This window comes from Panicum virgatum, chromosome 4N, assembly GCF_016808335.1.
Source record: "Panicum virgatum strain AP13 chromosome 4N, P.virgatum_v5, whole genome shotgun sequence".
Classification (NCBI taxonomy): Eukaryota; Viridiplantae; Streptophyta; class Magnoliopsida; order Poales; family Poaceae; genus Panicum; species Panicum virgatum.
In genome coordinates, this window is record NC_053148.1 from 26806366 (window position 1) to 26878109 (window position 71744).

Here is a 71744-nt window from a genome sequence, read left to right on the forward strand (position 1 = left end):
TAAATTTAAGGAACAATCCTCAACAACAGAATCGCCAACCGGAGTTAATTCGTATAAGACGTTGTACAGATAGACCATTTCTATATAAATGCAAAATGATCTTTGTTACAACATGACATAAATTGGTTCTTTCCTTCACTATAAAGTTGTAATCCAACAAATATGTGATTTTAGTGATGATCTTGTTGAACTCAATTCATTGGGAAATCGTTTATGGAGTAGTTCATAAGTTTAGTTTACTTTATAAAATAAGCTTGGTGGGGGTTTTCATTTTCTACTCAATAAACATAATGTTACTTGCAAAATCCAAAACAGAAGCTAGAAACATAATCTGGTGCTGAAAATCTTACAGAATCCAGACTAGATTCTCTAAAACTTACAGTAAAAATTGCACATAAAAACAGCAAGATATGTAGTTATGAAAAATGATTAAAACAGATCATGCTAGGTTCAAACCAAATTTGTAGAGAATGATATACATGGATTCTGGAGCTCAAAAATTTTCAGCAAACACAAAACATGATATCCCAAGCACTGTACTTTTTCCAGAATTAAACTAGGAATATACCAGGAGTAACAAATTTGAAAAATTAAGCATGTACGTGGAAAATTTAATTTCTACAAAGAGTTGTATAAGGTTTTTGTGTACCAAAATTTTAGCAGAGTTTAATATGCTCCTACACACGCTTCAGTAAAAATATCAGCAATTATGTCCAACAATTAATTTAGCATGGCATTTAGTAACATGAACATATGCAAAAATTAGTTGGGTTGTTTGCTGTTGAGTAAATCATGTCAACCTTTGTATACAAAATCATGGTACAGATATCAAGCTTTGGCACAAAAATCATAAGCATATATTGAGTATTTTGACCAGAGCAAAAATAACAAATCTAGTCATGTGATACCAAGAACAAAATGTAACTCTAGTTCTACTCATCATCTGGATCTCAAACTTTAAACACCAGTTCATATGGCAAAAATGAAGTACTACAAAATTTACCAAATTTTTCTAGGGATAGGAACTATTTATCAATATTATGTTCTACTTAACATGGATTAAATCACAGACAAAGATACACAGATCTAAAAATATCCAAACTTGCGCATGCGTGAGAATTTAGCAATCCTAATACATGAAAAAAGTTTCATGCACAACACTCAAGTAGATTTAGCAGAAATAAATCCTAAAGTTTACTACTAGATCTATCAAGATGTGGGTTTTCATCTAGTTAGGATTGTCCACTGGTGCTCCAAAGTTTACATAGGGCTACATTCGTCATGAAGTATCTCATAGACAAAAATCACCTATAGTTGTTGAGTCGAACTACTAGAACATTTATTCTCTATTTATCATTGTATTTAACCTAGAGATAAAAATATCCAAAATTTGCCTATGGGTTTGTGGACAAACTTGTAGATCTTGTTTCAAGGATTCCAGAACATTTGGATTTGTATTTTTATGATTTTTTATGATTTTCTACGTAAGTTCACTGATTTGAGTTTAAGAGTTCATGTACTTTTTGCAATCTAGCCCCTAGAATCAAGTTATTTATTTACAATAGGGTCCCTGGTCACCGGAGCTCGAGCAGAGCTCCCCTCGACGGTGTTGTTCCGGTGAGGTGAGGCCTCGGCGGCGGGGGCTAGGTGGGGGAAAAGGTAGAGGGAAGCCATCCGCACCTTTTGGTGCTAGAAGTCGGAGTCGGGGCGGCCGGGAAGGGGCTTGTTGGCGGCAAAAGGCGGCAGTCGGGGTCGGTCAACGCCGGCGAGGGTGCTCCGGCGGTCCTGGGCATGGGGCTTCAGGGTCCAGAGCACCACCTAGCAACGAGGAAGACGATGGAGGGGTCGATTTGTGCAATGCGGGGTGGAGGAGGCTGCTCCACGGTGAGCTTGAGCTCGCCGGAGCAATGGTGGGCGGGAGAGGGGAAATGGCGGCAAACACGCGCGGGCTCGACTTGGGGTCCTATTTATATGATAGAAGGCTTTGAGCGACAGTCAATGGTATGTCTATCCCAAGATCAATAGGCCTTCATAGCACAAGAAAAAATAAAGCGCATTGCAAAGCTTATAAACCAACCAAATGCAACCTCATAGCTTGGTTTATAAAACTGAATGATGATGGTCTTCAATCATGTCTAAACACCATGTGTTACACAAGATTGCAAAAAGGAAAATGCTCACGTCAAGCATTAACATGGATATGAAAGCTTTCATCAATAAAGTTCTACCAAAGGATCAAGCTAACAAAATGAAAGTGAGGACAATGAGCTGGATGCAAAATGTAAATGTAGTGCAAAGTGGAGAATAAAATGCACATGAGGTGGGAGAACAATATGGTCAAACAAAATGATGTGACATGAAAATATGGAGGTCCAAAAAAAAGAGTTAGCCTAAGTTAACTAGCCACAAGTTTAGAATCAAAGGGTGGTGCAATGCTTCATAAATCTCTCTAAAAAGGACACAAAGAAAAAGACTCAAGACACTAATAGGCACACAAAAAGGTCTACAAGTTTCCCAAGATCAAATAACAAAGTGCTCCCTCAATAACATTTAGAATGAACAACATGAAGTTGTGGTTTTTATTAGAGCAATGGTACAATGTTACTTGATATTCCGATTAAAGAGTGCAATGTAGACGGTCATATTAATATATATAAAATAAAAGATCGGGTTGCCTCCCGCAAAGCACTTCATTTAGAGTCATAGAGCTCGACTTTCTTACATACCATCTCATTGATGCGAAGCCATGGTCCTTCATGCAAGAGGTGAAGGTGTTCCATGCAGCTCTTATTCCACTTCCCATGTTGGACATGATCAATCACGCTTAATGGAAAACTTGCCCAATCGTCTCTCACATCATGGTCACCTCCTTCTTTGTTGTCCTTCGTCGCTACCTTTCTTTTCATGGATTTTCCTCTCTGTCCAGATTGGGAATTGCGCCAAACAATTGATCCAATGCAAGGTGCACGCAATCTTTTTTCCAATAAGTCTTCATTTGCCCAAAACGCATTCCAATTGAGGGAGTTATGCCCCTTTTTCCCTGTCACTGCAATCTGCCCCGTGCTGATTTCAGCACGTGCATCTCTGATGTTTGAGACATAGCTCCTCCCGTGGGTCTTCAATTGTATCATTCATGGATGCGTTGAACCGAGGACTTGATGGAGATCCTGAATATTCAACTTTCTTGCATTGTAAATCTCTGGACTTGTGCACAAAATTGATGAGGCTTAGCAACGTCCGTTCTTGAAGCTTGAAGATGTTGATGATGGTGTTCAAAATTTTGGGCACAGTTTCCCTCCTCATCATTTGAGTTTCATGTCCTGCATGGTTAGTGAAATTCAGGGCTTCTCCCGACATGTGTTCTTTTAGGGTCATGAGCTTGACCATGCGCAAAGCAAGATCGAGATTTGCAATTATTTGTAAACATATGCAACATAATCACATCCTCAATTAAATTTCATCAACAAGGCATGGTGTAATTAAATGTAGCAAGTGTTTCTTGCATAGCGTGGAGCTCATTATTAGGCAGAGGTTCTTTAAGCATGAAATAAACCTTCTCAAGAAACTCTAGCCTATCATCATGAAAAGAACAAGGCATAGAATTTAAACTTTCATTCCGACTATTGGTTCGAGCTTGAGATTTTTAACGATTATCAACAAAACCAATAGAAGCTTGAGAATTCACTGTATACCTTAGCCTTGGAGCTTTTTCATACTCATTGGAGTCATGGTGCTTTGTGCGAGATGACATCTTGATGCACACCTCGTGGTCCGTCATGATTTGCTTCTCACGTCTCCATGTGTTGAATGTTGCGCTCTTGTAATCCGTCGTGGTTTGTTTGCAACATCTTAGTTTGTCGAAGGTCGACCGCTTGTGCTTTCATTTGCCAATGTCATTGGGGTTCTTCCTCTGCTCCAAGCCTCTGAATTTTATCATGTACGCTTGATGAAAACATCGCTCAAGCTCCCCTTCATTGTTGTCATCGTCATCTTTTCTATCTTGTTCTCATCGCGTTGCTCCTGTCTCTTCATTGTGGAATCTCTCCTATATACTCAACTGAACATATACCAAAATATAGCTCTATCGAAAATTTTATGAAATTACCTTTCCAACGAGTGGTCATTTGCTTTAAATGGAGTCCAAACGAGGGAGTTATGCCCATTTCACTTTTGGCGCTGCGTGCTGTCCAGAAATTTTCAGAGTGCACAACCTTCAATGTTTTGGCCATACCCGCTTGTAGGAATCTCCGATTGACTTGGTTCTTGATTCGTTGGGACAGGAACTTCATGGAGCTTTTGAATATCCAAAAATATGCTGCTATTTGCTTCTGAGGTTGAGCAGAATATTGATGATAACAATGACTTCTTACGATTCAATCCGAAGATGTCGATGATCTTGATCTTGTGGTCTTCGGAGCGTCTTGTTGTGCATCCTTGGCTTCGAGGTCATCACCATTGATTCACCAGCGAGTAGCATGGCTCCAATGGTCTATCTCCATGGTTCTTGCTTTGCCTAAGGTGTCGGGATCGAAGGAGGCTCCCGTGCTTTGTGTCGATGATCAGAGCGGTCTCTTTCTTTGATTGCACTCGACCAGAAGCTTCTTGAGCATCCCATGGAGAAGATGGGTGGCATCATGGTTCCTCTAATCTTGTTGCCTCTAGTGTTGGTCAACTTCAAATCATCAACTTTTGTGCACAAGGTTCTCCAAACATCTTGCGACATCGTCATCGCTTTCTCCATTGTTTGTTGCTGCCTCTTCTTCATTGAATTCCTTGATCATCCTGCACAGAACATGTACCAAAGTTCTACTCCATGGAAAGCCTTATGAAATAACCTTTTCAACGAGTGGTCATTGATCCCAAACGGACTCCGGATGAAGAAGTTATGGTCGTTTTACTCCGGCACTACGCTCTGTCCAGAGACATTTCAGAACACGCAGCGTTGAAAGATTTTACCATAACTCTTTACACCGATCTCCAAAATTCATGATTCTTGATGCGTTGGAAAGTAGACTTGATGGAGCTTCAAAATAATCTATTATTTGCTCATGGTACTTCTCTGATCTTGGACGAAAAACTCATTACAACAGTAACACTTTGGAGATGATGATGATCCGATCGCACGATTTTCTTCGCGGGCATGCTTCATACCTATTGCTTGAACAAACAATTTTTCCCAAAAACATTAGTCTTTAAAATCTATTGACATGGTGGCGTACCTTATTTATCATCTTTTGCTTTGGGGAGTGGAGACTCGATAGCGGATGCTCGGCCACTAACAAAAGTTAGCACCTACCACTAAAGAGCGGGTCTTCACGTATCCATCAACTTGCTTGAGTGAGATTGGACTTGTCAAAGTACGGACGTTGAGAACTTCTCAATCGCTTTGTGTCTAGGGTTTTACCTGCATTCATGGACACAAACAAGAAACACAGGATATATGCAATAATAAAATTAGGGTTAGTCCAAAAACTAGATAGATCGCCGAAGGGTTCGTGTTGCCGATCCCTGGCAACGGCGCCAGAAAAGCTTGTTGACGCTCCTTAGCTCCCCGATTTGTATACCGCAAGCGCACGGTTCATGTAGCTTTTCCCTTAGAGTATTCCCCCAAGGTTTATCAATCCGTGGATTGACAAAGAACTACCTAAGGTTTTCCATCTAATCTAACGGATCTATCCTAACATGAAGCATTGATTGCATATAAAGGGTAAACCTTTGACAGATATGAGTGATGTGTAAAGGTTGATCTCATCCATGAACATAGGCTTAATCATAGCAAAACCAAAGACATGACTAGGCCTATCATCATCTAGTTGTAGTTCAAGCTAACGAGCAAATAAATTATGCATCTCAATCAAAAGCATCTTTAAATCAAAATCTCCAATCCGATCCTTTGATACCCCACCTACTCAGTGGAAGCGCTCTGTCACGACACCCCCCCTTTTGACGAAAGTACCCTGAAGCAAGTCGAACCCCCTTTGGTAGTTCCGCCATGAACCTCTAGCCACCATGACTACAAGATCATGCTAAGCGATCTATATCGATAATAGATCTAAGATGAAGCAAACCCAAAGAAAAGAACGAAATCGAAAGAGAAAACATGATCGCTAATAGATTCGGAAGACATGATTATCATTACTCACATAATAGATTCGTTTGGATTGTCACCACCGAGTACATATCATTGACGACTCCAACTAGCTCATGAACTCCACCATGGCACAACCTTGTAGGGAGGCCATGGCGGCTAGGGGTGGCCTAAGCCATCTCCTAGACAACTTCGAAGACTTGCGGCGGCCGTCGTCTCCCTCCGGTCTTGGCCCTAGGTTTTCGTCGAGTTCTGGGTGGATGGATGCTGCGAGTTGAATAAGGTGCGAGCTATTTATAAGCCGAGGAAGCCACCGGTCGAAGGGGAGGCCGAACCGCCTCAGAAATGGGCTAGGCCGGCCGGCCCCATGGGCCTAGGCCGGCCGGCCTACCCCCTTTCGGGCTCGCCTCGGTCTCATCTTTCGCGTGTAGACTCCTCGCATCTTCTAGAGTTTATGTCCTTCACGATTGCACCCCTTTGGACGTCGTTATCTTGGAGATATCTTCGATGAAAGGATAGGATAGAGAATCCTTCCTTAAATCTTCATTTGCTTTGCTTAATCCTGAAGTATCTTGATCTCATCATCATGGGCTTGGTCCTTTGGGCTCTCTTGGAGGATGGATGTGCATGAATGGGCTTCGAATCAACATGGGCTTTGGTCCTTCCTTTGGGCTTTGGCCTTCGTCTTTCTCCGTGTTAGCGCTCGATCACGGGCCTCATCATTTCATGTTCCAAAATAGGCCAAAAACCTGCAAAAACGAAGTTCCTCCAAAATATATGTGCAAGTGTGAAAATGACCAATAATTAGGCCGGGGTTAGGACGGTTAGTGATTTTGATATTAAATTCATGCCATTATCAAGGATAAACAAGGGATAAAAGGGGTACTTAAGGAGCGCCAACAGCGAGTAAGAGGTATACTTTTCCTTCTTAAATGAGTATAGTTGATGCTCATATTTCGCACTTAACGACCGTCAACAACACCCCCAAGCTAGCCTTTTGCTCGTCCCTGAGCAAAACAAGGTGCTCGTTGTTGATCAGGAGTTGCTACAATGTTGAATTTCCAACTCATACTTAGGCACAACCAAATGCTTCTTACCTTGATTTTGAATAAGTTGGCCTTTTGTTCTTACCTCTTACCTTACTCTTGTGGTGCTTATAGCTTCACCTCATCTTTGGCGGTTGAGAGTCAGAACGGTATCATAGAGTGCTCATATTTCTTTCTCTTTAGCTCAACCGTCAATCCGGAGGTTTTGTAAAGTTTTTTTTTTCAAAAGAAATTTATAAAGTTCCTCGGATGATCTCTCGGATTGCTCAATGTGTATAGTTCCTCACCAAGGCTTTTTATTATGCCTTTCTTCCTCAACCTATCTCTAATGGCTATTTTTTGTGGAGCTGTAGGTATGGAGGATTTGAACGTATACCTGCTTCTCATATTTTGCTAAGTCAAAGACCGGATCCAAAGGAGAAACAAGTCATAAACCTTGATCAAGATGTGCAAGTGTGTGGATATTTTTGGTGGATGGTGTATGAACTCCTTTGTATGCACTATCTCTCTCTTTTTCTTTCTTTTTGGATAAGGGGCTATCTTTTCTTTCTTCTTCTCTCTTTTTTTTGACATGCATAAGCATGTGGCATACCTTCTTTGGGTATGCATCTTTTATTCTCTTTTCTTTTTTTTTGACATGCCGAAGCATGTGGCATACCTTCTTTGGGTGTGCATCTTTTATTTTTATTTTTGCATAGCCCCATATCCTTGTCATATTTTTTTGAGAGAGAGTGGTGTCATACATGGACATGGAGTTTTATTTTATGGATGGATATGTGCTTACTTCTAGTGTAGAAGCATAGCATGTGGTGGAAACGTGTACGTGATCTTGATCATGGGAGTATGAAATGAATCTCACTAAGGATCACAACAATTTGACAAAGTTCAATGAGATAGCAAGCTGCATATGTGGATGGTTTTGCAATCAAAACAACATATGGCTTTGGATAGGAATTTTCATATCATCGAGGAACTTTATTATATTTTTGTGTTTTCAAAAATCAAATACTCCGGATGTCAAGTATCACATCAGAGAAGATCATAGCAACTCTACTTAACCATATCATAGCTCACAACAACTTAGATGTGGATCATGCTTTCCACTACCCACAAATTTCAAGTTTTAAGGTATGAACAATTTAAGCCACCAAACCCAAAACTAGGTAGAGTATGAAGTTGTAACTAAACATATAAAGGAAATTAACAGAGCAACTATTCATCATCTCAACAAGGAAAACTTACACCATGCTTACTACACATATTAAAAGAAAATATTTTTGGTATTTTCTAAGTTTTGCAAATTTTTATTTGTTTTTAGTTATGCAATTTTTTATGGATTTTCTGATTTTGCAAATATTTATGGGTTTCATGCAAGGTTATGAAAGCAGTAAAGATAAATGATATAAGTTACCTCTCGTGGGGGTCCTCCCCCAAGCTAGCTTCAGGCTCACTACGGCTGGTCGGGGTTGAAACCCGTCCAGCGGCAGTATGCCCTCCACTCCTCCTGTCGCTGCAACTGCGACTGCTCCATGTCATGGAGTCTTTCGCCAGTGTGACGCTGCCATGCTTGGGTACTGTCGATGTGTCGGTTTAGCGTCTCTTGTATGTTGTCGCCCTGCACCCGCAGCTCACCTAGCTGCTGGGTGACGGCACCGAAACCTCGGGACGAGGACGTCCGTCTGATGAGGTTCGGGGCTCCACCGGAGCTGGAACTAGTGGACCGGCAGCCTGGTGCCTGCCGTGTCCACTCCTCAGTGCTGGCACTGTGCCATGACGAACCACCGGCCTAATGCTGATATGAGTTATGTGGCTGTTGAGGCGGTGGTGTCGGCTCTGCCTCCCTTTTGGTCCTGCTTCTTGTCATCCTGCCAGGCAAACCAGAAGATCTATGCCTACGACCACCTTATCGTGGAACTAGAGGGATAGTTAGCGAATGGCAATTATACAAATGGAACTCCGCATTGGGTAGCGGAATCTCATTTGTATATCCCATGTAAAAGAAAATCAAAGAGTCATTCGGGCCGTTCTTAAGTGTATGACCTTAGATCAAATAGTCCTCGTCGATATACGCACGGTCGCCCTTAATGAAAGGAATAAAATTCCCCTCTAAGGCACCGATACATGTAGCGATATGAGTAATCAAAGAAGTGCACTCAATAGGATCCGTCATCTTGAAATTCAAAAGCAATTGCTCATCCAAAGTTTGCGCGGGGGAGATTTTGATCTTGTTGACCATGGCATAGAGAATGAGCAACTCATCGTTGCGCACGGGTCGAACATCATCTCTTGGAAAGAGAGTAATGGTCAACCACTTGTGCATTAACTGAAGAGTTGGATTATGAATATCGCTGCACCGAGGTGCAAACTTGCCATGGACAACTTGACCCGAAATCCGACCCCAAAACTCATGACGATTAAAACCTCAGCAAGCTTGGTCTAGAGAAATAGGCCAGCATTTGTTGAAATCAAGGTGGCCGGCAAAAGTTTTCCAAGAAAGCAAATATTCTTTCCCGAAAAGTCAAAAATAAACCCCGTTTTCCACCTCCCGAAGAGTGCAAAGAAATTGGATGGTGAGGAGTCAAGAACCATACTCCTCATCGGGAACGAAGTTATCACATCCAATTTCATGCCAAACGTTAGAGAAGTCTTCGTACATATCTGTTTTGATGAGGAGGTCCGGATCGAAGGCTCGGGTGTGGACGAAACTTCTGTTCTTGAGGATGGCAGAGCCTTGTCGTTCACGATCATCTCACAAGTCGAGGTACGGTGCATCTTCTGTATCAATCTCTATGACCCCAGCTTGCGGCTCGCCTTGCATCTCTTCATATTGTTCTTCCTCTTCGCAGTCCATCGTGCTTCGTGTAGGCGTAGGTTCAGGTGTGTACGAGCTTGAGCCACCCCGCTAACGGGATGAACTTCCACCCGTCATCTTCTTGAATGCACCGGATACCTTCCGCCCTATGCCTTTCATGATGGAACAAAAACAAGTGCAACTCAAAACGGGTTACGTTAGTGAAACCGAAATGAATGTTCTTACCCGTTAGTTGCTCCTTCTTTCTTGCAGCAGAGAAATGAGAGAGAGAGGTCTCTTGAAATCAAATTTTGAGCAAAAATCCAATGAAAACCCGAGAGCAAAGTTTGAGAGAGTTTGAGAGAGAGTGAGTGAATGAGAGTTGAGTGTGAGGGCTCAACACCCACCCCTCGGCCTCTATTTAAAGGGAGAATGCCCGGGCACAACGGCTAGGAGCTGAACACAAAGAGTACTAGCCATTGGAAAAGGTTGGCAGGGAGCCGTTGCCAGGTGGGGTCGGCCGACCCTAGGGTTCGGCTGGCCCCCCTGTGGGCCCACTGGCTAACAGCCAGGGCCCAGGGGCTCTCTAACGGCCATAAGTTTTGAAATTTTGGGTGCCCGGCCAAACTTTGCTTCGAAAGGTGTTCAAATTTATTTTTCAAAGGATTTTCATGCTCGGAAATATTTTTTTGGATTTTTGTGAAAGAAAGAAAAAGTGCTAGAAAAGTTTCTAGCATGCAAGGGTGTTTTGAAAATTCAAACATGCAGTGAGAAAAATCAAAAAAGTTGAGAAAAGTAATATGATGGAGAGTGAAAATGAGATACGTACCGATTTACCTTCGGCAAGGGCTCGTTGTTTAGAGTCTGACGAGCGGGACCTTTCTCCTGTTGTGATTATCACTGCTCGGGTCGTCCTAGAGAATTGGACGAGGACGAGCTTGCAACCTTATGCCACACCTTCTTTACAGGTCTTCTTTTTTATCGTGTGGTCGTAGGTTTTTGATTGGGAGATGTTGCTTCGGCCTTTTCTTGTGTGCTTGGCCCGGATTTGATGTTGACCATTGAGCATTGTTCCTTCTTGGGCCGAAATGGGAATTTTTCTTCTTCCCATTGATGTTGAAGCGGATTTCTCCAGCTCCCAAATCGATTTGTGCTCCAGCAGTGCTCAGGAATGGCCGCCCAAGGATGAGCGGTGTCTCTTTTGCTATTTCCATGTCGAGCACTACAAAGTCAACTGGGATGAAGTAGTCTCGAACTCTGACTGGAATGTCTTCAACGATTCACTCTGGATAGTGGATCGAAGAGTCTGCTAGCTGGAGGTGCATTGGTGTCGGCGTCAGATGCGTGAAGTTGAGTCTGTCGAAGACACACAAGGCATTGCCGAAGTGTTGAGTGCCAATCAAGCAATTGATCATTGGGCATCCAAGGTCTCCTTTCTTCCTTGGAGGTTGGTTGAGTATAGCAGCGCTACATTCTTCTGTGAGCTTAACAACCTCCGTTGTGGGCAGTGGTCGCTTGTTATTGATGATGTCCTTGATGTAGCGGGTGTAAGTTGGTACATGCATTACGTCCAGTAATGGTATGTTGACATGTATCTTCTGGATCATCTCAACAAAACGAGCGAATTGCTCGTCCACGGTGATCTTCTATTTCCGGGAGGCAAACGGGAGGAAGCTTGTATCAAAAGTTTTCCGTGGATTTTCTTCCTTGGGTTCTTCAAGGCCATTTTGTTCTGCAGCTTCCTCCTCTGCTTGTGGCCTTGCTGCTTTCTCTGCATGGTTAGGATGCGGTGGATCACGAGTAGACTTTCCACCCCTCATGGTCACCGCATTTATGTTTTCTAAAAATGGGATAGCAGTAGCTATTTGCACAAGTTGACTTTCTGTCTTTTTGTTGAAACTTAGTTGATTTTTATAAGCAGAAGAACGAGTTTCAACTTTAGCATGTATACTTTTCAAAATTTTATCGTTGGCAGCAAGCTTTTTGTTTAAAGATTTATTGATTTTAGCTTGGCCAAAGACTAAGTCTCTCAAGGAGGGTTGGTTTGAATTGAAATTCGAATTGAAATTTGAGTTGAAATTGTTACCTTCTCCTTGGAATGGTGGGCGTGTCTGACCCCACTCCTGGTCTCCTTGTGGACGGAACCCAGTGTTGTTGTTGTTGTTGATGTAAGCTACATCTTCATGGGTCTCGGGGCAGTCATTCCCCGAGTGTCCACCGTCACCACAAACCTCGTACGTAAAGTACGAGTTCATGGCATGGACGGGAACAGGCATCTGTGGCCGGTTCCCTTCATTGAATTTCTTCAGTAGGAGGTCCAGCTTAGCGGCGAGCATATCCGTCTCCTTGACGGTATGCATTCCGCCCTTGGTTCTGGGCTGGGAACGCTCCTCGTTCCAGCCCTGGTTGGAGACTATCTTCTTGATTAGGGCCGTAGCCTTGGCAATTGTGAGGTTGAGATAGGCTCCTCCAGTAGCAGCATCAAGATGGGCTCTGGATGTAGTCGTTAGCCCATTGTAGAAGCTTTGGAGCACGAGCCACTCGTCCATCCCATGATGAGGACAGGCGAGTATGTACTCTTGCAACCTTTCCCAAGCTTCTGGGATGGATTCCATCCCCGTCTGCTGGAAACTTGAAATTCTTCCACGCAGGGCATTGGTTTTGCCCAACGGGAAGAACTTAGCGAGAAACGCCATGGAACACTTGTCCCACGTGCTAACGGCTTCCTTGTTCTGATAAAACCACTGTTTCGCCTTCCCCAGGAGGGAGAAAGGAAATAGGCGGAGCCTGATGGCGTCAGCCGTAACGCCACGTATGGTTACGGTCTTGCATAACTCCAGAAAATTCTGGAGATGGGCGTTGGTGTCATCATTCAGCTTGCCACAAAATGGGCTAGCCTACACCATGTTTATGAGGCTGGACTTCAGCTCAAAGTTCACGTCCCCAACATCAACGTTGGGTCCAGTTGCCACATTGGCAGCTGAGGGGATGGAGAAGTCGCGGAGAGTCTTCTCAGCCATGAGTTCAGTTGATGGTGCTTGAGAAGCTGGTTCGCTTGTCGACTGCAAGATCAGAGGAGGAACGACGCGAGGTCGGGCCCTTCTCACAAGCTTCTCGGGATTTTCAACAAAATTTGTCGGCAAGGAGAAACCAGACATACACTACCCTGTTTTCATCCAATCAGGAGAAAACAAAAAGATAAACACATTAGCCTGTATAAGCAGTAGCTACCTCTTACTTATATTGCCATGTTTATGTACTTTAGTAAATAACTTTACACCTAGTGCCATCCCCGGCAACGGCGCCAGAAATGTTTGTTGGCATTTCTTAGCGTCATCACTAGGAGTGCTTAGTTCCTGGCAACGGCGCCTTGAAAATGCCATGTGGTATGTCTTAACGTTTACAGAAGGATCTGCAAGCACACGGATATACCGTTGTAGCATTTCACCCGGAAGTATTCAGGGTATTGTTATTTATATTTTCCCAAGGGATGGCTAGATTGTATAAAGTGTATTTACTTAGTTGCATAACCATGACACATATGAGCAAGATGAAGACCACTGAATATACAGGGGTAAGTGATAGATAAAGGATAATCAGGGGTAATGTGACACACACAAAACAACCAACTCTCATGAATAAAAAAATAAACAAGCAATCTTAAGGTTAGTGGGAGCATAGATAAAGATTCCTAGTATACTATTCATGTTAGCAGATAAGTTACGTTAGCCACATTGATTGGAGCTACAGGTGCCGGGAAATTAAGGACATCGGGGAGAATCACCAGGACGGGAGAACATCTAGTCCCGTTTCATCTTTGCATGAACTCCTACACCGTACCCGAACGTCGGGGAGTACGCTAACCGAGAAGCAGCTTCCCGGCAGACCGACAGGGCTGTCACCACCTGCGGTCTACCCTAGTCACACCGTGGAGCACCGTCATATCCGAAGGATCCCGCATAACCGGGCACCATGCCCGCATATAAGGTCACTACCCTAGCACCCCGGGTCCCCCACCCTTCGGATGGACAGGTAAGATGCTAAGGCAAGCCCGAAAGCACAACGAAACGATATCCTTACCCAGATCATCTGGTCTAAGCATGCAACTACTATAACTTGGTAAAGCACTGATCAAGGCTAAGCAAGCTACGAACATAGCAAGATAACCAAGAACGAACACTGAATGAATAGTATAAATAAAGTCGGAATACAAAGCTATACCAGAGGCCGAGGATTGCTCGCCGACCCCGAGGACGACTGGATTCGCTAAGAGATGAAGTACTAGCCTAGCTCCACTACCCTAAGGAGTACAAGTCACAAGAGAGTGTAGAGAGAGAGGATTCCAAGTGGTGTTTGTGGTGTGAGTGGTGGGAGGCCCCTTTTATAGTGCTTGAGGTCGGTTCCTGCCATCTCCTTGTATGGAAACATGATCAACCGCCTTCAAGAAGATAAGATCGAGCTTCCCGCCAAAACTCAGCCCATTTGGTTGCCAGGTGGGGTCGGCCGACCCCCCCCCCCCCCCTTGGCGCCAAATCCCACCGACCTTTGCTGGTTCACTGCTATGTGGGTCCTGATGTCAGATGGTCGGTGCCGGAGCTTGGTTGGTCGGTTTGGTCTGGTTTGTGGGCCTCCTTTGCTCATGTTATGCAGGACACGATCATCTATGACTTCTGTCTGCGTATTCGTTGTGTTTTCATCTTATTCCGGACTTGTGCTCCTAAAATCATAAATTCTCGAAAACAACTGTGGAGCTAGGTTAGTGATACAAATATGTGAGTAAGAGGTATAGTTTTACTTCTTAAATGAGTATAGTTGACGGTCATATTTCGCACTTAATGACCGTCAACAGCACTCGCCTCCGGTGGCGAGCTCCTTAGGGTAGCGGCGTTTTTTTTTTGATATTTGGATGCAAAAGCTTTTTACAAAATACCTTTTGCCAAACTTTTTTTTTGGTTTGTATGAAAAAAATTCTTCAATTTTTATAATTTTTTTAAAAAATTTCTTCCAATCTTTTTCTCATTAAAATTTCCCCTTTTTCACTCCAAAATCTTTTTTAAAAAAACATTCTCTGAAAATTTTTATTAGAAATAATAAAAATACTAAAAGATAAAAGACGGTCTGCAGATCGACATGTGCATACCGTCGCCCGAACATTAGGCTGTCCGCACCGGGGGACGGTACCCGGTACTGCAGGACGGTTTTAACGTAAATGTTGCTGCAGCGGCATACTGGAAGACGTCCGCAACCGCAGCGGACGATCCTCGTTCCTCTATTTCAAGCGCACATCGCGTTCTTCCTCTATAGTACCACGGAGGACGGAGCCAACCACCAGCGCCCATCCGGATCGAGACGGAGTCCGCTGCTAGCCCAGAGCAGAGGACATTCGCGTCCGTTCGCCGCCACCCCGGCGCGCGGCCGTCGTCCAGCGCCCTCGCGCCTAGCCGCCGCCAGAGGGCAGATCTTGCCGAGGACCAGCCCCAGCCTCCCCCGGCATCGCGTTCGTCATCGGCCGCACGCTGCCGCTCGCTGCTGCCCGCTGCCGCGCGCCGCCATGGGAGAGGAAGGGAGGATGGACGAGGAGGGGTCGGCGAATCCGACAGCCGCGGGCCAGCTGCCTTGCCTCGCCTCCACCGGACACGCGCAGCCACCGGAGAGCCTGCCCGCGCGCGGGCCTCCGCCTCGCGTGCGCGCCCTCCCGCCGCGGTCGGCCTCGCGCCATCCGCGTGCCCGCCCTCCAGCCGCGGCCAGCCTCGCGAGCGCCGCCATGGCCCCTCGGCCACCGGCATCGCGCGCCGGGGCTCGGCTCCGCCCCGGCGGCCAGCAGCACCCGCTCCTCCGCCGCCGGCCGGCCCAGGCGCACCGCGCGCCGCCGCGCGGCCCCGCACGTGCCCACCGCCGCCGCCTCCGGGAGGATGTTCGCGCTGAGGATGCTGGAACAAGGGAGGGGGGAGGCGGGTGGGAGAGAGAAAGGAGGCAGGGAGTGAGGAGAGAGAGAGTGGGGAGGGAGGGAGAAAAAAGAGAAAAGAATTCATTTTGTGCGGGCTCCGCGGATGATAGTTGGTGTAGAAGTTGAATATAGAGGATGAATGGATGTACCAAAACTGAATATAGAGAAAAAAATCTTAATAACCAGGCAAACATATTTTTTTTTAGAGAATAATTTTAGAGTACCAGTACCGATAGCGTTAGAATGGCCGTGTTCCCACCTTAATCGCCGCACTTATCCACTGCACGCGCGCCCAGGTGGCCTCGACGACGCCCGCACCGCGCTTTCACCGCGCTCTCCGTTTCTTCCATCTCCATTCCTCTTCGACACGAGTACACGATCATTACCAACGCGCACCCATTATCGAGAAAAAGAAAACGCGCACCCAGAAGGCCAGAACCGGCCCCAACCCACCCCACCCCACCCACGGCCGCGTGCGCGGCCATGGCGGCGCCCGCGGCGACGACCGGCGCCGGCGCGGTGAGCGAGGGGATGCGGCGTCTCACGCAGCTCTCGCTTGTCTCGAAGGTCTGCTCGGAGCTCGAGGCCCACCTGGGCGTCGCCGACCGCGTCCTCGCCGAGTTCGTCGTCGACCTCGGCCGTGCCTCCGCCTCCGCCGCCGACTTCGAGGCCACGCTCAGGGATCACGGCGCCGAGCTCCCGGGCTACCTCGTCCGCTCTCTCCACGCCGTCATCACCGCCATCCCCGACCACGCCCCCGCCGCCCAAAATCCCACCACTTCTCGTGTCGCCGGTACGGGGAGACGCGAGGACGACAAGGAGGCGAATAGTGATGAGGAGCCGGAGTTGTACCAGGTGCGCCGCGGGAGGGTCACCCGTGTGGCGGACACCGGGTGCTTCGTCCGCATCGACGGCGCACGCGGCCGCGAGGGGCTTGTGCACGTCTCCCAGATGCCCGGGCGCCGCGTATCTGCCACGCGCGGCCAGGAGGTGTTCGTCAAGGTGGTCTCGGTGGACGGCACCAAGCTTGGGTTGTCGATGCGAGACGTCGATCAGGATATGGGGAGGGATCTCCTCCCGTTCCGTCGGCGTGACGATGCGCCGAGGACCAATCCACCGGCCGATCGCGACACAGCCGCTGGGAAAAGGAAGGGGGTTTCGGGGATTTTCGTTCCTGATGAGGATGAGGTGGGCTCTGCGCCACGCCGGTCAACTAGGCGGATGAGCTCGCCAGAGAGGTGGGAGATGAAGCAGCTGATTGCGTCGGGAGTGTTGGATGCCAAGGACTACCCGGGGTCTGACGAGGATGACGATAGGATGCTTTACCAGGAGGAAGCAGAGGAGGAGCTGGAGATTGAGCTCAATGAGGATCAGCCCGCGTTCTTGCAGGGGAAGGGGCGGTCCACAGCTGACTTGTCTCCAGTGAGGATTTCCAAGAATCCTGAGGGTTCAATGAGCCATGCCGCAGCACTGCAGTCTGCACTTGTTAAGGAGAGGCGTGATATCCGCACCCAGGAGCAAAGAGGAATGGTTGATGCAATACCCAAGGACCTTAATCGGTCGTGGGAGGACCCCATGTCAGGTGGGCGGTATCTGATGCAGGAGCTGATAGGCACTGGACTAGCAGCGCAGAGTGTGCCGGAATGGAAGATGTCATATGGGAAGGCTGGAACATATGGGCAGAGGTCGAGGCTTTCGGTTCAAGAGCAAAGAGAGAGCCTTCCGATATTCAGGCTCAAGAAGGAGCTGATTAATGCTGTTCATGACAACCAAGTTTTGGTGGTTATTGGTGATACTGGCTCAGGGAAAACAACTCAGGTAACACAATACCTTGCTGAGGCAGGGTATACTACAATAGGTAAAATTGCATGTACTCAGCCTCGCAGGGTTGCTGCAGAGTCAATTGCAAAGCGTGTAGCAGAGGAGTTTGGCTGTCGATTAGGAGAAGAAGTAGGTTATTCAATTCGCTTTGACGACCGCACTGGACCTGGAACTGTTATCAAGTATATGACAGACGGTATGCTCCTACGAGAGATTTTGGTGGATGGAGATTTGTCGTCTTATTCAGTGGTTATGCTTGACGAGGCACATGAGAGAACTATCTACACAGATATTCTCTTCAGCTTGCTAAAGCAGCTAGTTAGGCGGAGAAGTGATCTCAAGTTAATAGTCACTTCAGCCACTCTTGATGCTGAGAAGTTCTCTGGCTATTTTTTTGATTGCAAAATTTTCACAATTCCTGGAAGAACTTTTCCAGTTGAGATACTACATACGAAACAGCCAGAGAGTGACTACATGGATGCTGCACTGATCACGGTATTGCAGATTCATCTGACTGAACCTGAAGGAGATATCCTCTTGTTCCTGACTGGCCAAGAAGAGATTGAACATGCTTGTGAGCGTCTCCATGAGAGGATGAAGACATTTGGTGAGGACGTACCAGAGCTGATAATTTGTCCTGTGTACAGTGCTCTTCCTACTGAAGTTCAGTCAAAGATCTTCGAGCCTGCTCCTCCTGGTAAGAGGAAAGTGGTCGTGGCCACCAACATTGCAGAAGCATCTATTACCATAGATGGGATTTATTATGTTGTTGACCCAGGCTTTGCAAAGCTTAATGTCTATAACCCAAAACTTGGTCTGGACTCACTGGTTATCACTCCAATCTCTCAGGCATCAGCTAAGCAAAGAGCAGGGCGTGCTGGACGTACAGGCCCGGGCAAGTGTTACCGTCTATACACTGAGAGTGCCTATCGCAATGAAATGGCCCCCACAACAACTCCAGAGATCCAGAGGGCCAATTTGGGGTGGATGGTTCTTAATATGAAGGCAATGGGAATTAATGACCTGTTGACATTTGACTTCATGGACCCACCAGGATCTCAAGCACTTGTGTCAGCTATGGAACAATTGTACAGTCTTGGTGCCTTAGACGAAGAGGGCCTTCTTACCAGGCTAGGGAGAAAGATGGCTGAATTTCCACAAGAGCCACCTCTTTCAAAGATGCTCCTTGCTAGTGTGGACCTTGGATGCAGCGATGAAATACTGACGATCATTGCAATGATTCAAACTGGAAACATATTCTATCGGCCAAGAGAGAAGCAAGCTCAAGCAGATCGGAAGAGATCAAACTTTTTCCAGCCAGAAGGTGATCATCTCACCCTTCTCACTGTGTATGAGGCATGGAAGGCAAAAGGATTTTCAGGACCATGGTGTTTTGAGAATTTTGTTCAGATAAACTCATTAAGAAGGGCACAGGACGTGCGGAAACAACTTCTTGAGATCATGGATAAGTACAAGCTTGATGTTGCCTCAGCTGGAAACAATCACACCAAGATAGGGAAAGCCCTTACTGCTGGATTCTTCTTCCATGCAGCTAGGAAGGATCCTAGTGGAGGATACCGGACCCTTGCTGATCATCAGCAGGTGTATATCCACCCAAGCAGTGCCCTCTTTCACCAGCAGCCTCAGTGGGTAATCTACCATGAAATCGTCATGACGACGAAGGAGTACATGAGGGAAGTCACAGCCGTTGACCCAAGATGGTTAGTAGAGTTGGCACCAAGGTTCTACAGATCGGTGGACCCGACGAGGATCTCTAAGCGGAAGCGCCAAGAGAGGATCGAACCCCTGTATGATAGACACAGTGAACTGAACTCGTGGCGTTTAAGCAAGCGCCATTGGTAATTTTGTTTTCGTTCTTATAGCTCTGCCATGTAATGTAACTGTAATTGTAGATATTGAAGTGATATTTGAGGGGGGGGGGGGGGGGAAAGAGTGTAGATATTAAGCTATTCTGCTTAACCATGTGCTCAGATGATTGCAGTGCAGTGTCGCACGTATGGTTTGTGCTCCATAAAGTTGGAGGTGCTGTTTTCTTTCAAAAAAAAAAAGGTTGGAAGTGCTGAGGCGAAAGTGCCTTACCACTATGATTTATTGTGGTTTCCGCATTTCATGGATTGAAACTCATTGAATGTTTACACATCAAATTGGTGTTGTTGAATCTTGCAAAAGTATCGTATTTTTCCTTAATAATCCTTGATCAGTCATAACATTTCGAAGGAAAAAGTCTGATTTACACTATCAAACTATTGTAGAAGTCATAGGGTTTTAAAAAACGTTAGACGCTAGGTGAACGCTAGCCTATGGTTTAGAGTTTTTTGTGATTAAACGTAGATTAAACGTCTTTTGTAATTAAACGACACTATGATTAAACGCAACGCTAGGCCAAAGTTTAGAGTTTAATCAAGATTAAACGTAGTTTTAAAATGTTTTTTAAAACAGGGATAAGTCATAACATTTTGAAAGGGAAAAGTAAAAAGTTTGATTTACACCCTCCAATTATCGTAAAAGTTAGATTTTCAACCTTCAACTACAAAATCGAATAATATAGATTATCCAACTGTCAAAATCGGACAAATTTAGCCCCTTAGCTGGTTTTGGAAGGTGGTTTTGTATTTTTTTTAAAAATAAAAATTCTAATTAAATCTAAAAAATCAAAACTAGTTCTTTTAAAACTTGTACCAAATTTTTTCTAAAAACATAACCTATCTATTATTGTTCTATTTGAATCATAGTTATAAAAAAATAATAATCAACCAAATATTATGAACATAAAAATTTGAATTTGAATAACTAACAAGTATCGTGCCAATAGATAGACTACATTTTTTTATGAACATAAAAAAATAAATTATTTTGATGAACTTTTTCTTTAAAAATTTTGATGCCCATTTCGTGTTCAATGGTGCTACTCCTAGCATGCCTGGGGCTCAGCCCGTAGCAGGGAGGAAGCCCATTTGTGGGCTTTAGCTGGTGCTAGGGCTCTCTCCTTGCACACAGTGCTGTTGTTGTTTATCAGGCATGGTGGTCACGTCTTTCTTGACATTCATAGGTGATTATCTTCTTGCAGGTTTGGTGGGTGTGTGTGTTTGGATATATGTAAAACTTCTCTTCTATCTTCTATTAATACAACGATACGCAGCTCTCCTACGTATTCGAGAAAAAAAATTCCTTGATAATCCTTGATCAGTCATAACATTTCGCTCTCCTAGACTACCCTGATCAGCTGCCGCCCATTTAGCCCTCGTATGTCATACCAAAAGTTGGGCGGGCGGGCATGGGCGTAAAATCAAACGCTACAAGCCTTCCGTTTCAAGGTATATGCTTCCTCTGCTACTGTGAGCTTCTTTCCCTATATGTTCCTATTATGTCTCTGTTTTCGGGTTATTGATCGGCCCAGACGAATGCGTCGGGTGGTGAGAGCATCCAGCAAGATATCTAGCGAGCATTCCACTGCCTCAGCTTGCTTTTCAAATTCATATGTGCTGAGCTCAGGCCGCAAGTTCAACTCCCACAGGAGTCCAGCTGCAGCTGATGCGGTGCAGGTACGGTCCCATGCTGGCTGCGGTCTGTTCATATGAAAGGGCATAACATCCTTAAATAAGCATTTGACAAGTAACCGATAAGGACAAGCAAAGCTTTTTACACACCGCAGTTTATGCATCACTGAGGCACTAAGCGTAGATAGTGAGATACAAGGAATATCTTCATCTCCCCATCTTGCAGTCCATCTCTCCTGTATAAAATAACAAATGTTGGTCATATAGCTACCTGTATCTCACATGAGGGTTCCAAGTAAAAACCTTGAAACTGGACAATCGCAAGTAGCTTGTAACCCAACCCTATTCGACATCTATGCAACTGTAGTATGCTCTCAGATTGTTGTGAATGGTCTTTGGTTGAGGATTTGGAAGCATAGATTTGTATGATATAATCAAGAAACATCTAAGAAATTACACAATCTAAAAGGTAAATAATTTTTAAGTAAAACTTTAGATATGAAACCTACAAGACTACCACGCCACCCTTCTGGTATAAATTAAAGTATTTGGCATAATAGTCAAGGGTCTACACGTTTCACATTGAAGTCCATGAAGCTATAGGTACCTTGGAGTCTTGGACAAATATTTAACAAAGCATGCATCCATTATTTGGTTAAATGTGAAGGAATTCGACAGTTGGGACCAGCCTATCTGTGTAATTGACATGTTGGAGACACCAGCCCGCAGAAAAACAAAACATTTGTACTTTTGTGTTTACTGGTAGTCTAGACAACCTAATAAGTAATAAGGAATGCATGTGTCAGATGAGAAATGCATTGAACTGTACCTTCAACCTTCTGTATAGTGCTGCAGAATTACTCCAGGTACCATCAAGCAAAACGAAGTTGAAAGGTTCATCTGGTGAACTCTGCATTGCAGAAGTTAAATCATTACCATGTATCAAAATATTGAAAGTTGATGTTATGTATCAGTCCCACACCAGAACACACTCAACAAACTGAATTACTCGATACTTAAAATAATGAATAAAACAAGGGAGCACTCCTTACTGTGTCTGTGATAAGATACAAGTCATGGAATGCCAGCTTAAATAACATAATACATACCATCTCATGTAGGTCATAAATCAAAGACGCACCATCAAATTTGAGGTTTTTTGAACAAATCATGGAATGTCAGCTTAAAGAACATAACACATACCATCTCATGAAGGTCAGAAGTCAAGGACAAACCATCAAATTTGAGGTCTTTGACTGACTTGGGAAGAGTACTCTTGTTTGGATATAGTAATGAGATCTTCCCCTTTCCTGGAGGAACACCCAATCAGAATGGAAACCCAGATATTTGACAAAAGAAAGAAAGGAGAAGCACATGTCGTAGCTAAAGACAAAAATATGACACTGGTAAGTCGGTACATGGGCATACTAAATGATTGACTAATGCAGCAATCTTCTTTAGATCATAAAAAAGTATATAAAGTCCACTAGCATTTCATATGTAATGACCAGTACAGATATAGATTCATTCTGCATTTGTTCGTGCAAAATATCAATACCCTAGACAATCAGTGCGTCAAAGGATGCAATTTAATATTGTTACGTCCAGGTCAAGCACACAATGCATCAGTTGAACCATTCATGATGGTAAAAATAGAAAGAAACACAAGTATGCACAGAATTTGAACCATTAAGTCCTGGTTGTCAGTTAAGATGGATGGTTACAGGCTACATTCCTCATAAACATGACACTGTGAAAATGAGGTTAGACAAGGAAACAGGCATTTAAACTATGATTAATATCACAAATTAGCATCTTATTTTATGCTTCCATAAAACTATGATATTACCATGCATCAACAATTGCACCTCTCTGCAGACAAGGCTCAAGATGTATCCTAACATGGTGATTTATAGCTATTGACCTCTTAAACTAATACTAATTTCTGGGTTCACAATAGGGACAATGCCATCAGAGTTATCAACACCAATAATCAGTTATCCTCCTCATTCCACTGGAAGCCATATAAAAGTACTTGTTCTTTCAGCGCCAAGCAATCACAATATAAACAGAAAGATCACCAATCAGAAAGTGTGGTGTATCTGTATCCGAAGTAGGAGCACATCAGTTGAGTTTAGTAGACAAAAGAATGATTTGCAGACCTAACAAGAATTTACAACTGTCCAAAGGATCAACTGCAGCAATCGAAAGTTAATCTAAACTATCAAACAAAAATGACTAAATCAAGGCAAGCATCTGAAACAATACTATTCAACAATTGAGAGAACAAATATGGATTTAAGACCACCTGAACGATGAAATGCATCCCACATTATATCTTCATGCTCCTGGATACCAAAGAGGCATAGCTGTGCAGCTTGGACGCCAAATACTTGCCAGAGTAACTTCCCGGTGTTATTTTGGCGCAAAAAGTCCTGCAAAAACCAACATGCTTATTGGGCTCAAACACAATAGGAGGATACAAAAATAAAAACTGCACAACCCTCTTTGCTCTTTGGACAAACCTTTGGGTGCATGTACAACCAGAATTTCATTCCCCTCCAAAGATTGCAGGGAACAATATTTGTGCACATACAGTCTTCAGTTGGTAACCAGCACTGCAATGTCAGAAGTAAATGGATCAGTTAGACAGAGTCTTCGAAAAGAGAATTCAAGAACAAGCAGAAAGATGTAAAATGTCAACAAATTAAGGTTTAGTCCTAATGTCCTATGATCATCAAATCCCAAAATGCTGCATATTGTATCAGTGCTCAAGTGCTTACGTAAAAAAGATTGGACATCACGTTACCTTCTGGCACAGATACCCTCTGCTCCCAAGCAAACGCAACCAATCTGCCGCGCCGAGAAATACTGCAGCTTCTGATCGGAGTCGCCAAGCGTCTCGTAGACAGCCCTGTGCTTCTTGTCCTCCATGTCCTTGAAATCACCCTGCAAAGATCAGAAAAAATCAGACCCCGAAGCCAGTAGCGCTGCCAGGAGTTCCGCTCCTGCATTGCTCGCACCCCCCCCCCCCCCCCCCACACACACACACACAAAAATAATAATAATAACCGCGAGCTGCTGAGTAAAACAAAAAGGGAAGATGATGGCGTCACCTTCAGCTTGGAGCCGACGCCCCCAAAGCGCATCTTCTCTCCGGCGGCGGCCTCCATCTCGAGCAGCTCGCGGATGACGGCGGCCACCGCGGCTGGAAGCGGCGACGAGGTTCCCCAGCGCCGCCACTCCTCGTGGCTCACCTCGCTCCCATCACCGTCACCGTCACCGGCCGCGGCGGTGGTGGGGCGGGATTCCTCCTCCGCTTCCGCCTTCTCTTCCCCCGACGACGGCTCGGCGGAGAAGGCCATAATGGAGCGCGCGGGGGAAGCGCCGAGGCGGGGAAGCGTCCGCGGCGGGGCGAGGGGAACTCGGAGGCGGCGGTGGAAGGCGAGGGCTCGGATGGAATAGGCGGGAGGAAGCAGAGCTATCATTTTTTTTTTCTTCTGCTGTTCTTTTATTGCTCGTCGGTTGACACGGGACCGGGGGCGCACGGCACAATGTGCGACACAGGGGACTGCGTCGCAAGGGTCCTACTACTATACCCCGAATCCCCGATGCACTTGCAGGGACGCACGGTTGCTGCGTGTAGGGATGAAGTGGCAGAGAAAATGCTGTAATCATTTCTGTTACTGTATTTTTAATCTAAAAACGGAAGTGGTGACGAAAAAGCTGGTTTGGAAAATGAAATTTGATATATGCTATGCCAAAAGCGAATAATTTTGATCGGGAATCAATAGTTCAAAACGAAAACAACAGATTATGTAACCATTTCAAACATTTGATGCAATAAAACTTGTACAGTTTTATACTAACACAATACATAAATAGGTATGATTTATCTATATACTAAGGATAATAAACAGACCATAGACTAATTTTATACTAACACAATACATAAAACAGTTTTGTACAGTTCATGAGAATATACTAAGGATAATAAACAGACCATAGACTAATTTTCTGGAATTTCTATCATATTGTAACATCCCAAAATCCACCGAAATAAATCACACGCTAAAATGATTTCAAAAGTTTTTCGTCGTTGAGCTCAAACCATTTTTCCGCCTGATCTCCCGATCTTCGAAAGACCCGACCCCGACATCTGAATCCACCACCCTGTTTGCCCTCGACCCGCGCGTCGCGCCCGACCGCGCACGCGTGCCCGACGCCGCGCGTGGCCGACCGGGCGCTGCGATCGCGGCGCGAATCTCTCCATCTCCCTCTCCTTTTTCCTCTCTCTCCCCTCCTTTTCTTTTTCTTTTTCTTTTCCCATTTTTCTTTTTTCTTTTCTCCTCTCTTTTCCTCTCTCCTCCCCGCGCACGCTGCAAAGCAGCTCGCCACCGCGCGCTCCGCCCACGCCGCCTCACTCCCTGCTCCCTCCTCGTGCGCGCCCCGCTCCGGCCTGCCCCTCCCGCGCGCGCCTCCCTCCCTCGCCGCACGCACCCGGACCTCTGCACCCTGCAGCGCGCGCGCTCGCACCCACGCGCCCACATGCACGCGCGCACGCGTGCCCGCGACGCTCGCCGCGCCGGGCCGAGACGGCTGCACCGCCAGCCGTGGCGTCGCTGCGCGCCCCGCCGTGCCGGTCCACGCGCGTGCAACCACGCGAACCGCGTGCCCAGAACGCCGCCGCGCAGCTCGTCGCTGTGCGACGCGTCACGTCACCTGCCCCGCCGCGCCGCCCGCCGAGCGTGCTGTGCGCGAACAGCGCCGCCGCCTGTGCCGCCTCGATGCGGTGGCGCAAGCCGAGGCCGATGTCGGCCACAGCAGCCACCCACGTGCGCACCCCGCCCTTGGACGCCGCTCTCGGCGCGCACGCCGCTCCGCAACGCGCGAACGCAGCCGAGCGCCATTAAGGCCCGCCGTGCCGCTCGCTGGGCGGCACCAACCCGCCACCGTCGGGACTCGGCTCCCCGCCGCCTTATCTCGCCTATAAAAGGGACCCTCGCGTCGCCCTTTACCTCCACTACCCCCACTGCCGCTCCAAGCCTCCTCCCGAGCTCCCAACGCCTCCGCCCGCCATTGCCGCCGCCCCCGAACGCCGGCCACCGCGGAGCCGCCTCAACGCGCTGCCACTGCCTAGAGTAAGAGGTGCAGTAGGACCTCCTCGCCTCCCTCTCACTCTCCCTCCTCACCTTGGCCGCCGACAAGCCTCACCGCAGCGCCTCCATGGCCGCTGCCGCCTGCTGCCACCCGCCGCCATGAAACCCCGCCCTGCAAGCTTCCTTCCCCAAAATCGAAGGGGGGGATCGACCCCTTGGGTCTCTCTTCCTCTTTTCCCCCTCCTCCTGGCCGCTCCCGAACCCCAGAGCCGCCGCTCGGGCGCCGACGGCGAGCGCCGTCCCCCTCCCCTGTTCCTCAGCACGAGGGGAGGAAGAAGACAGGGCACTTTTGCCCATAACCCCCTCCCTTATCTTCTATTTCATTAAGAACCCCTCCACCCTTTTGGCTTTTATGCAAAGGCATCCCTGCCCTTTATGATATTCACAAACAAACCCTTCCACTATGCAACATATTTATAAATAAACCCCTGACCTTTTCCAAATTGACCCGGAAAAATTCTAAAATACAAACCAAGCCCCTGCCTTCTCAAATATAATTACAAACAAGTCCCTGGATCCTTATTTAACCCCTAAACTTGTGTATAACTTATCATTTCATGCGCCAAATGACCTCGGATCTACCTAAAACTTTATCACACCTCTCATAACATAGTTTTGACCATGCCATTAGGAAACCACCGAAAGATATTTCTCCGAACTCCATATCTTAACTATTTCCGATTCGAGCTCAACGATAAAACTTTTATTTCTTTTTCTTGATTGTGTGTTTGTTTGTATGCGTTGTAGATCACGGTGTGAATGAAGGAGAGCCCGTTGATGAGCATTACTATGAGCCAGCGAACGAGGACCAGTTCCGCGACCCCGAGCCCGAAGGATAGTGCTTCGACCAGGACCTCCCTGAAGGCTTTGAAGACGGCAAGTTCAATCCCATCCTTTGATGCATGCTTTTGTCCTAGTTTTTATAAACACAACCTATTGGCCTGTTTTACAAAATTACATGTGTTTTGCCTGTTGAAAACACAGTTGGATAGCCACCCCTTGAATTGTTATGAACATTCCTTGACCACCTAGATTAATGTCTGATTTTGTTTGGACGTTAATCGCTGCTAGAACGCTTAGGATCTTATACTCAATACAACCTGTTTTATAAAGAAAATGTGTGAGTGTGTGGGAAGGGATAAAAGTGGATTTTTGAAAGATAAGTCTAGACGGGATGGATGGCATTTCTGTGTGATTTGCCGTTTGGTGTGCTTGTGCCTGTGTGGCAGAGCAAGGAAGGGAGATATCCATCTTGTCACCACTAAGGACCGAGTTGGTGTGTCATCTCACCTAACTCCACTATCGTGCAAACCACTCGACTGTTGAATGGGCAACGGCTTAGCATAAACCCCACTAGTTAGTCTGGTAGCCATCAGGAGAGCTGAGAGCAATGGGTGATCAAGGAGAAGGGATTAGCTCTGTGTGACTTATGCCCCGGTTATAACCTCTGTGATAGGTCAATGACCCCTTGGTGTATCCCGTGATGGCTAGTCAGGTCTAGCTAAGGTGGGTAATGGCTTTGTTGGGATCTGCACCGACACTAAGGTGATCGAGTTGCGGTACCCCACTTGTGGGTAAAGTTGCACACCTCTGCAGAGTTAAGAATCTATTCGTAATAGCCGTAACCACGGTACTGGGCGAGTTACGGTGTGGTCACACAACTAGTGTTTATTGTGGGATGGATTGGCGTGAGTTGTTTCGGAAATGTGTCCAGCAGTTGTGCCGTGTGCTACGGCGGATGAGGAGTCTGGTAGTAGTCTTAAAACTTGGGTCCTGTGTGGATCAACCCTTCGTTTTACTCGGTACAAGAAAACTGGTTTTGGAAATGTTTTCTTTCAAAATGAACCTCTGCATAAAATATGGCTTTCCGCAAAAGTAAACCTTAACCTTATCCTTGAATTACCCTGTGCATTATACTCTGTTTATATCCCCCCCCCCCCGTGGGTGTGGTTGGACTTGCTGAGTACGTTTGTACTCACCCCATTCTTAATTTTTACAGAGAAAGACCCAGACTTCGTTCCTGAAGACGTCGAGTAGGGTATCGTCCTGCACCCAGCCTTGCCTGTGGATTAGGGTCACCCCCAGGAGATACCGCATGGCGCAAGACTCTGATGACCTTCTTTTTATATTTAATATCGTTGCGTGTGTGTGGATTGTAATCCTCGAGATAGTGGCGCTTCTCTACTCACTACCGCGTAGAGTTGTACGGTAATGAACCATCTGATGTAATAAATGTGTCATCAGCCTCCTGGGACTGATGTTTGTAACACATTTAAGTCTTCTCTTATGAGAGGACGCTTCAGGTGGTATCAGAGCCGTAAGTTGGCCGTAGGACGTGACCCCTAGGAGCGAGACCATTTTTCCAAACCTTTCCCATTAGGTCCAACCCTGTTTAACCTCACAGACCGTTTTTATGCAAAACGGATTCACCTAATCTTTGTTTTTCAGATGGCTGAGGAAGGATGGACCCAGGGCGATTGCCAAGCTACACTTGGCTTCCCCAGCCTGTTGATCAATGCCCTGAAAAGCCTTGGCGTTACGGAACACCCAAGGTACTACAGCAGAGAGTACGAGCACCATGGTACCCTCCGCTGCAGGGTGATCCTGGTCATCGCCAGGAGTGATCGCTACCCCCGACATCCAGCCATGGCGAGTGACCGCTACAGGGTTTAGGCACCAAGACACCTATCCCTTGGCCGTCAGAAAGGCACTCCGTTACCTGTGCCGGATTTTTGAAAGACACCTCACCCCCACACCAATGAGGTTCTTTCCGCCGGCTATCAGAACCCCAGTTTGGGAAGTACGCATGAGAAGTCTAGAACGGCGCCGCCATGAAGAGGACCCTCTGTACCAAGTGACTACCTACCTAGCCGCCTTGGATCAGCTCTTTGACGAGCAAGCCAACATTCTGAGGGAGCAGACCCATCGAGCCGAGCAAGCAGAGCTCGCGGTGAGACTGCAACAGGTACGAGCAGCCCAAGCCGAGGTGAGAGCCGCAGCCGCGGTCAGCAGTGAAGCAGTTGCTCAGGAGAGCCTCAGGCAAGCCCGAGACTGGTGTATGCAAGAATGGACCAGAAGTGGAACCCCAGTCCCGGCAATTGGGGAGGACCATGTTCTACTCGGGACACCCATCATAGGATGGGGGCCACTCGTGATAACCCCACAAGCCCCACCCGAGAACCCCGAAGGGTCTACTACCATCGGTGAATGAGAAGCTGCTACGCAACCCCGGGAGAACGGAAACTTAGAGGACGGCGAGCAAGGACTACTCGCACGTTCCGCCCCAGAAGAAGGCTCGCCCCACGAGTAGAATGACCGACGCCATCCTAGTGTTGCACCCTCCCAGCCCCACTGGCTTAAGTTGTACCCTGAAGTGTGAACCTATACCCAGACGTGTAGTACGCATTTAAGTCTTGCCCTGTGTTGTACCCCCCCCTTACGGTAATAAAGTTGTGTGTGCTTGTTGTTTGCTATGTTTGTGTGCTTATCGGCAGAAGGTAGATTCTGCCTTTTCAAAAATGCGAATTAAATAACTTAAAGATCACTTAATCCCAATCTCACTAAAACTCTACCCAATTTACAGATGGCCTCCCGAAGCGTTACGAGGGCCTCCCGCATTCGGAACCCTGCAGTCGCTGGCACGGGAATGCAGCCTAATGGACAGAACCCCCCTCAGGATGAACAAGAAGTGAGCCAGAATCGGGGAGAAAATCAAGAAGTGCCACTACCACCACCACCACCCCTCGGAGACCTGGCACAGATCATCCACAACCAGACCCTCATCCTAGAAACACTGGCCAATGCCCTCGTAAACAAGCAGCCACGAGGACAAACAATGAATGACAAGCTGACAGCTTTCTTGAGGGCCAAGCCGCCCACCTTTGCTGGATCCAGCAACCCCTTGGATGCAGACGATTGGCTGCGTGTGATTTAGAGGAAGCTCGAACCGTTCGAGTGGCAGATCATCTTCAAAATGAATGAAGAAATTCATCTATATTGAAATTTATTTTAAACACACCTGTCAGCGTAATGGTAACGGGTCCCCATAACTCTAGACTAATGCGCGATTAAGAAAGAGGAGGCCCACCAGCAGGTGTCAGCCGACGACGTCAGCCGAGCGCAGCTGTGGGTCCTCGCCTAGGGCAACTGCCCACGGAGGTGGATGACCATGTGGAGCGGGGTACGAGAAGCCCGGGGAGGTCGTTTCCTTCCCCTCGAAGACACCCACCTAGTAAAATATATTTACCAGAAGGAGAATCCCGGAGGTTAGGCAGCCGCCGGGCTCTGTGCAGAGCCCGAGGAGATGCATGGCTTCCTCATAAGAACATCATGATTACAGAGATGTCGTGCACTCAGACGATAAGACGATAGGCGGGGGATAACTTATCCCTGAGCTACCCGTCCCATCGGCTTGAAGATGGACGGTGGCCGGGGCCCACCGCCATTTACCACACCCCCGACACGGTAAAACCAGAGCCACCCCGAGCATCGCCCCAGGGTTGACCGGATTCACCCCAGGCCAGGAGGGTCCGCTGCGCGACCCTGGGAGCCGCCACGCGGCCGTCTCAGACCACCCCGGATGTCCCTTGGGGCACCCTAGGGTATGAGGGCCCGCCAGACAACCCCCGAAGTACCTTGGGACGTAGGCATCCATGGGCATGCAGCATCGGGAGGATCAGCATCGTCGGTGTTGAGGGAAGAAGAAACGCTCACCAAGGAAGATGAATCGATAGGATGATGGATGATAGGGTTTAGGATGAGGGAAAAATGATTGCATGGGGTAAAATGCATGTATTTTAGGGTATTAGATTGATTAAAAGACCCCAAATGTCATGCATAACAAAGAGTTTATGTCTCAAGGGTCATTTTGGTGAAGTCAATATTTGGAGTTCTATAATTGTGAAGCTCATTGTTTGGTGTCCTATAATTGCAATTTTCTCACTAAAAAAGAACAGCTAGTACAGCACTAAGAAAACAATATATTCAATCCCTTCTTTCTTTTTTTCTCCTCTTATCTTTTTTTTTCTTTCTTCTCTTTTTTTCCTTTCTTCCCCTCTCTTTGTTTTTTTATTTTGTGCAGAGGACTAAACTGTTCTCCCTAGTATCAAGACAAATCAAACAAAAAGGCTTGCTGCACACAACCCCTTTGAGTTCAATTTAACAACACTTGTTTCAGATAGCAGATAGCAAATCTCCAGTGCAGTTGCGAACAGTTCAAAAGGATTTTGGGGACCAGGTCAGATCCGTTAGAAAGATAACAAGATATGCTTTCCAGATTGTATTTAAACTCCTGAATCAGATATAAGATGGATCCGTGGTGACAAAAACGCAGCAGTGATGTATATGGTGATGGTGGAACTCGTGGTGATCAAAATGTGATAGAACTCAAAACTCTAAATGATTAGACACTAAGGCCAGCAGTTCTACGTGTTGATACAACCAAATACTCAACAAGCAAAGATCAAGAAGAACAGCAGAGGCTCAAACTTGTTGTTGGGAGTTTTAGATCTAACCTATTCCTGGGGATTTTTAGACTTTAGGTAAAGTAAAATGGGTAAAAAAACTCTCACCGATTAACCTTGTTGTGATACCACCTGATATGATAGGAGTTGCCCGATCTTCTGATAAAAGTTGGGGATAACTCGATTTGGGATAGATCCTATGTTGTACTGCCAGACTACAATGACCAACAGGGTTGCTGCGCCTTAGCGACAGTTACACCGACTCAGATTTGTTGTTGTTCTTGCCGTGCCAAAAACAACCTTAAACTTGCAAGCAAATCAAAGAACAAGTGGATAAGAAAATAACATACAGACCTTATCAAAGAGATGAATCTGGTACACACAAATTCACTAATTTGAGGTTCTGAATCAAGTAATCGGGTGGTCTCATTCGACACACGCGAATACAAGGAAGTAGCAAAGGCTAAACTTACATCAAAACAAAACCTAATCTGTTTCTGGCAGCTATGGAGGTATATGAGAAGGTAGGGAATGACCAGGACGTGGTGGGAATCGTCCCAAAACCCTAGGGCGCGATCAGGCCAAAATCAGGAAACACAACACCGTGGACAAAAAAGGTATCTATAGTAAATTGAGGATTGCGGCTGCCTCGGAGATGATATGGATATGAGTCTGGATCCATATGAAAGTAGACTTGATAAGGTTTCCATCAAGTACTTGAACGCCCAAAACGAAGTCCAGATGAAGTCATGGCGGCCATTAGAAGTTGACATTTTCCTGCACTCAGAATCCAGCCCTTCCAAAACGTGTTAGATCCAATCTGTTTCTTACTTTGGACCAAAATGTCGTGGTGGCCTGGTGGGGGATGTTGGGAATACATGGAATTGGTCCCCAATCAACTTCTTTGGTCCTCCATACCTTCCAAGTGTGTTTAGTACCCTTTTTTATCCATGTATGTATCTCTGAAAACAACAATAAACACACATCATGGCGCAACATCAATTCATCAAATGAATCAAATACAATCATGATAAAGTATGGGTTCACCTTTGAATCAAAAGTTTCTAATGTAGTTGTATCCAAGCAGGTGATGTCCTCATCAACCATACTATTCAAGAGCCTAACATATTACCCCTTTAGAACAAGTAGGATTTTATAAAAAGTTTGTTACTTTAAGTAGGAACACTCTTCGAACTAAGGGCCTGTTTGGGAGCACTCCACTCCTAAAATAGCCACTCCACTCCACTCTACCACTTATAGTCCAATCTGTTTGGGTATTCTGTGGCTCCACTCCACTCCTTAAGTTGGGCCAGCCCAGCTCCTTCCATCTCACAAGCCCATCAGATTATCTTAGCCCATCTAACTTCCCTCACTTCCATGCGGGTCCCGTTTGTCAGTTTGTCTTCCACCTCACTCCATCTCTTCCACGATGCAGGCAACGATGGATCGAGCGGCGGGGGTGCAAGACTGGGTAGGGATGGCGGGGGTCCCGGCGGCCGAGAGCGGCAGGGGAGGCGGGTTCCCCGGCAGCTGGGAGGGGCAGGGAAGGTGGGAGTCCCGACGGTCGGGAGCGGCAGGGGCGGCGGGGTCCCCGGCGGCAGGGAGTGGCAGGGGCGGGGTCCCCGGCGGCCGGGAGTGGCAGGGGCGGCGGGTCCCCGGCGGCCGGGAGCGGCAGGGGCGGAGGGTCCCCCGGCGCCGGGAGCGGCATGGGCGGTCGGGTCCCCGGCGGCCGGAAGCGGCAGGGGCGGCGGTGTCCCCGGCGGCGAAGCGGCAGGGTTTGTGGTGCAGCGGTGGCGGGGCCATGGCCAATCAATGGGCGTCGGCATGGCTAGCGGGCGGGGGCGCCCGCGGAGGCTGACAACGCGGCAGCGCGCCTCGGCGGGCTAAAGCAGCGGCAGGTGGCGGGGCCATGGCCCATCATGGGCGGCGCCATGGCTAGCGCGGCGGTGCGCCCCGGAGGCTGACAACGCGGCAGCGCGCCTCGGCGGGCTAAAGCAGCGGCAGGCGGCGGCATACCCCCGTGGTATGAGGCGGTGACCATGAGGGGTGGCGCCATGGCCGGCGCGGCGGCGCGCCCCCACGGGTTGAAGCAGCAGCGGGCGGGACAAGTTTGACTTTTCTTTTTTTCCTCCGAACTGGTACGAGAATCACATAACCGGTGGCATGGTGGGTAATTCTGGCCAACTCCATCAGCTCCAAGATTTGGTGGAGCACCTCTTGAGGAGCTCCACAAAAAAGGTGGAGTGGAGCTAATATTCGGTGGAGTGGAGTGGAGCTGACTAGGGTGTTTGGGTATTTTTTTCATGGAGCAGAGCTAGATTTGGTGGAACAGAGTGCTCCCAAACACCCCCTAATTAACTCCTTTTATTGAAAGAGCAGCTCTAATTTGTATGCCCAATATTGATGGTTTGGCTTGTGTGAAATCAATTAACACCCAATGCAAGCGGACACATATTTTTTGTATGGAAATTTTTAGAAGTAATGTGTTTTCGTTTGCAACCAGTGATTTGGCCGACTTGTCTTTATATTCCTTTATAGATGCATTTTCAGATGTAGCAATTGTCGTATATACATATTGATCATGGTATATATATACATAGAGTATTTTTTATCCCCATCAATTAGGAAAGCACTGAAGTGCCATGTACTTACAGTATAAATATGCATCCATTTATAGTATATAAGTTATTATAGTACTATATACTATAAACTGATATAGGGGAAATGAATTTGTGTTAATGTTAAAATTGCAATTACTCCATGCGATGATAATAGAAGGAAAGGGTTTTTATTTGCTGTAGTATACGTTGGAAGGCAATTATTGCAAAATAACAATACAATATAAAAAAGAAGGTACTCCAATCTCTCATCCAATTAGAAAAATACATTGTCCAGCCAAGGCAAAAGGAAGGCGATGTTGTGCTGCGAAATTTACAAGATAAGTAATTGGCTAGTTTGGGCAAGTCATAGCCTTCTATACAACAGGATTTAGGAAAGGAATTGACCGGCCAACCAATACTGCTAATTTTGTCATGTATTGGGGTTAACTTCTATCATAGTTATCCCATCCATTTATAAATATTTTACTGGACAATCAACTATCCATAAGATGGTCTCTGGTTGCATGCGGTTCCGATCCCTGAGTATAAATACCAACATATAGGGAGCCATAGTTCAGATAAAAATAGAGCAACCATATATTCCTCCTTATATTTTTTTTTGAGTAAAATGCACCCTGGGTACCTAAACTATTATGTGGGTATCAGATAGGTACTTCAACTTTGAAACGTAACAGACATGTACTCAAACTATTCTATGGGTACTAGATAGGTACTCTAACTCAGAAACGTAATAGACAGGTACTAAAACTATTCTGTGGGTACCAGATAGGTACTCCAACTCAGAAACATAACAACCAAGTACTCAGTTTATTTATGTTGATCACCCGTCAGCTAGCATGCTGCTGCATGATGTCCGTTTAATGTCGAGCGCAAAAAAAATGAAATCATGCATGCGGCAGTAGCAAATCGTGGTGGCATTTAATTCCTCATCGATAAATAATAATGGTAATAACAAAGCAATTCCTCATCCTGAGATTATTGTGCAAGGGCTTGTCTGGAATTATTTATGGACGAATTTATAATATTAATAATAAAGATTTCCTCATCTAGAATCAGGTGGAGTTAGTAATTGTTTTTATCTAATATAGGGTTTGTTTTTCATTCATGTGCTTCACCAGATTAATAGTTTAGAAAAAAACTGCACAATTTACTTGCCTAAATATTCTTGCATCACGGCTGAATATTATGAATTTATAATAACACTAGCCTGACATGGTTCCTGCAATGCTGCTGTAAAAAGCGCCAGTGCCTTTTATTATTTTTGACCAGCATGCATGAATCAATAGGAATTAGATGCCACCACCGTTTACTATTGCCGCATGCATGATTTCATTTCGTATGCGCTCGACATTAAACGCACTCGCTCGGATGTCACACAGCAGCATGCTAGCTGACTAAACAGATTGAGTACTTAACTGTTACGTTTCTGGGTTGGAGCACCTATCCGGTACCTACAAAATAGTTTGAGTACCTATCTGTTACGTTTATGAGTTGGAGTACCTATCTGGTACCCAAGTAATAGTTTAGGTACCCAGAGTGCATTTTACTCTATTTTTTTATCAGCAGAGAAGTAGAGATAGAGATAGTGAGTAAAAGCTAGAACGAGATGGTAAGCAGAGATAGAGATAGTGAAGAAAAGTTAGGATAGGATGGTTTTGAAAGTCATGATGTTCTTTCATTGTCACATGGATCCCAAGTGGACCTGATCGCCGTTGCGGCTTTTGTTGGACCAGGACCCCAAGATGCGTGTTTGATCCATACATCACGAGGGAGATCTGTATTAAGCACTCGAGGTTTGGCTTTCTAACTATAAGTTTTATTTTGTATTTTTCTCGTAGATAGTATAAAAATGTACAATTTTTTTTCAATGTTTGGGGAAAAAATTGGATGGCTCACGTCGCTCGATCCGACGGCTGATAGGTAGGGAGGTACCAAGAGGTACCTAAAAGAGAGGTACCTATCATGCACCAGGTGCATGCTAAATTGTAGGCCAGTATGCACCAGGTACCTCCTTTTCATGTGGGCCCCGCGCGAAAAAGAATATGATGGGTAATTGCCATTCCGGGATTACAAGTACAAACTTTAAAAAGCAGTTATACAAACCATAAGGGTAAAGTTTCAGAGTTTAAACAGCGGAAGATAAAACACGACGGCTACAACACGTCGTCAAAGTATACCAGGCTAGCCCAAGCATGGTATTACTCGTCAAAGTCATTGCCGGCCGAAGACGTATCCCACTCTACGGACCAGCCAGGAGGCAAAGAGCAGGGATAGGTCAAACTAGCGATCTGCTCTTCGAAACTCAAACCTGAAAAAGGGGTTCAACAGCAAGGCTGAGTATTCTAATACTCAGCAAGACTTAACCGTCAACGGGTATACTTAACCCACTTTAGCTAGACTATGCATGGTTTGTGAGGTTCTGGTTTCCTTTGCTGAAAAGCAATAAAGAGTAGATCCTTATTTCACATTTTTAGCTTTCAAGATTCTAATTGATTAACCATTCTATGTAAGCAACTACTATTCAACCATGGTAGAACTTTAAGCAAACATCAAGATTAATCATAATAATGTTGCTCTTGTTACTCTGTGTGGCAAAGAGATCAAGCAGTCCCAAACTGTGGGAAGCAGACGATTCGAATCGAGTTTGTCAACCTGGCCAGGAAGACCTAACACACACGTTTGGAACACCGTCGGGTCGTTTCCAAACAACAGTTTGCCTTTCTTTCCGGCTTGTGGACAGGGTCACTCTCCTCGACTATAGGGCTCCCCCTCGTCCCACAGGGCACATTCTCTCATCCCATAGGGCACTCTATACCTCGTCCCTCATAGTCGTAGTGTTGCACAACATAAAATAAAACCTATCCCTAAGAGAGAGTGAAAGGTATATCCACTCCCCGGTCCAATCGGTGACTAGGCTTACCGCGTACCATATTTACGGTATGTGGCTAGTACGTTCAAAAACTTAACCAGCACTACCACACACCGCGACCTTAGCAAGTTCATCAACACAGACGGGGTCTCACCAAAGGTCATGATATCGAACACAACCCCGTCTGTCGTCCTTATATTGATAACAGAAAGGTAAGCAAGCAGTTCCTATAAAGCTCGCGAGTGACAGGCAATCACTCGACTTTTACCGGTCCTATAAGCTTAGCAAGTAGTCGAATTCAGGTCCAGTGTTCAGTACATAGGTTCCTAGGATCATGCATCTAGGGTTTCAATTCAAATCCTAAGAACTGTAAATGCACAAGTAAATAATAACAGTAAATGATAATAATTTGAAATATAGGTTATGTCCGGGGCTTGCCTTCTCGGTAGTTGCTAACTATTTCAGCCCTAGGCTCTTCCGAACTTTGGTCCGGGGCTTCAGTTAGTACGGCAGTGTTCGCTTGGACTTCAGGATCACCTCCGTCAGACTCCGGGATCAGCTCGTACGTCTCGTCCGACAAAGCAGTCGTATCTATATGTAATGCAAGAGATGAAATTAAAACACACTTACGATGTGGCGAAGCTAAGCAAACAAAACAAATACACACATGGGTAATCGTTTATAGAATAGTTAAATAACAAATCTAACTACACAAGGTATCATGATCAACAGCACAAGAAAGCTATATTAACATCATAAACAAGTGGGAGTGGTTTCCTATAGCAAGCATACTATGGTTTACTAACAAATTAATCACTCAGTGCACACTCAGTAATAAAAACAGAAAAAATATTACTTTGACAGAAGGTAAACAGAACAAGCTATCCTGCAAATTTCATGCTAAAACTTGTAGCCATTTAATCACAACAATTCATTCATTCAGACAACACCTAGAACAAGCTTGAATTATACAGGTCAAACTAGAGCAAATCAGAAGCTAAAAATTTAACAGAAGGTTGACACAGAAATGAACTAGCAACTGTGAATTTTTCATGATTTTATCTACACAGAATTAATTCTGAGAAAATAAACAAAAAAGACATCAGATTAGCAAAATTTATTTTTAGCTCCTGTTCTAGTCATGAACTGAGGCTCAAACTTCCTGGACAAACTAAGCTACTCAAGAAGAACATGCAGAAATATTTTCTTGATTTATTACGAACAGAAACTATTTACCATAATTAAAGTCTACTAAAGAAGGATTAAACTAAATAAATAGCTACACTAGAGAACTGATCATGAAATTTTTATAGCAATACTAGTGTTATAAGAACAAACTACCATAAAAGTTTTATTGCAAGACATGGCTTCAAACAGTAGTTAAGAAAAAGATAAAATCAACCAATATTTATTCACTAGTAACACAAATCAAATTCTACAGCAAAAACTTGCAACTAAAGCCTAACATTTTTTGATTCTACTGCAAATATCTCTTCAGGAGGATTCCAAAACATCAAGATTTGATATTTTACGAATTTTCAATGAATTGATATTGAATTTCAAAGTTCACAGCAAATCATAACAAGCAAGTCCCTATAGCACTATTCATCTGAGTCACGAGGTTTGCAGACAGCCCCCTGGGCTTTTGTATCTTTCAAGCCCGAGGTCCCTGGCCGGGTCAGAGCAGGGGCGCGGCGTTGACCGGCCAAAACCGGCGAGAGGAGTCGCCGGCGGCGAGGGTGGGGTTGGGGGAAATGGAGAGCAGGCCAAGGCGAACCCAGTGGTGGTCTTCTTGGGGCTCGGGGTGGTCGGATTGGGGTTTCCCCGCGGAGCAGTTGCTCCGGCAGCGGAGGAGGACGGCGGAGGCGGCGCTCCGGTGAGGCGTAGAGGGGGAGATGGGGCTAGGGAGGTAGAGCGGCTCCAGGTGCACCAGAAGGTGCCCGAAATCGGGGTAGGGGTAGCCCGTAGCAGGTTGTCCGCGGCAGCCAGAGCACGCCGGTGGCGAGTGGTTGCCGTTGGCGGTGGTCCGGTGAGGGGGAGTAGAAGGGGTGAGGCGGGGGAGACTCAGGGGACCAAGGGGGTTCGATTCAAGGGTCTAACTGGGGAAGTGGAGGTCCGAGGTGGTGGCTCCACTACGGCCGGCGAGGAGCGGCGGTGCTAATGGAGGGAAGGGGCGGCGGAATGCCGAAGCAAGGCTCTGTTGAGTTCTTTGTTAGGCCGAGAGTGGAAGGATAAGCAAGGATGAGGGCTCGGGGATGAGCTCGGCTGAGGAGAAGGCAAATTCGGGGACGGCGACGTGCTCCCGTGGGTGGCCGGCGAGGTGGCTCTGCGCGGGCGGCATGTCGCGAGCGCTGAGCCAGCAAGGGTGGAGGCCTCCAGCGCGCAGAAAGGAAGGCGGCGTGGAGTTCGGGCGTGACGTGTGGATGCCACGGCGATCAGGAGGTGGCCGGGGACCGGCCTGAGTGGTGGGCGGCGCTGCGACGCGCCGGCGGCGCTGAAACAGAGCAGAGAGGCAGGCTGGGGAAGAAGACAGGGACCTAAACGCAATTTCCAAAATTTCAGGGACCAGTCTGTAAACTAGCAATAACTTTTAAACTAAAGCTCAAATGAAAAAGTGCCCAACATGAAAGTTGTTCAATTTTTCAAGATCTACAACTTTGATGTTGTGCAAAAATTGATTTGACCAAAGTATAAAGAGCTAATTTTGAAAACATAGAAGGGATTTTGAATTTAAAGGAAACTTGTCTTTTTCAATGAAATTTCACTTCAAACTTGGGCTGATTTGAAAAGTTTCCTACCAAGCAATAAATGCACTGAATTTTGCAAAAGCACCCTCCACAAAAGTAATAATTGCACACCCTATTCAAATAAACTACAGAAAGGACCTTGCATAAAATCATAATTACACAGAGAACCTTTTATATTTACAAAAAGATCCTTTTTCAAACAATTCAAGCACAAGATGCATAAAATAGATACACAACTACTGTACAGACACCTGGGGTGTCACATCTCTCCTCTCCATCCAAGGGGTGCTAATGTGGTTTAATTGCCAACTAACCCCAAATAACCCTTGGATCCAAACAGCCCAAGAGCTACTTTGAGGAAGGGTCACTGACGTGTGGGTCCCATATCATGTGGGTCCCACATGTCAGTGACTAGATGTCACTAGAAATGACACCATCCGATGTCACTGAATCTGCATCACTGCCTTGCGCTCCCCCCAGCTTTTAAAGGTTGGAGGGGCGCTTTGTCGTCGGCGGTTCCAAGGTCCGGCGCTGTTCCGACTTCAGGTCATCCCTTCTTGGCCATTGCGCTCTCGCCCCTCTTTCCGCCACCATTGTCCTCGACCACCCCGACCAGAAGCTCCTTCGCCCTCCTCTCGTCGCCGGGTGTCCTATGGCGCCTGCGAGATCCCTCGACGAGATTCCAGAGGAGATGCTCCTCCACATCGCCGCCCCACGTCGCGGCCTCGTCCGGCTCCCCCATGGATGATCTCCATCGCTCAGGGGCACCTGCTCTCTCATGAGAGACAGGGTGTGCGACGCGACGCTAGTGCGCTGCAGCCTCAACCTGAGGCTGGCGCTGCGGTAGTCGGATGACACGGAGATTCAAGAGCGACTGATCTCGAACACCTACGGTGCCGGCAACCTGGAGGCGCTCTACATCAAGGGGATGCGGGACGTCTTCCAGCATCTGCACCTCGGGGCTCTTGATGCACCGCTGGAGGATCTCGATCAGGCTGCCCGGGCGGGGGCACAAGGCGGCGGCGTACATGCTCGCTATGCTCATTTGGCGAGCAAATCGAGGCCCCTTCGATGACATGTTGGCTGAGGACCTCCTGTCGATGGCGGCGGACGACCCGGCGATCTCCGGCTGGAACGACCTCGGCATTGTTCGTCTACGCCAGCACGTCATCGAGACACTGAGGAGGTACGTCTAGCCTATCAGGGAGTGTCTGTTGACGCTCGCTAATGTATCATTTCAAGGTTCACTTAGAGCCTGAAATCATGAGAATAAAATCTCGTACCTGCATATGTTATCCAGAAAGAGCCAATTCCATGTTTCCTCTTAGAAATATTGCTACATTGGAATTCAGGCAGAAATGCAGGTAAAACAGGCTTCAAGCGTCAAGATACAAACCCGACCATCAGAGCAAGCCATCAGTTCCTGCATGAGTGTATGAAAGACGAGCGTCAACACTAGTGGTAGGAGTTATTACTAACGAGTTCCACAAAGTGTTGGTGTATATTTATGTGCAGATTGCTTATGCTTGGAAATGAGAAGAGAATGCAGCCCATAAGCAAGGCGACACATCATCGATCCGAGGCAACACCTTCTCGACGAATCAGACGTGTTCACGAGGATCCAAGGGCCCACTAGAGCTACCAACCTGACTTAAGACAGGCCCTTACCCATATACATGACGTGGGGGCCCACCTAGCAGCCACCTGACCGAAGACCGGGCCAAACGGACCCAGCCCACGGTCGGCCAACCTCCAGGTCGCCCGACCCAGTGGTGACGGCCCACGGGCCCCACCACCTCTTAGATGACATGTGGTGAGGTGCTATTGGTCCTCCATGGCGGTTTGGGTTGGTTCTCCGGTGAATGGCTGGTGGCTCCCCCCTATATATACGAGGGGAAGGGGCTCAAATGAAGACACACACACCACACACCACACCATCTCTTCTCTTCAGTTCTCACTTGAGTGAGAGTAGTCTTAAGGAGTTTAGGAGTGCCGGTACTCTGGAGGGGCGCTGGCAATGGCGCTCTTCTCCAAATTATACCTCTACGAGAGTGAGGGAGATAGTCGGGGGAAGTGCCGGGCTTGTCGGCGCTCTTCTCCGCTTGTACCTCGACGGATGCTTATTCGGTTGTAAGTGTTCGAGACTTTCTTAGTTTATTTAGAATTAGAGTTTAGATCGCAAGTTATCATCTCTGCCTTATATTAGTTGATGTGTATGCTTAGCGAGTAGCATTTGACTCTAGAGTGGGCTCCGGATAGAAAAAGATAACCCTGATCGCCTATAGAGTTAGTAGGGAAAGGCGTAGACGTGGTGTCTAGGCTGGACTATACCACTCAGTTGTCCGATAGTCCCACGGTTTGTAGAGGTAGCCAGCAGGTGGTGACAACCCTGTTCGAGCCTTTTAGTAATCCTCCACGTTTGTATATTGGATAGAGCACATATTGGAGCTACCGGCTTGTAGAAGTCGGTTGATACCTTTAGCTCGAAGTATAATGGCAATGTGATCTCTTCTTCTAAACATAGATTCTAGATCTTAGAAAGTCCTCTCTCTTCTACCCTCCTACACCAGTGTGTGTGTCCTTGGACTGTCTAAACCCGTAGATAGTGTACTCACGTTCCCTAGTGGATACGATACCCTGGAATACTCTTGGGTGAAAGCTACAGCGGTATCCGTACGTTTGCGGATTTATTCGTGACGTTACAAAATACCAACAGTGTCTGTACGTCCCCATCGTGCCTGGGCCAATGCGTCGTGCGGATGTTCAGCATCGCCAGTCCCCGGACCGGGGGCTTGTCGTATGGGTCGACCCTGCTAGGTGCGGCAAGTACGTCGGGAGTAGCGCATCGCAGCAGTGGTCGAAGTACTGCAGCGCTCAATGCAGGATCCATGCCGTGTGCGAGTCCATTTTCCGCTTCCTCGGGCTTGAACTAGGCATATAGATGTTCTGTACTCCTGCTAGTTACGTTATCCGTAGGGCCTCAAATCATGTTATGTTTCGTTCCAGAATCCAGGGTCATGTCATGTTATGTCATCCAGAGCATGTGCTTCTGCAACATTTTATCTTCATGTCATGTTATGTTGAGTTATGCTTGGTTCTAAACTCAATGTTCATGTAGCATTTAAATTCACTTGATGGCAGTTAAACAATAGTGTTGACATGCTAGTAGATGGTGATCGCTTTCACCGGTAAGACCGTTAACTACACCGGAAAGACCCATAGGTCAGTCCTGTGGTGTAGAGTCCGGTGAGCATGTCCGGTGAGCACTGGTCGAGATGATTTGTCCGACCGGTCTCCACATCGGTGAGACCGGTTTCTGGCTATGACTGCTGCTCCGGCTCACAAGAATAAAGAAGAAGAAGAAGAAGAAAAAGAAGAAGAAGCTGACCCGAGATCAGAGGAACATGCAAAGAGAGTAGCAGCAGATGCAGCCGATGCGGCAAGACAGGGTGGTCGTGCGGTGTGAGTCAGTAGCGTACGCAAACTACTGCAGTAGCCAGCAGTAGGGGCACAACCACGTTGCTCCTACCTGGTGCACTGGCATGTAATCATGACACGTAGTATAGTACCAGTCTCTTAATGGATGCACCGTTCGTGGTCAAAATGGATATGGCTTCACCCGTGGCCAACAGGTTGATGGAGACTGATGTGAGCTCTCAGTAGTCACATCTCAACACCACGCCACTACCACAATCGCAACTAGAAAAGTAGAAAGATGAATTGAAGAAGATTGAGGAAAAAGAAGCAGCTAGAGTCGAAGGAGAAGAGCAACCTCAGCTGCTTTAGTAGATGCATTGTAGTTTCTTCTTTGTTAGTACCATACTCAACAATGTGAACTGTTCTATTAGAGCATGATCTTTTGTGGGTATGTTTGTGTTAGTGCCCAATCTAAAAGGAACTGTTTTGGAAAATGCAGTGCAAAAATGCGATTGGATGGCAGTTAAACAATATAGCACTAACATTAGTGGTGACATGCTAGTAGATGGTGATCGCTTTCACCGGTAAGACCGTTAACTACACCGGAAAGACCCACAGGTCAGTCCTGTGGTGTATAGTCCAGTGAGCATGTCCGGTGAGCATGTCCGGTGAGCACTGGTCGAGATGATTTGTCCGACCGGTCTCCACACTGGTGCGACCGGTGAGTGCAGACTCTGAATGCATCCGCCCCGGCCGCGTCGCCTCGGTTCCCATGCGCTGTGAGTCAGTAGCGTACGTAAACTACTGTAATAGCCAACGCGCTTGCCGCACCAGCCCTCCTCGACGGCGTCGTCGCCCCATCCCTCCACCCGGCCGTACGGGGACGCGCAATGGTGATCGTCGGCGCGAGGCGCTGGCGGAGGCACGCGGAAGGGGGCCGGGCGCCAGAAAGGCCACACGTACCTCACCAGCATGTGGTAGACGTGCTCCAGCACAAGATAAAGCCTGCGGCTGTTTAAGACGGTGGGCGCCGGGTCGTCGTCTGCCATCTCCGACAGGTTGTCCTCCGCCTCCGCCTCCGCCAGGAGCTCCTTGGCCCGGAGGTCGTACTCGGCGCCACGATTTGCTCGCCACAGGAGCACAGCGAGCAGGAACGCCACCAGCTTGTGGCCCCGCCGGGTAGCCCGATCAAGATCGTCGAGCGGCGCATCAAGGGCCCCGCTGTGCTGTCAGAAGATGGCCCTCATCCCGAAGCGTCCTTTGGTATTCCATAGGGCCGTTGCCCGCGTCGATCGGCATTTACAGGTCTCCTGTCCACGCATCGAATACAATGTCCTCAACCCTCACGCACGAAACTCTCTATCGCAGGCATGCCATAGTGCGACCCGATGGCGGGCCCATGCTCTCGATCCCGCAACTGCTCTCGCTCTCTGGCTACGGCTGGACGGTCGCCTACGCCGCCGTCAACCTCCAGTGCTGCCCAGTCGCCGACGCCGCCGTCAACCTCCAAGGCTTCCCGGTCACCGACGCCTCCGACATCCTCCTCCCACGTGTGCAGCGACAATAGTTTGACGCCGACGCCGTGGCGCACGCCCCGCAGGTCGTGGGATGATTGGCGGCAACATTCATCTCCGGAGAAAAAGAGCCTAAGCGCCACGCCGGCTGGCGCCCCTATGTCGAGGCATGTATGGGTTCCATTCAAGTGGAAGCTCCTCAGCACGACGGTAACATGTGACGCGGTGGTGGCGGCGAGTTTTCTGCAAGAAATCCAAGGTACCCCACCAAAACACCACATGATCGTTGGATTGGATACCGAGTGGAAAATGCTCGATGGCAATGGCTTCAAGACAACCCTCTTGCAGTTGTGTGTCGGAACCAGAGTGCTTGTCTTCCAGGTCCTCTATGCCACTGGCGGTGACCTCCCCGAAGTCTTGGAGAGGTTTCTGACAGAGGAGGACCACATCTTCACCGGTGCACACATAGAGAACGACGTGAAGCGGCTGCAGGAGGACTTCGGCGTCACAATAAGCAATCCAACTAACCTCCAAATTGCAGTCCCCCAAGCCGCTACTAGATACGAGTACCTCGGAGGAACCCATCCCATTCACGGACGGCGTCGTTCGTCGCTCGAGAAGATTGCGAGAGAAGTACTGAACCTACCTCGTCTCCGCAAGATGGATGCCGACCAAACAAACTGGCACGCGCGGGATTTGGACACCTTGCAGGTGACATATGCCGCCGTAGACGTGTACCTGTCCTACGAGATTGCAAATCAACTAGTGATCAAGGATGGCTATAGATTTTAGTTGTTGTAAGTAGTTTGGAATGTCTGGATGTCAGGTGTTAGTTGCTGTAACCGCAGGTGTTGTGTTTGGAATGCTAGCGACAGTGTGTGGCATCATTCACTTGTAAGTTGTCATGACTGAATGGAAAAATCATCAATCGTTTTGTGCTTTTATTTGGTGTCATTACAACTTCAATGACTGAATGCCAATACAAATGTGTCTGCAATTGTACAGACCGAATGTCATGAACTTGTAATTTTAAAATGGGTCACAAACAGCTTGCACCAACCCAAACTTATCTTGGCAAACCACCATGACTCACAATTTAGAGATGGAGGTACATCCAACTGCACCAACGCAGGACAACATTGCTGAAAACAATAATAATCGGACACCTTTGAAGGCATCACCGGTCAGACTTGTGCTGCCAGGCAAAGCAGCAAGAATACCACTGTGTTTGCTGCACCCACTGGACACAACAGTGTGTACACCAGTTCGTAGTACAATTTGACTGGTGATTACCGGGCATGTACTGGACAATTAATCTCAGGACGGACCTGTGAATGTATCTGCAATCGTTGCAGACGTGGAGCGCCGGGTCGTCATCCGCCACCTTGGCGAGGATCTCCTTGTCCCTGAGGTCTGCTGCGGCGCCGTTGTTTGCTCGCCACAGAATCAAAGCGAGCATGTACACCGCCGTCTTGTGCCACCCGCGGGCAGCCTGATATAACTCGTCCAGCGGCGAATCAAGAGCCCCGCCGTGCTTTTCGGAAAAAACCCTCATCCCCTGGATGAAGCACGCCTCCAGGTTGCCCGCGGCATAGGTGCTCGTGATCAGTCGCTCGCGAGTGTCTGTGTCAGCCGACTGCTCCAGCGCCCGCTTCAGGTCGAGGCTGCAGCGCACCAGAGTCGCGCCGCACACCCTGTCTCTCATGAGAGAGCAAGCCCCCCTGATGCGACGGAGATCATCCATGGGGGATCTTGATGATGCCGCGACGCGGGGGGCGACCTCGATGAGCATCTCTTCTGGAAGAACGAGGGTTCTTGCAGGCGCCATAGTCCACCACCCGGCTACGAGGAAGGTGAGGAGCTCGTCTCGGTGAGGTCGATGACAATCGGGGCGGAAAGATGGAAAGAGGGCGACAGTGCAATGGGCGAGTGGCGAAGGGATGATAGTGCAAGTGCGGACTCTGCCGTAATCGATCGCCGGCCCACAAATTGGATTTAACCGCAGTGCTGGCGTCCCTCGGGGGAAGTAAATGCGTTGCAGAGGAGCCGGAGAGTCGGCGCGAAGAAACGCAGCTATGCTTCCCTCGGGCCGCGGCATGTGTGATTCAGATCACCGGTGACAGCGCCGGATGGACCCGTCAAACATTTGTGTAACCATCATGTGGCCTGACCGCAACGATTTTCAAAAAATCAATCCCCCAGAGCCGCAGTGCCGCTGGCGTGTGAAATGAAACGAAGTCACATGCACTCAAGTTGTATATAAATGATCCAACTTTTTCACAGCAGAATCATGAGTACTTGCGCAACATATATATAGGTACATAACAGAACCATAATTGTTGACCACATCATAGGTTACCTAGTTCATGACACAATATTTAGACTAAGATAAGTTTAATTACATAAAAGTCACGCCAACTTGGTCAGTGACACAAAAGGTAAACTTCAAGACCTGAGCAACATCAGGCATACTTGTAGATGTTGTGCTTAATAGCAACCCTAAGATGTGGACGCACCGGTCTCGGTGCTAGTGGTTCAGCTCGGCACATCTCAGCCGTCCACTTTGAACCGGTAGATCGTGAGCCGTCCGTCCTACCATAACCGTTCGCGCTGCGACCACTAACCCTATCTTGCTCATTCGCCCTACGCGCACCCGTGTCTCTCTCCTACCACCGCGGTCGCCGCCACGATCGCCGACTCCGCTCGCCCGCACCATCGCGGTCGAGTGCCGTGACGCCATCATCGCCTCTCCTGGGCGCAGGTCCTTAGCATCGTCTCAGCTGCGGCACGCCGCGCCATCGTCTCTGCCGCGCAGTGCGGCAACCGCTCCAACCCTAGCGCGCTGCCGCCTCTTCGCGGGCCCTCTCACCGGCTCCGACACCCGATCGCTTCATCGCACATCTGCCCTTCTTCGTATCAGTCAGGACTCACCTCCCGACGGCTTGTGGGTGAGGATTTCCCCTTTTTCCTACATTTTTTGAGTTCCCAATCCCTCTGTAATCGGATGGGCTCCTTTATTATCAGACGGTTTCTGAGTCCTCCACGCCCTCCTCTCTATTTATTCCTCGTTGAAACGGTTCCTCTTTTCTTATTGTACAGTACTTTTGAATCTGTACGTTATACTTTGGTGTGAATCATAGTATGTTCTAATCTTAGTCCTTCTTCTTTCTGTCCATTCCTCTAATCTATGGTTATTTTCTGTGTTATCCTTTGCTTTCCATCGTATTGTAGATCTAGATCTATATTACATTTCAATCTGTATGTTTATATACAGTTAATTGTTTCCAACAATTGTTTAGACATATTGTTGTTATTTATAATTTGTTTTTACAAAGTAATAGAGTTTCTGGTTTATTTCACTGTTCTTAAACCGTAGACAGTGGCTTACAAGGTCTACATCTAATTTAATTAGTGTAGTATTAGCAAGTAAAACTATTTGTGATTCATTTATTTAGCATATTAGTTAGTGCTGAGATCAAAGATTAATTTGTTTTTGTATTGCTCTCTTTCATTTCTGTAATGTTTATTGTTTCTTACTAATTTCTTTGTGCTTACTTTGTTTTTTTATTAGGAAATATGATTAATCTCATGGCCAATTATGCTGATGGAAATGTTGTTCCAACAAGATCAGTGGCCCAGTATCTTGGTTTGGAGGATGAGCCAACTGCTACTTTGCTTTATGCTACAATTGAAAGTCCTGGCCAGGAAAAATTCAGCACCCTCACATTTTTTGTTCATAAATTACTTGGAAATGGCAATTTCAAGATTGCCCAGATGAAAACTGATTACCTTGTCAAATGTGACTCTCCTAGTGATGCTGACAAACTTGATGGAAAAGTCAAGGTTTTTAAAAGATCAATTGTTGGTTTTAGGAAGCTCAAGACAGTTGTTATTCCTGCACGTATGTCTTGTCGTGAAGATGCTCTTGTTCTAAGTGATGCAAGGCCTTATCAGTGGAAATGTGAGGTTGAAGAGAAGTATGTTTTGACGAAAAGGAATGCCCAGGAGCAAGTAAAGAAGATGGAACAAGAGTATGAAGAATCTTCATCCAAAAGGAACAAGTGGTATGTCCGTTGTTCATGCAAGTTTTGTTTGATTCAAATTTTATTTGCATATCACATTTCAAATTTGGCATAGATAATATTTATTTAGCTTTTTACACTTTTTGTGCAGATTATCACGGATGATATTATGGCCTATCTACTAATGTGAATTTGAGTTTAATATTAGTAGACTTGTTCTAAATTATGTTTAAGGTCGCCCTCTCTTGACTTCTGTTTAAGCGTGTATCTAGTGATCTTTAGGGAGTGCTAATTTACTTAACCGGCCCTGGAGTGGGATTACAGAGTTATTGTAATGTATTTGTTCAGAATTTTGGTTTCATGAAAGGTAGCAAAAGATTGGATGATGTCACTTTTGGTTTATGGCTACGGTACATGCCTTCTCAGATGTATGCTTCGGTTTTCTCTTATGTATCTACATCAAGTAACCATATATTGTTGATGAAATCAAATAGATATAGAGTCAAGAAACAATATTCAAGTTGCAGTAGCAGAGTTAGCGCCCCTCACAGGTCGGACCGATGATCTCACCGGACTGATTTGAAGATCTCAAAGCAGTTCGTTCCGCACGTACCGGTCAGACTGGTGGCGAACATATCTGGTGATAACCGGTAACATATGCAATACCACGGTTGTCCATGGTCCGACCGGTGAGTGCGGTTATATAGGACGAGTACTTGATTTTACGCACTCACTAGTCAGACCGGTGGCGTCAACGGAAGCATCGACCGGATGGAAATTTGGAACTCAACAAGCAATGGAAAGTTCCACCAGATACGGTGACACAACCTCCGTGATGTTTTGGACACGCTACCTATGCGACGCATTGGACACCTGCCTACGTGATACATTGGACAACCTATCGCCGCTAAGCATTGGACATCCTATCTCCGCGATGGTTGCGCCAACCTATCGCCGTGATGGTTTGGACACTACGGAATGCCGCCTCTACGATTGTTTGGACACTCTCTAACTCCGCGACGGTTTGGACACGCTGTCTATGCGACGCATTGGACACCTTCCTACGTGACACATTGGTCAACCTATCCTCGCTATGCATTAGACATCCTACCTCCGCGATGTTTGCGCCATCGCAGGGACCGTTTGGACACTATGGAATGCCACCTCTACGATTGATTGGATACTCTAGCTCAGCGACTGTTTGGACACACTACCATCTACCCCAGCGACGCATCGGACAACCTACTGTGTACAGCTTCGCATTGGACAACCAACCATCTACGATCCACTCATTTCACAACATCAAATGTTACACAAGTAAGTCAGAATTCTTGTGGATTCTAGGTACCACGGAGATTTTACTTAACTATTAATGGAAAACAGGCACTTCATAACGGGGTAAGTATATGGTTACAACTGTAGCTAGTAAGGTGTCTATACATACACCAATGTTAAACTGAGTAGTATAATGACTGTGCTAACAAAACGGGAGTTGAGAACAATGAAACCTAGCTCATCTGATCTCCACAGGTACCATCGAACCAACACTTGATTGCAAGTCCATGATGTCACAAGTCGGGCAAGAAGATGTACTACAATAACCTTGATTTGTACTTGCTTTAAAAGAAATGATAATTTTGTCATCGTAAAGAGGAGTATCTAAGCGAAGAAGAGGAAAATTGTATGATGACAATGTACAGTTCTGCACCACCTTACCTACAAATCAGTCATCTAGCACATCTTCAGGGAGCTTTGTATCCCACAAATGTAGAGGAACATTAGACATAACTACGCATGACTCACAAACCGCATGTGTTCAACTATGATGAACATTGAAATACCTCATCTCTCGTGGGGCATTTTCACCGATTGTGACCCGCAACCTTACAAAGGGAACATTTAGTCTTAGATTTACTGGCAGTGGCAGTTGATGACTTCAGCTTTTTCTTTGGAGCCCCTTTGCCAGGCACATGCATGGGATCCAAGACATCTCTGATGTCTTCACAATCAGCCTCCGAGGCTTGTGGCAGCACCGGTCCATACATGTTGCCTTCGTTCGGTCCTACATTTGGCAGGATCGTAGCTGCTTCCTGAAGGGCACCTCTGAGCAGCTCATATGCTTCAGTTGAACGAGATGCTGAGAAGGATGCAGCACGACTGATATTGCGTAGGTCACGGTACCTCAGTAGAGTTGCAGAATACTCATACATGGTGCTCGTCCTTATCGGTGGGAATGCACTCTTCGCCACCATTGTCCACCTTTCCAAAACACAGCAGTCTGGCAGCTTGCGTTCTCCCCGATGGCCCAATACAAAGAAGATGTGTGAGCAGGAGGTACCAAGGGATTCCAACTTACGACAAGAACATGAAATCCCCTTCAGATTGCCCTCTTCATTAAATTCACATTTCACATATATCATGATGTCTCCTTTGTCCTTCCTGCCAATAATATACTCTTCTGTATCATCACCATCTAGGATCTCAACGAGATGACACTTGGTGGCTGCTTTTATGCTAAACTGCACCAACACAAAAACATTGGTTGTGAACCTTTTCTTCACATCTATCTCAAGAATTGAAGCATCTGGAGCTGTGAATGGCTCAGATTGCAAGGCTATAATGTCATCATCCGCCTCATTTCTGCGCACCCTTGAAAGGCAGGTCTCATAGTGCTCTACCATTTCTAACATTGTCATTTTACCATCCAGTTGCATCTGAAGCCTAGCGTTCATGCTCTCACTCCGTTGGTTGCTCCACAATCCTAAATAGCACTTTCCCATATGATATGCAGCACACCAGATTTTCCTCACCTCATACATCTAATAAAGCCACGAGTCCTTTGGAACCTCATTCTCTACCAGGAATGCCAGCCATTTCCTGTCAATCTCTTGTATGGAGCAACAGTCATACATAAAGACCCTGAACGCTTCCTTCAATTTGTCATTGTGAACATTACGCACAAGGTTTTGCTCAATATGCCATCTGCAAAGCCTGTGAGATGAATTCGGCCACACTATCCTAATTGCTCTCTGCATAGCAAGGTCTCCATCAGTGATCACGGAAATAGGATGCTTCTGAATATTAGTGTCGGAAAATGTTCTCAGCAGCCACTCATAAGAATTTTTATTCTCATGAGAAATTATTCCACATCCAAAAAGAACAGTGCATTTATGATGATTCACCCCAACAAAAGGAACAAAGGCAGGTTGTACCGATTTGTTTTGTAGGTGCTATCAAATACAACGACATCACCAAATGCTGCATAATCAAGCAGACACTGAGTATCACACTAGAACAGTCCCACCAAATGTCCTTGCTCATCAGTCATGCTCCTGAAAAAGAAGTCAGCGTCTCTGCGTTCTCGTTCCCTGAGGTGTCTGATGACAGTTTGAGCATCACCAGCAGAAATTGTCCCCTGCTTATGACGATGGCAGAAATTGTACAAGTCCCTTTGTGTGTATCCAACTTTATCATACCCACCGTATTGTATTTCCTGAATTTCAAAAATCTGGTGTTTGCGGATCCCACTAATCTCCATCTCGAGAATATCTGCTTTCTGCTCATCGTTGATTCTTCGGTGCGAACGCAGCAGACAACTAAGGTCTTCTAGCGCCAGAGGATGATTGTGATCATCAATGAAATCCTTCACATACCATTGCCCCGTGTCCCTTTGTTGTGCAATCACAAATTTTGTATGACATCCAACACGAGTTATATTACGTGGCCTCCGCTGCTTATCTTCCCTTTTCATGTGCTTCGCTTCATGGAAACCTTCACGACTACAAACAAACTTCCGAAGGGTCAGCTCATTGTGGCCAACGTCCCACTCAGCATAGCTCCTCCTCACACTAAATCCTTTCTTAAGAGCATATGCATTATAAAATTGAAATCCTTGAACTTCACTATCGAACATCTGACTAACAATTTGATTGTACTCCAGCAAAGACTCAAGATCCGCCATTTCTGCCTCCTGCATCCATCAACAACGCAACACAAATTAGATATCCACATAACAAATTCCTATACATCTTTTGTCACTTGAGAATGTGGAACACATACAAAGCACTTTGCTCTATCTCACGCAAGTGATCATCTGTTGAACACCAACGTATCAACAAACAACAAATGAGGAGAAGTGGACTCAAACCAGTGGCTAGATGACCAAACATGGCTGGCGGTGGATATGAATCTGGTGCAGTCAGCCGCACGGAGCGAGGCACCGAGATCGTAATGGGATCCTTTACGGAAGCAACGAACACAACTAGCGGCTGCGCCGACTAGGGCAACCAAGCGGACAGGCTATACCGGTGGCGGAGTGGGGCGACGTCCTCTGGAGGCAGCTGGCTTGTGTAGGGCGGTCAACAACGAGCGAGCGAGGACCAGTACGACGACGGCGATGGCGAGGGCGAGAGGCAGCCCCGCGGGCAGGCAGACTACCGGCGAAAGAGTGGGGCGACACCCTCTGTCGACCGCTGGCGAGTGTAGGGCGGTAGACATCTATGACGGCGACGACGACGGCAGGGTGAGGGCGACTGCGACGGCGAGGGCGATGGCTAGGGCACGGAGGAGCCGCGGGCGGCACGGGAATAATGCGTGCGGTTTGGGCTGGAGGTGGGGTTTTGGGGTGGACAAATAACCATAGTACCCTTGCAAGATTAAAATCACACAAAGGAATTAATTTGAGGAGGTACCTAGAGATACCTTCCAACCACCGTAAAAGGACTAAAAAATGTATCATTTTTGTATCGGATTCATACATACCGCGAATGACTACGACCTGGTCATGGGAAGAAAATTTCTTTAAGCTCATCTCCATAACAACTTTACGATGGTCATGGATTCATACGTACCCTCATTTACAGTTGTCGCTCGAGTTACCACGCTTGTGCGAAAGGCCGTAGGAATCAAAACTGAAGAAGCTTCGTACGAGAACATGTATTACTTTAGATTTAGAATGAAGTGGATTGCTATATCATTAATAAATAATTTAGCTATTTTATTAGAATTATTTATTTTGATATTTTGGTATTTAGTGGTCGTTCCATGTAATTCAATTTTTAAATAATTCTTAAACTATTTATAAATTATTATTTATGTATGATAATTTTAGTAGCTATTAATATTTTTAAATAATTTAAACAGGTGCATCTCCAGTAAACACATGTGCACATCTGGGGGCTCAGGGCCGGAATCCTCCGACTAGACGACCTGACCGGACCGGGATGGCAATTGGCAATGCCATGGATTTGAGGAGGTACCTAGAGATACCTTCCAACCACCGTAAAAGGACTAAAAAATGTATCATTTTTGTATCGGATTCATACATACCGCGAATGACTACGACCTGGTCATGGGAAGAAAATTTCTTTAAGCTCATCTCCATAACAACTTTACGATGGTCATGGATTCATACGTACCCTCATTTACAGTTGTCGCTCGAGTTACCACGCTTGTGCGAAAGGCCGTAGGAATCAAAACTGAAGAAGCTTCGTACGAGAACATGTATTACTTTAGATTTAGAATCCTCCGACTAGACGACCTGACCGGACCGGGATGGCAATTGGCAATGCCATGGCGCCTCCCCCTCCTTCCCCGGTTCCTCCACTTCTGTAAACCCTAATCAATCTAGAGCCCTCCAAATTGATGGCTCCTCGTCTCAGAATCTGAATCAAATCGAACGAGCAGAACGAAAAACGAAGCAGCCGCTCCCGAATCCGGCAGCGATGGATCGTTCCCGCTCCAAGCGCGGCTACCACTACGACCAGGACTCGCCGCCGCCCCGCTCCAAGCAGCGCTTCGACCGCCGCAGCGGTGGCGGCGGCCAGAACCCAAACTCTGGTTACCACCGCCGCGGGCCACCCGGAGGCGGCGGCTCCTCCGACCGCCGCGGCTTCCTTCCCCCTGATGCCGCGCCGCCCCCGCCCCCGCCCCCGCCTCCCCCACCGTCGGCCGCTGCGGGGGCGCCGGGCGCCGCGTCCACCATCACCTCCTTCCGCATCCTGTGCCCCGAATGCAAGGCCTACGGCTTATCGCCCGGCTTCGTCGCCAAGGTCCGCGACGACAGCGGCGCGCTCGTCACCGTGCACCCGCCCTTCGCTGGCGACTACGTCCGGGTCATCGAGACGGTCGACGGCGCGCGGCGCGAGGCTGACGGCCGCCCCCCCATGTACTCTCCGGCGCAGGAGGCGCTCCTCATGGTGCACCGCCGGATTCTCGAGACGGAAGCCGAGGATGGCGACGAGGATGGCGAGTACGGGCCCAGGGGGAAGGACCCGCGGGACAGGGGGAAGACCACCACGCGCCTCATCGTGCCCAAACTTCACGTTGGATGCCTGCTCGGCAAGGGCGGTAAGATCATCGAGCAGATGAGGATGGAGACCAAGACGCACATCAGGATTCTGCCGCGCGACCAGCATACGCCGCGCTGTGTGTCCTTGTCCGAGGAGGTTGTACAGGTATGACAATTGCTTGCTACAATAATGTGCTAGTGATTTTCCAATTTGGTTCATACAAGGGGATAGTAAGAACACACATGGATGTTCAAGGATGCAAAACAGTAATAGGCGTGAGAACAGAGATTAATTAAGCTAAACTATTATCAATGAGCAATAAGACTAAAAATAAAAAGACCAAATGGGTACACAAAAGTTGTTTCCCCACTCTTTATGATACATGAATGCGTCATCTGGTAACATAGCTAAGGCTGCAAGCTCCATTACACTTTTTGGTCAGGAAATAAAAATGCATTATCTCTATCTGGAGATTGAATTTTGGAGATGACCACTTCCTACTGGTTCTCACATCATGTCTACTGAACACCTTGATTCACAAGATATACTGCATTAGTGGCTGTACCTTGTAATGAAACACCAAAGTAAACTGGTGGTCAGTGCCCGTTTGCTGTTTGCCCTACTCTAACGATATAGGCTTGATTTGTCTAATTTGTAGTAATGATACTCTGAAAGTTGAGGTCAGTGCCAACAGTGGTTGCTTCTCTGAAAGTTGAGATCAGTTTAACACTGATGGAGATTCCTGATCGTCTTTATGTTGGAAATGCAAGCTGTGGCCAGAGAACTACTGAATCCTGATGACCCGAGTGCCAGGTCATGAGGAGAGAGATCTATGCCCACTTCTGCACCTTTCTTGATATGCTTGGCATGGATATGAAGATAAACATGATTGAGAGAAATGTTGATATTTTTAATGTGTTTATTTATTGCAGACTGAATTACGTGTCTGCATCATGCCTAGTACATGGTATTTCCATGTTGGGAAAAGCACCTTTGAGACCAGTCTAGGAGGTCATTTCTTTGGGGAAATATTCGGTGCAAACCACCTTCTCGGTAGAAACATAAAAACCCTTCAAAAGTTATAGCTGCAAGTATCCAAAAATTTTCAAACGATGGACATCCATAGTGCATACTTAGATATACTTTGTGTCAAAAGTTGAGATGCAAACTCAATCTAGAAAAATTCAAACAAAAATGACATTTGACAGACTCAAAGTGCATAAGGCACTAGAAGACAATTTTGTCTTGTAGTGCACTTGCACATGGAATTTGTTATTTTCATATGAATTTTTACAAAATGATTTCGCATCTCAACTTTTGACACAAAGTACATCTAATGATGCACTATGGATGTGCATCGTTTGAAATTTTTTGGATACTTGCAACTATAAATTTTTGAAGGGATTTTCACCTTTTCACCAAGAAGGTGGTTTGCACCGAATATTTTCCCCTTTTTTCCTCTTGTGTTAGAAGTTACTCCCTCCATGTCTCTGTCCCAAAAAGAATTTCATTCTAGTTTTGTTTGAAGTCAAACAATTCTATGTTTAACCCATGTGTTCATGTACCAAAAAAAAGTAGGGAAATTTGTTTGTGGCATGCTGTGAAACGGTGGTTTTGTGCGACACACATCATGAAAGATAATTTAGTCTTCAACACATCGCGAATGAGTGGTTTGGTCTACAACACACCACACTGAATAAACTACCCATTTTCTGTTGAAAGGAGGGGGCAAAATACTGTTTTACCCTCGGACCCACTTGTCACCACCTCCCTCTCATTTCTTTCATCCTATATATTCCCTGCAAACGCCCCATCTCTTTTCTCTCTCTGCCTTTTTTCTCCACCATCGACTGCTATGCTGCTACTTCGCTTCTGCATGCAGGCGTGTGCACTTCTGCACGCCAAGAAAAAGGAAAAGGATATAAGTAATTAAATATAAGAAAAATGAAGGGAAATTGGATAAGATAAGAAGGATTTTGGGTTATACATATGGAAAAGCAAAAGTAGAAAAGAATGAAAAATACAATAGAGGGTGTTTCGAATCCAATCAAAAAACCTATTATGGTCTTAGTATGGATAAGGGATCCTCCTATGTTATATTATCCACTATCAACCGTAAATTGATTTGATAGATCCAATATTCATAATATTGAATTGACTTAGTATTATCAGAATGCTAGTCCTCCCCTGAAATTTACAGGATACCCCTTTTTCCTCTCTATGGGATTACATCCCGAGTTATTGTGAAAAACAATAAAGAGATTATGGAAGTCAATAGATAGAGGAAAGCTCCATAAGCTAGTAAGCTCCATAAGCTAGTAATCAAATTGTGGAAATGAGATGGCAGCTGAACCGAGGGCACAGTATGAGAGTTTTAACATGCGGTGTTGTCGCTCACAGGTAGTATAGCTGGCCATCTGATTCACTGCCTGGGCTCTCGGCGTCATGGCCCTTCTCGTCTTCTTGCCTGCTTCTGCACTCTGAGCCCGCACCGCCGCATGAGCCAATGCTGTCGACCACCTTGGCACCTTGCCGCATGGCACACAACACAGTAGTGGCAATGTTCGCGAGTAGGAGTGACCGTGGAGAGAGGCAGAGAGGGAGCACAAGTGTGCAAGAGCGTCGGGTGAGTTTTTCAATGGTCATCAGGCATGTCTAGCAGAGCTGACGGAGAGAAGAGAAGATGAAAGAGGGCAGCAGAAAGAGAAATCTGACACGTGGCTGTAAGGGCAAAATGGTCTTTTTTATACCTCCTCTTTGCTGAAAATGATTTGTTTATTTGATGTGGTGTGTTGCAGACCAAAGCGCATTTTTGTGGTGTGATGGAAACTAAAATCTCTTTGGTGATGTGTGTAGCACAAAACTAAGTTTTCATAGTGTGCCATGGACAAATTTCCCAAAAAAGTATCATTAGATTCATCATGAAATATATTTTCATGCTATATCTAAATGGTCATACTCTTCTTTATAAATGTGGTCAAACTTAGGCTAGTTTGTGATATGGAAGATGGATTGGCAACGTAGAGATAGCTAACTCGCCCTCCCTTGGAGGCTTTGAGTTGTTGAGATCTCTTCTATTGCTTAGCCAAAGGGGTTCCTGCCGAGCTCTTTAAGTAGCCGGCTTGTAACAAACACTCTCCTAAAAATACTCAAAGTTTATCCTCCTAAACAAACTATGTAATTTGTTAGAAGCTCAATTTTCACTCTCATTGAGCTGAGAGGATGACACTTAAGTTGGGGAAGTTTTCTGGGTTTTTCTTCATTCACACTCACAATGCCATACCATCCAACGGGAGGGGAGGCAACACATTTATACACAGCTGCAGGGCAGCCAAGCTAGATGCTAAGGACACTAGTCCAAGATGCTACTGCTGTCCTAGAAAAGTAGATGCTAACTGCTAGTCCTAACTGATGTCCTAGATGCCAACTGAAAGGTAGTCAAGATGCTGTCCTTGCTGTCCTCTAGGGGGGGGGGGCAGCAAAGCACAACGTGCTGCAGCAAGAGCATCTCCTCTTGTGCAGCCCCACAAAGACCAAGTACACAGACTTATCCATCATTCTCCCCCTAAGTCTTTTGCGTCGTCTTGTGGGAAGATTGGACCATCCCAGTCCTGGAGCAAAGCTCAAGGAACTTGATCCTCCCAAGGGGCTTGGTGAGCAGATCCGCAAGCTGATCCTTGGTGTTGATGTAGCTCGCCTTGATGCTTCCTTCCTCCAAGCAGCCTCGGATGAAGTGATACCTCACCCGGATGTGCTTGCTCCGTTCGTGGAAAACGGGGTTCTTCGCCAAGGCCAGAGCGGACTTGCTGTCCACCCTGACCTCCACTGCTCCAGTGTCTCTGCCGAGTAGATCACCAAGCAGTCGAGCGAGCCAGAGCGCCTGAGTCGACGCGGTGGAGGCCGCTATGTACTCGGCCTCGCAGCTGGACAAGGCCACCACCTGCTGCTTGACCGACTGCCAGCTAACGAGGCACTCGCCGAGGAAGAAGAGGATCCCACTCGTACTCTTGCTGGTGTCGATGTCGCCGGCGTGGTCGCTGTCGCTGTACCCGACGAAGTGTGCCGCCCCAGGGCACCTCGGGTAGTGGAGACCGTGGTCGAGAGTCCCCGCAACATAGCGGATGATCCTCTTGACGGTCTGCTGGTGCTCCGTCGTCGGTCGCTGCATGAACCGACTGACGTAGCCGACGGAGAACGCCAAGTCCGGCCGTGTGTGGGCGAGGTAGCGGAGGCTCCCCACAAGACGCCGGTACTGAGTAGCGTCCACCTCCTCCGCCAGTGCTGTCACGGCTCAGCTTCAGCCTCCTCCATCGGAGTGAGAGCTGGGTTGCAGTCGGTGAGCCCAGCGAGCTCGACGACGCGCTTGGCGTAGGCGGTCTGTCGAAGTGTGATCCCGGAATCGTCCTGGTGCACCTCGATCCCCAGGTAGAAGGAGAGAGGCCCCAGATCGCTCATCTGGAAGGTGGCCTTCATCTCCTCCTTGAACACCGCCACCTCCGCATCCTTGGTGCCGGTGATCACCAAGTCGTCGACGTAGACACCCACCAGCAGGGCATTGCCTCCTTTGCCCCGCCGGTAGATGGCCGCCTCGTGCGGGCTTTGCTCGAAGCCCATCCCCTTGAGCGTGGAGTCCAGCTTGGCGTTCCACGCCCTCGGGGCCTGCCGCAAGCCATAGAGGGCCTTGCGCAGATGTAGCACCTTACCCTCCTTGCCGGGGATCGCAAACCCCGGCGGCTGGTGCACGTAGACCTCCTCCTTCAAGTCGCCGTTGAGAAACGCCGACTTGACGTCCATGTGATGGACACGCCAGCCCTCCTGGGCAGCTAGCGCAAGGAGGAGTCGCACGGACTCCATCCGTGCCACGGGAGCGAAGGCATCGTCGAAGTTGACTCCCTCCTGCTGCACGAAACCTCGTGCCACCAGGCGAGCCTTGTGCTTGACGACGGTGCCGGCCTCATCCCTCTTCAGCTTGAACACCCACTTAAGGGTGATCGCGCGGTGACCGCGAGGGAGATCAGCATGCTCCCAAGTGCGGTTCTTCTCAACCGCGTCCATCTCCGACTGCATCGTGGCACGCCATGCCGCGTGTCCCTCGGCCTCTGCAAAAGACCGAGGCTCGCCGTTGTTGCACGCGAGGTGCAACTGCGCCTCCAGGTCGTGAGGCACCAGTCCCGGCACCGGCTGATCGCCGAGAAGGTCCTCCATCGTACGGTACCGCAGCGGCTCACCGTCGTGGTACGCGTCGATGCGCTCCTCGTCGTGAGAGAGCGGAGTAGCGAACTCCACCGGGCTGTGAGCAGGTGCTGGAGTAGGCGTGCCCGGAGGAGTGGCTGTCGGTGCTGGAGTGCGCGGCGTCGCCGGCTGTGGTGGTGCAGCCGAGGAACTCGGTGCAGCCGGAGTCGCAGCTGAAGAGCGTGGTGCCGCCGGTGTGTCGGGCGCCAGAGTCGGTGGAGGCTCGGGGACCGGGGTAGGCACGCTCGGCGAAGAAGAGCTGCCTACTCCCCCAGCTCCCTCGAAGTGGACATACTCGACGGTGAAGTCGTCGTACGTCGGAGCCGAGTCGTCGTCCACCGCCTTGTCCCACGCCCATCCTCGCCCTTCGTTGAACACAACGTCGCGCGCCGTGCGCACACGCTGTCTCTGGGTCGAGAATGCGGTAGGCCTTCGAACCCTCCGCGTAGCCAATGAACACTCCCGGAGTGCTCCTGTCGTCGAGCTTGCCGATGTGGCCAAGCTCCTTGGCGAACGCGAGGCAGCCGAAGACCCGCAGGTGGGAGACCGCCGGCTTACGCCCATGCCAAGCCTCATACGGCGTCATGCCGTCGAGTGCCTTGGTGGGCGAGCGGTTGAGGATGTAGACGGCCGTCACCACCGCCTCTCCCCAGAAGACAGCCGGCATCCCCCTCTGCTTAAGGAGGGCCCGGGCCATCCCCACAACCGTCTGGTTGCGCCGTTCGACGACGCCGTTCTGCTGCGGGCTGTACGGCGCGGAGTTGTGGCGCTGGATGCCCTCATCCGCGCAGTACGCCGTGAACTCGGCCGCCGTGAACTCGCCGCCGTTGTCGGTGCGCAGCACGCGCAACTTGCGGCCGCTCTCCGCCTCCGCAGCAGCCTGAGCACGCCTGATGGCGTCCGCAGCCTCTCCCTTGCTGCCGAGGATCATCACCCACATGAAGCGGGAGAGGTCGTCGACGAGCAGCAGGAAGTAGCGCCGTCCTCCTGGTGTGACCGGTGTCACCAGACCACACAAGTCCTCGTGTACGAGCTCGAGCCGCTCCTTGGCTCGGAAGCTCGCTTGCTGGGGGAAAGAGTGCCGCTTCTGCTTCGTGCTTCGTCAACACGCAGACGTCGCAGAGCTGCTCCACGTGGTCGAGGCATGGGAGGCCTCGCACCATCTCCTTGGCGCCGAGCCGCTTCAGGGCCTCAAAGTGGAGGTGCCCAAAGCGCTCTTGCCACTGCCATGCCTCGTCGTCCCTGCGAGCTGCAAGACAAAGAGGCTGGGCCACCCCGACGTGGAGGATGTAGAGGCGGTTCTTCCCTCGAACCACCCTGGCGAGAAGCTGGCGACGGTAGTCCCAGATGCGGAGGACCCTGCTGTCGATCACCACGCGGGAGCCGCTCTCATCGAGCTGCCCAAGGCTGATGATGGAGTTCCGCAGCGCCGGGATGTAGTAGACTCCGGTGAGCATCCGGTGCTCTCCGGACTTGGCGGTGAAGATCACGGAGCCCACGCCCTTGATCTCCACGGCGGAGGAGTCTCCGAACCTGACGGAGCCACCTACGTCGACGTCCTGGTCAGAGAAGAACTCCCGCCGCCCGGTCATGTGGTGCGTGGCACCGGAGTCGAGGTACCAGCCATCGACCTTGTCGTCGTCGGAGCCATTGCCGAGGAGGACTCGGGCACGCGGCTCGTCGAGGTGGAGTAGAGCGGTGGCAGGCGGTGCCGCCGGATGCGGATCCATGTCCCCGTGGAGTAGGAACAGAGCCGGCTCGTCATCCGGCTGGGCCTCCGCGACGTAGGCTTGGCCCCCACGCCGCCGCTGCGGGCAGTCCCTGGCCCAGTGGCCGGGCCTGCCACAGTTGTGGCAGGCGTCCTCTCGTGCCGCCTTGGGCCTATCGGCGGCGCCGCCCTGAGCATCTCCGGGGGCGCCACCTTCGGCGCGCCCTCGTGCCCCGGCTTGGGCACCTCCGCGCCCCTTTCGCGGCTTGCCGCGCTTGCGGCCACCAGTCGAGGAAGAGGGCTCCCCCCTCCTGTCACCGCGCCGGGCCTCCCACTGCTCCTGAGTAAGGTGGAGCTTCCCATCGATGGAGATGCCTCCCGAGGGAGGCTGTGGCTCGTCGCTGTCGACGACCTTGAGGCGACCTATCGCCTCCTCGATCGTCATGGTGGAGAGGTCCAGCAGAGACTCGATCGAGCGAGCGGTCTGCCTGTACCTCTCGGGGACGCAGCAGAAGAGCTTCTCGACGGCTCTCTCCTTGTCGTAGGTGTCGTCGCCGAACTGCACCACCTTCTGCAGCAGAGTGTTGAGACGGAGGGCGAAGTCATCAACATCCTCACCTGGCTTGAAGGCCAGGTTCTCCCACTCCTTGCGAAGTGCCTGGAGAGTGGTCTTGCGGGCGCGGTCGCTGCCGATACATGCCGCAGCGATGGAGTCCCAGGCCTCCTTGGCAGTTCGCTTCTTGGAAAGCGTGAACTGCATCTCGGGCGGGGCTGCTGCGATGAGAGCATCCAGCGCCCGTCGATCCTCATCGTAGCCGACGTCGCCGTACCGGACTGCCTCCCACATGTGCCGCACCTGGAGCTTCACCTTCATGACTGCGGCCCACTCGACGTAGTTGGTCTTGGTGAGGGTGGGCCACCCACCGCCGGGACCGACGTCTCTGGCCACCGCCTGGAGGCCGTGGTAGCCGAGGGCGCCGCCGCGCGCACCCCAGCCAGGAGCGCCGCCGCCAGGCCGCCGCCGGGTGCGCGGCCCCCTGGACTGTCGCCGGGCGCACCGCCGTCCAGGCCGCCTCCGGGCGCGCGGGCCCCTGGACCGTCGCCGGGCGCGCCGCCGTCCAGGCCGCCGCCGGGCGCGCGGGCCCCTGGACCGCCGCCGGGCGCGCCGCCGTCCAGGCCGCCGCCGCCGGGGTGGGCTGCTGCCCCACCGCGCGGTCCGCTCCCGCGCTCTCTCCCTCTCCAACTCCTCAAGGTCCTCGTCGGCGGTGGCGTCGCCGGCGATGGAGCCGCTGAGGCTGCCGCGCAAGGTCTCAACCTCGACCTCCGCCGCACGCGCTGCATCCTCCGCCCTGGCCGCCGCCAGCTCCGCTGCAGCCAGCCTGGCCGCCCTCGCCGCTGCTGCAGCGGCTTGTGCCGTCGCTCGCCTGCGCTCCTCTGCCGCGGCGAGCTCGGCATCTCGCTGACGCCGTGCGCTCGAGGCGACCGAGCGTTGAGACGGTGCGTCGGACATGGCACGCCTCCAAGGGGCTGCTGCGTGGAGAAGACGCAGCCTCAGACGCGTCTGCTCGGGTGAGGAAGGTGGAGCAGAGGGTGCAGCAGGTGCTGCTGCGCTAGCTGCTGCTGCTGGTGGCTGAACTGCTGCTTGGGAGGGAGAAGAGCAGGAGATGTCTAACCTACAGGAAAGTACGGCTCTGATACCAGATGTTAGAAGCTCAATTTTCACTCTCATTGAGCTGAGAGGATGACACTTAAGTTGGGGAAGTTTTTTGGGTTTTTCTTCATTCACACTCACAATGCCATACCATCCAACGGGAGGGGAGGCAACACATTTATACACAGCTGCAGGGCAGCCAAGCTAGATGCTAAGGACACTAGTCCAAGATGCTACTGCTGTCCTAGAAAAGTAGATGCTAACTGCTAGTCCTAACTGATGTCCTAGATGCCAACTGAAAGGTAGTCAAGATGCTGTCCTTGCTGTCCTCTAGGGGGGGGGGGGCAGCAAAGCACAACGTGCTGCAGCAAGAGCATCTCCTCTTGTGCAGCCCCACAAAGACCAAGTACACAGACTTATCCATCATAATTATCCAACAAAATAGAAATAATCTAGCCAATAGATGTCGTTGGTTGAGACTTCTTGTGCCTATAAGTGATGCCGATGAAAGTATCCGCAACACTTCCTCCCTCCTTTTGAAACAGCTCGTCCTCGAGCTGGAATTCACGGTTCGCCTCCTTGAACTCCTCCAGCTTCTCAGGTAGAATCAGAAGCATCCCGGCCTACCCAGCGAACATAGAGCTCCCAGACTCCACGGTTGAGCCGAGCACGACTAGTATTCAGGTTGAACAGAGGGCAAAATTAGAATGATATTCTTTTTGGGACGGAGGGAGTAATTTGTATATTCCAGTTGCGCGAGTAGTAAATAAAATAATCAGGTTTGTGCTCTATAGTTGCAACTTCTATCTGATAGATCCATGTTTCTTAGAATTATATCACTGCAAATATATATACATAAAAAATATAAATAACATTCTTTATTTGAAAATACTTCCACTATAATTTTCTTCTCATTCTATGGTGTACCTCTTGATATTCAGGTTGTTGGAGATGGAAACTGTGTTAGGAAGGCTGTAGCAATAATCACTGATCGCCTAAAGGAAAGCTTACACCGCGATCGTGGTCCTTTCCGAGGGCGAATGAATTCACCAGAGCCTCGAATTTCTCAGGAAGATGAATACCTGGGTGGTGTTCAGCAGATGCCTTTATATGAAGAAACTTACGGACGACCTGATCAGATTAGGAACAATATTGGCATGGAGCCACCAGGGTATGAGTTTGATTCAAATGGTGGCAAGGTCATTGAACACCCAAATATTCTGTATGATGCTATCGTATTTCGAATTCTTTGCCCAAATGACAAGGCTAGCAGTTTAGTTTCGACGCGTGATGGAATAATAGAGATGCTACAGGCAGATGTTGGTGTTGATGTTAGGCTTACTGATATTATTGCTGGTTCTGATGAAAGGGTTGTAATCATCACATCAAGAGAGGTAAATCAGAGATGCATTGCATAATTTTGTCTCATTGCTTCCTGTATTTTGACTTGAGTGTTTAGTAAAGATTTTTCTTGTCTAACCCAAGGTACTTACGAATGCCAGGTGTAGCTCTGATATGTATGTATATGGTTTTCACTACCCGAGTAACACATAGGTGACATGATTGTTGATAGAATTTTGGAACATTCTCACCGTACATTCCCAGTATTAGTTATACTGCTCCTATACAGTCATACGTTCTTGGCTTTGGACAATGCCATTATTCTAGGTAAAATGAGGGCCTATGTTTAACAATTGTACTAAGTGACATGGATCCTAACAGTGTTATGAGTTTATGCTGACTAGGTTCGAAGTCCTCTTCAACTTCTTATTTGGAGTTTACTCTTAGTTGATGAAGTTTACAGCAGTGCTTGCATGTAATATTGATTGGCTTTTTGTCATAATGCATCACTTTGCTATCTGGATTTCAAATATTCTAGTATGTCATAGGTTTTAATATCTTGTTATATTACTTTGGTTATGTCTGTATATTTGTAACTTATGCTTATTTTCATCTTAACTGATTTGTGAGATTGCTTTTCCCATCTGGAAGGATCTGTTTTTATATGGTTTTGTGTGTACTTTTGATATAGGGCCCAGACCATGAGCTTTTCCCAGCCCAGGAAGCACTGCTGCACATCCAAACTCATATTGTAGACCTTGGCCCTGATAAGGATAACATTATCACGACAAGACTACTTGTACCTTCAAGTGAAATTGCTTGCTTTGATGGAAGGGAGGGGTCATTATCTGATATACAGAGACAGACTAGTGCAAACGTGCAGATATTACCAAGAGAAGATCTTCCATCATGCGCCCTAGATTCTGATGAACTCATACAGGTTTGTCTTCATCCCAGGAAAAGACTTTCCCATTTTCAATTGTTTAGCAAGGTAAGTACATGTTAATCTAGATGCAAGTAGGTATCTATACAATTTTACATAATTTGTTTGGCATTTTGTTCAGACAGCGATTTGTTGGCAATTAGGAGGGTTGCATATTGGGGTTTCTTTGTGAATGATACACATTGGAATAGTGGCTATTTTGTGCATCTAAACCAAACCCAAGTTTTGCCAATATACCTCGTATCAGGACATAAGCTCAGAGGCTCAGATCAGTAGCCTGTTGACATTTTGATTACACATGCCATCGCAGATTTTTGCATGCATGAATATAATTTTTTAAGTTATTTTGAGTTTCAAGTTCATTAGCCTTTTTTCCGGTGGTTGATCAAATTATAGTCTTGCAGATTGTTGGAGATATTAGAGCTGCTCGGAATGCTCTTATGCATATAACTACAAAACTAAGGAGTTATCTATACCGTGAGATGTCTGGTCCTATTCAAGTTGGTAACATTAATGTACATGGAGCCATTTCTCCAGCAACTGGCTCACCTCGAGGACCATACCAGGGAAATGATATTCCAATGGGTCCTTACCACCAAGCACCACAACTGACAGCTTCATGGCACTCAAAGGTAGATCTGATCTACAAATGATTCCTTGAGGCCACTAGGAAAAGATGTTTATACATTATTGGACTGTTTAAAAGATACTTATACTAACAAACTCTATTTTCCTTTGATGTATCTTTTGCCACTGGTCTCCTTTTCCGCTGCATGTTCTTATATTATCTTTCGTCTTTCATTTCTTTCAGAATATGCTCACTCTATTTCGTAAACTGTTGGTTAACTATAGTTAACAATCTTGCATTCTGCATTTCTACTTGCCAAAACTATGCTAGAAATAATTAATGATAACGTGGGAGCTTTTGTCCCATATGTATTATGGAAATAGTCACTTTTGTGGTTCATATTACCTCAAGCGATTGTTTGAACTGTGCTGTATGCCATTTTCAATTGCAGGATAGTGGAGGCAGTGCAAGTGGATCATTTGAGCAAGGTAGCAACATTAATGATGATATCAGGCAAAATGCTTCAAAAAGGTAATGCTTTATCGGTTTATCCTTGGAGTTGTTTCTTATGTTCGGTTGTTCCTTGACGACCACCTTTTGTCCTCCCATCAGATTTGCTGTTCCTCTAGTGACTAGAAGCACGTTAGAAGTTGTCATACCAAACAGTGCTGTTGCAAGCCTCACCATGAGGGCTGGTAGCAAGCTTGCCCAAATAAGCGAGGTGCGGTATATTCTGGATTTCCTTTAGTACCAAAGGGAGGGAAATTGTCCCTGCATAGCCTTCTAACTGTTTGTTGGAAACAGATGTCTGGTGCTACTGTAACTCTCGCTGATGATAGACCTGGCATCTTGGAGAAAGTTGTACAAATATCTGGTACCCCTGAGCAGACTGAAAAAGCTAAAAGTTTGCTGCAGGGATTTATTCTTAGCAGTGAGTATCACTCCCTCAAGATCCTTTTTGTTTCTTTTTCAGCAATATATAACTCTTGCCCCTTCCCCATTTTTTATTGCAGTCCAAGATGACAGTTGAATACGTGACTACACTCTACTGCATGTCATAGGTGTTTTCTCGTTGAATCTCCCGTTGATTTTTTTTTTCTGGTACAATACATCTCAGTCCATGTGGTTTATTTGTAATAGTTGTCTAATTGAGCGTCATGCTTTTCGTGTGTAAAGTGTTAAGATATGTTCACATTCTTTTTTTCATAGTTGTAATGCTAAGTAGCCAAAATGTGTCTGTTTCTAGTTTACCCTAACTGGTGTAAGATAGTATAAATCTTATTGATTGATTTAATTTCCAAATTCATATATGGTTGCTGGCCAGAAAGTTGGTCAGGTAATTTGGTTAGAACTTAAACCTTTAACTTCCTAGTCATTTGAGTGCTCAATTATGCGGTTAGTTAACCTTTCCAGCTAACACATTACAAAGCAACGGTGACTGGGTTGACGTTATGTTTCCTGAGCTGGTATTCTCGTGTTAGTCCTTTTTCATTGCGATCCCTGCGCACTACTTACCGTATTGCATGTGCATTCGTGTCCGTGTACCGAGTCACCCGTGTAATGGTGTGGTAAATCTGAGTTGTTTGTGCTTGAGCAAAAGAATTTAATGAGTAGTCTTTCCGCTGGTGAATCGGAATGGTTAACGTCAAATCCGGTTTTGAAAAAAAAAATAGATGTATCTCATATGTGCGATCAAATTTCACATATATGGAAGATGTTATAAATGAATATATCAAAGATAATGTTCAACAACGTAAATAAAAGAAAAATAAGTACTTTATTACATGCTTCGAATAATAGACACGAAGGTCTTAACGTTGCACCGATAGCCTATACGTTCATTAAGTCCCACAACATTAAGTCCTACAAGCAACTAACTAGTGAGCCTATAGTACGTTCATTAAGTCCCACAAGTAATTAACTAGTGAACGCACCTAGAACTCTTTGAAGTCACCGAAGTACTCCAATTCATTGTTCTCTTCTGAACAATAATTAAGTAAGGGTGAGTATACTTATGGTTGGTACTCAGCAAGTAGGGGAAGATGCAAGGCCATTAAGGAAAGGCTAAAGTTTATAGAAGTTAGCATTTTAGTTGATCAAATTTTATTAGCAAACACTTAAATACTAGGTATAAATTTATACCAACTCACTTAAGCATAAAATCATAAAGGATCCAACATTATAAAACCAAGAATCACAAGTTAATTATTCTTCAAATTCAATTATCATGTGAGAGTCCAAGCCGCTCTTGACCGTGAGCACGGTTGATATATCAGTTCTACACTCTACAGAGGTTGTATATTTTTCCCACAATTCATGTTCTCCTGTATCGCCCTGGTTTGCAAGGCCCTTAAACACTTCCTTTGGTGAGTGACGAGGGGTACACTACAAGGTCCTTACAAAGATTCACCAGCTCATGATAACCCGCTAAGGTTTCAAGTCAAAGGGTTATAACCCTCCCTAATGCGGATGCGCCTCAAAAAGGACCACAAAACAAAACCTCAAGAAGAACGAGCTATACCTCGTTGATGCTTCTCCTCTTGCCCTTTCGGTAAGATCATCACAAGCTAGTGTTTCTAATTAATCAGCCAAAACAAGAGTCATGTGCTGTTGTTGTTGTACGGTTTCCTTGGGCAGTTCTCCATGATCCATTGCATTTAAACAAAGTGATCTTATACATTAACAATATATTAACATTAAATAAAGCCATGTTTAATATACAAATATTATAACCATAACCATCCCAAGATAAAGCATCTAAGCAATTCTACCCAAGAAAACCTGGTGTTCTAAGGCTTGGATAAAAAAACTAGGTAATGTCCTTAATAGGTTTCCCATCAAGTTTATGCACTACAACAATAAAGTAAAGTGAACTAATATGCTATTATTAGGATAAAACAGAATATGCAAAGGGGGAAGGTCACTTGCTTTCCTCGCCAAATTGTTGTTGCTCTTCCTCGAACACTTGCTCTTCCCTCGAACGACACGTCATCTACACGACCACACAAGCAAAAAATGCACAAAATAAGAAACAGTACCAGGGTCAGGCGGATCTTGCCCGTCGGATCTTGATCCATCGGCGCAAAGCAGGTTGGGGTGGCATAGGGCATCGGCTCATGGCTCGGCAGCTAGCTTGGCTACGGTCGAACAGCTCGACGTCTTGGGTGCTCGGCTCTACTCGGCGGCGCTGCATGCCGGCGGCGGTGGGTTCACCGGAGTAGCAGAAACGATGCTCCGGTGCTTGGTTTGAGACAGGGTTTGGCAGGGGAGCTTGCACGCGCGATGAGTAGGCAACGACGATGTCGGTGTGGGCAGTCGGGAAGGTGGTGTGCCGTGGTGAGCAGGTGGCGCTCTTCTCTGGCGAGCTATTCTGGGCACGGGGATGCAGAAACCCGATGGGAAAAGGATTGGAAGGGATCCTCACCGCACTGCGAAGCTTCTGCGGTAGTCGGAGTCATCCAGGAGGCGGGGAAACGGCGGATTGGTGGTGTGGCGGAGCTTGGGGTAGGCGGCTGCGCTGCGCAGCGGCGGGGCAAGCAAGGGAAAGAGGAAGGGGAGAGCAGGCGGGCATTGCGTGCCCTTTATAGGTCAAGGGAGGGAGCAGAAGAGGCAACAGAGGAAGGGGTGCTGCGAAGCTCGACGGCTGGCCATTAAGGCCATCATGGTGGTTGCTGTTACTGGCGGAAGGAGGAAGGGAGCAAGGTGGGGGTGTAAAGGCGGCTCATCACGAGCCTTGAAGGCGCAGTGAAGGAGGGGAGGGGAGGGGCGCGAGGGGAGGGGAAGCGGCCGGTGATGCGAACGACGTGGGGAGGCGAGGCGCCTGAGATAGAGGTTAACCCCGACAGGTGGGCCCCACCTGTCGGTGGATCAGGCCAAGGAAAACGAATGGACCGACCGGGCCTCGTGGGAAAGGAAGGGAGAGATAGAAAAGTTTGTTTCTTACAAACACAAACATCATTTGAATAAAAAATTATTCTGAATTCAAATAAATTTTAAATTAGGGTGTTACAAATCCTACCCCCTTTAAGAAGAATCTCGTCATCGAGATTCGGATAGATTGGGGAACAACTGAGGGAATTCTACCATATGCTCATCTTCTTTTTCCCAGGTAGCCTCATCCTTTGAATGGTGACTCCACTGTTGCACATTTTGATTATTTTGCTCTGAGTGACTCTCTGTGACGTTTCCAATATCTTGACTGGATGCTCTGAATATGGCAAGTCATCTTGGACACTAAGCTCTTCTAGTGGTAAATGTTCCTTAGGCACTCTCAAACATTTCTTCAATTGTGATACATGAAACACATTATGAACATCTGACAATCGTGTGGGTAATTCCAACTGATGTGCCACTTCACCCATCTTTTTTAGAATCTGAAAAGGACCGATAGATCGAGGTGACAACTTTCCTTTTACTTTGAATCTACGAAGACCTCTGATAGGTGATACTTTGAGATACACATAATCTCCAACTTCGAATGTCAATTCCCTTCACCGGGTGTCGGCATAACTCTTCTGTCGTGATTGTGCAGTCCTGATATTATCCCGAATTATCTGTACTTGTCTTTCTGCTTCCTGAAGAATTTCTGGACCAAAAACTTGACTTTCTCCTGTTTGACTCTAGTACAACGGTGTTCTGCACTTTCTCCCATACAAAGATTCAAACGGAGCCATCTTGAGACTGGCTTGATAACTGTTGTTATAAGAGAATTCTGCGTATGACAAACTTTTATCCCAACTGCCTCCATGTTTTAAAGCACACGCTCTTAACATATCTTCTAGAACTTGATTGGTTCTTTTAGTCTGACCATCTGTCTATGGATGATATGCAGAAATAAAGTTGAGCTTCGTTCCCATTGACTCATGGAACTTCTGGCAGAAACGTGATGTGTATTAGCACCACTATCAGACACTATTTTCTTCGGAACACCATGTAAGCATACTATACGTGACATGTACAACTCTACTAGCTTAGCTCCGGTATAAGTTG

At 47.6% G+C, this 71744-nt stretch overlaps 3 protein-coding genes, 1 non-coding gene and 1 pseudogene across 4 annotated transcripts; 4 read left to right on the top strand and 1 right to left on the bottom strand.

Annotated features, from left to right (window-relative positions):
- Nucleotides 1–12472: 12472 nt before the first annotated feature.
- LOC120671757 lies at nt 12473–12579 on the top strand. The gene has a single exon (XR_005673846.1). It is a non-coding gene; the product is annotated as a small nucleolar RNA R71 (small nucleolar RNA).
- Nucleotides 12580–16182: 3603 nt separating this feature from the next.
- LOC120669930 (probable pre-mRNA-splicing factor ATP-dependent RNA helicase DEAH5) lies at nt 16183–19805 on the top strand. Its single transcript, XM_039949837.1, has one exon. The coding sequence runs from the start codon at nt 16356–16358 to the stop codon at nt 19554–19556; it is 3201 nt and encodes a 1066-aa protein (XP_039805771.1). The 5' UTR covers nt 16183–16355; the 3' UTR covers nt 19557–19805.
- Nucleotides 19806–20859: 1054 nt separating this feature from the next.
- LOC120671145 lies at nt 20860–24758 on the bottom strand (annotated as a pseudogene).
- Nucleotides 24759–33309: 8551 nt separating this feature from the next.
- Nucleotides 33310–33690, top strand: LOC120669253 (methyl-CpG-binding domain protein 2-like). Its single transcript, XM_039949034.1, has one exon. It carries the CDS (start codon nt 33310–33312, stop codon nt 33688–33690), a length of 381 nt encoding a protein of 126 aa, XP_039804968.1.
- Nucleotides 33691–54562: 20872 nt separating this feature from the next.
- LOC120670003 (RNA-binding KH domain-containing protein RCF3-like) lies at nt 54563–68095 on the top strand. Its single transcript, XM_039949952.1, has 8 exons — nt 54563–55477; nt 64845–65297; nt 65936–66184; nt 66592–66819; nt 67207–67286; nt 67368–67476; nt 67560–67686; nt 67769–68095. The coding sequence occupies exons 1-8, from the start codon at nt 54746–54748 to the stop codon at nt 67783–67785; spliced, it is 1995 nt and encodes a 664-aa protein (XP_039805886.1). The 5' UTR covers nt 54563–54745; the 3' UTR covers nt 67786–68095.
- The last annotated feature ends 3649 nt before the right edge of the window (nt 68096–71744 follow it).

Bases quoted from the DNA above. Each gene is read 5' to 3' on its own strand.
- LOC120669253 (XM_039949034.1), top strand. From the start codon at position 33,310: ATGGCGGGGGTCCCGGCGGCCGAGAGCGGCAGGGGAGGCGGGTTCCCC.
- LOC120669930 (XM_039949837.1), top strand. From the start codon at position 16,356: ATGGCGGCGCCCGCGGCGACGACCGGCGCCGGCGCGGTGAGCGAGGGG.
- LOC120670003 (XM_039949952.1), top strand. From the start codon at position 54,746: ATGGATCGTTCCCGCTCCAAGCGCGGCTACCACTACGACCAGGACTCG. The intron at 66,820-67,206 runs GTAGATCTGATC...TTTCAATTGCAG, and splicing joins CAGCTTCATGGCACTCAAAG to GATAGTGGAGGCAGTGCAAG. The intron at 67,287-67,367 runs GTAATGCTTTAT...TCCTCCCATCAG, and splicing joins AGGCAAAATGCTTCAAAAAG to ATTTGCTGTTCCTCTAGTGA.